The 72089-nt window shown below is 33.2% G+C and overlaps 3 protein-coding genes across 10 annotated transcripts; 1 reads left to right on the forward strand and 2 right to left on the reverse strand.

Annotated features, from left to right (window-relative positions):
* Nucleotides 1-5867: 5867 nt before the first annotated feature.
* Nucleotides 5868-9871, reverse strand: LOC112284671 (uncharacterized). Of its 6 annotated transcripts, XM_090252038.1 has the most exons (4): nt 8106-9871; nt 7869-7962; nt 7092-7234; nt 5868-6771 (listed from the first exon to the last, which is right to left on the reverse strand). In XM_090252038.1, exon 1 carries the CDS (start codon nt 9197-9199, stop codon nt 8441-8443), a length of 759 nt encoding a protein of 252 aa, XP_090108164.1. In that variant the 5' UTR covers nt 9200-9871; the 3' UTR covers nt 5868-6771; nt 7092-7234; nt 7869-7962; nt 8106-8440. The 6 variants fall into 6 exon arrangements, with proteins under 6 accessions (XP_090108164.1, XP_073391496.1, XP_073391495.1 ...); XM_073535395.2 differs by having other exon boundaries at nt 5868-7234; nt 7892-7962; XM_073535394.2 differs by having other exon boundaries at nt 5868-7746; nt 7892-7962.
* A 25455-nt stretch (nt 9872-35326) lies between these two features.
* Nucleotides 35327-39257, reverse strand: LOC112284326 (uncharacterized). Of its 3 annotated transcripts, none has more exons than XR_016504224.1 (8): nt 38409-39045; nt 37734-37775; nt 37231-37346; nt 36809-36914; nt 36466-36519; nt 36097-36252; nt 35800-35906; nt 35327-35539 (listed from the first exon to the last, which is right to left on the reverse strand). XR_016504224.1 is itself a non-coding variant. In XM_090252040.1 (8 exons), the coding sequence occupies exons 2-8, from the start codon at nt 38496-38498 to the stop codon at nt 35892-35894; spliced, it is 579 nt and encodes a 192-aa protein (XP_090108166.1). In that variant the 5' UTR covers nt 38499-38703; nt 38885-39257; the 3' UTR covers nt 35327-35891. The 3 variants fall into 3 exon arrangements, 2 of the variants coding, with proteins under 2 accessions (XP_090108166.1, XP_090108165.1); XM_090252040.1 differs by having other exon boundaries at nt 35327-35906; nt 38409-38703; nt 38885-39257; XM_090252039.1 differs by having other exon boundaries at nt 35327-35906.
* Nucleotides 39258-43418: 4161 nt separating this feature from the next.
* Nucleotides 43419-45275, forward strand: LOC141045633 (uncharacterized). Its single transcript, XM_073535433.1, has 2 exons — nt 43419-43967; nt 44166-45275. Exons 1-2 carry the CDS (start codon nt 43419-43421, stop codon nt 45273-45275), a joined length of 1659 nt encoding a protein of 552 aa, XP_073391534.1.
* The last annotated feature ends 26814 nt before the right edge of the window (nt 45276-72089 follow it).

Consider the following 72089-nt stretch of genomic DNA (forward strand, 5'->3'; position numbering starts at 1 on the left):
TTGCAAACTTACCATATCAAATATTGTGATTGTCACAACTTTCAAAACGACAAAATTAAGATGAAGATCCTCAAGAATGACATATCTTTCTTTAAATAAATTACAAGATAAAGTATATTTGATATGACGACCTTGGAAGAAACTCTCAATATTTGGTGATTTTATTAGAGGTAGGAACAAGTCCTGACGGTGTTTCAAATATTCTATTTGAAGGAAGTTACAAAGATATCAATAATGACTAAATAACAAGGTGGTCTTCTTGCCTTAATATGGTACACTATCAATAGCTAAGAAGATTTATCAACCATCTTTAAAAGAAACAAAGATTGGAATATGTAGCAAATATAATTTGTCGCATCTTGGATTTTTGTAACATATGAAGACCGCTCCTCATGGAATTTGTTCCTAGAAGAGAGGATTATATTATGGACATATATAGGTATTTTAGTAAATATTTATATGATTAGATAGAAATAGGTAAAAGTAGATAAAATTAGGTTAATTTTATAAGATCTTTTAGATAAGCTTCCTAGAAGCTTTATAGACACTACTTGACTTTACATATATTTATAGTTTATTGGTAGGTTAAAAACTTAATCAACAAGTTAATCACGTATTGATAGCTTGCAAAATAAGCTAACTAAGTGGCACACATATAGAAAACTTGTCTTGCAAGTTAAGATACATGTCTTACAAAGTCAATATATTTTAGAGGTCCTATAGGATATTGCCACGTAGCTCCTAATTAAGAATAAATATGGAGGCAAGAGTGAAGCCTTCTTCACTCTTATCAATGTCTTTTTAATTCTTAGACTTATTTCAAGACTTTTTAATCTTTTTGTTTAGCAATAGCCATTCTAGTTTAATATTATATCATCTTTTAATGACTTTTTAGTTTTCTTCAGTGACATAAGAGAGTATTGAAGATTTTCTTTCTTTGAGATTTATATCTTTGATAGATACATGGTAATATTCCTAAAGACTTCAAAAATATATTGACTTTGTTAGATACATGACTTAACTTATAAAGTAAGTTATGTATATGTGTGCCATATAATTAGCTTGTTCTTCAAGCTATTTATACATGTATAAGGGGGCTACCTTGTTGACCAAGGTTCTAACCTATTAATTAACTATAAATATATGTAAAGTCAAAATAATATATATGAATCTTCTAAGAAGCTTTTCTAAAAGATAATATGAAATTAATTTATATTTATCTACTTCTATCTAATTATATAAGTAATTATTGAAATAAATGTATATATCTGTGACATTTTTTTTCCTTCTAAGAACAAGTTTCATGAAAAGCGGTCATCATCTTTTATAGACTCTATAATTCTTCATCTTGATTTTGATGGATGTTATAGATGAAAAAGCCTCAACCTTCTTTGCTGTATTTGTAAGATTCTTTATTAGCTCCCATAAACGTTCACTAATATCATATCCGCATCAATGAATAAGATATTTCAACCTATTTCTAAGCTACCTTAAATCTGAGACTTCTTCTATCTTAAATTCTTGATTGTTATCCATTTCTATAGAATAAAGAGGCATTTATCTTCTTTCCAAGATATTCATTATTTTATATGGCTCAAGAAGAGATACATGGAATACAAAATGGATCTTTATAAACTTTAGTAGATATAATTGATAAGCAATAAGTTTGACTTGTTCACTAATAGGATAAGGTCCAAGCCTACGATTGTCCAACTTATCATAAGAATAAGTAGTCTTCATATTACAACAAAGTAGCCACATCTTATTACTTACAATGAATTGTGGTTGTTTTTTGTGATAAACATCTCCATTGATCTTTTGTCGTTCTTAAACTTCTTTTAAATATGCCTTGATTATTGCATGTAGCTTTGACAAATAATTTGTTAAATCTTTCATCAAAGAATTATTAACTTTTAAAAAGTCAAAAGTATCAAATTATAAATGATGATTATAATTTATAAAAAAAATTATTTGTTAAATAGAATAATGTATCAAATTATTATATGCAAACTTTGCCAATGGTAAAAGAGTTGTCTAATCATCTTGATGATAGTTGATAATATATCTCAAATATTCTTTGAGAATTTAATTCAACCATTCCATTTTTTTATTAATTTGACAATGAAAAGTTTAAGAAAACTTTACATCCACTTTTAGAATCTTAAAAATGATTCTCCAAAATCTTCATGTAAATTGAGTCCTCGTATACAATATAATATCTTTAGAAAATTCATGATAGCAATAGATGTTGTCAAAAAAAAACTTAGTGGCTTTTTCATCTATGACAGATTTTGTATATGGTATAAAATAAGCCATCTTAATAAAATAATCTACTATCACAAATATGAAATTATATGAACTTGAGATCAGAAGATTCATAATAAAATCTATAGAAACAAAAAACCGTAGTTGTTTTGGAATAGGTAATGGCTAAAGAAGTCCATAAAGTCAATGATGAGGATTTTTTGATCTTAAACAAATATGACATGATTTTTACAAAGTCTTTAATTGCCTTCCACATTTAAAGCCACCAAAAATCTCTTAATATTAACTCAAAAGTCTTACTATATCTAAAATATCTAGCTGTTGGAAAGTCATGACAAGCTTAAAAATCACCTAATCATACTTTGCTCTGTAGAATATATAAGTGTCCCTTAAAATATAATAGATTATTTTTGAATTTGAACTTGAAAGTATCATGAGACTTACAAGAATTATTCTTGATATCATGAAGAAGATGATCAGAGGACATACTTGATTGAATTTTCTTGACAAATATTGAATCAATATTCAATATTGATTTTATTACTTGAAGGTAAAAATACTTTGGCTTGAAGAGAATTGTTCTTTGTTGATCAAAAGATAAATCTCCTTCTTTTGGTATAAGATAAGAACATCTAGAAAAGACATCTAACAAATCTTGTTCTTCTTTGGATTATTAAGTAATCTTAAAATCAAATTTTAATAAAGACATACTCCAACAAGCTTTGCAAGGATTCAAAACACATGCCAACATGAAGTACTTGTTGTTCTTGTGATCCATATATATGGTGATTAGACTAGAAGTGTCTTCTAGATAATGATACCATTCTTGAAATGAATCCACAATTGTAAAAAGCTCTTTATTGTAGATCTTATAATTGATCTTGACAACTGAAAATTTCTTAGAATGAAAAGCTATTAGGTGGAGATTGTCATTTGCTTCAATTTGTGACAATATGACACATATAACAAAGTTTGATGCATATATTTCGATAAAGAATGCCTAAAAAAATTGACATGATATCAAATTAATGTAAAAATAAATATTTTCTACAAGGATTCAAAAGATGCTTTAGCTTCTTTGCTTAACTCAAGTTTATCTTTACATGTCAAGTATGTAAGTAGAATCGCAACTTGAAAAAAGTTTTTGATGAAGATCCTTTAATAATTGGAAAATCTCAAAAAATATTATACATCTATGATTGTTTTGTAGAAACCTTCGATACTTTGATCTTATAAAACATTATATATCTCGATTTTTTTTGGCTTAGACGAGTAAGCTTTTGAAAACTAAAAAATGTCACTACAACTTGATTTATACTTCTCTAATCAAATCTTTATTCTTGGAATTTTTCAAAGAATCAATTATTACATGCAATAGCTTGAGAAATAAATTACTCCAATGAATCTATTCTTTGTATTGTCAACAATAAATCTTTTGACATTATCTTTCAATCTATATCAAAATTGATTAATAAATGCTTTGTAATTCCAATCTATATTACAAGAAAGATTTTAGAATTTAGTAGCATATTTGGTGGTTGAATGTAATTCTTGTCATAGTGATACGAGCTTGGTCTCTACTACCTTTTTTTAATAACTTTTTCTAAATGTAATCATAAAAAAATTTCAAAAAATAAAAACACTTTTAAGAATGAATTCAAATCATAGACTAGTTATAAATCTTTTTCCATCAAAAGTGCTAACTAAGAAAGAATACTTTCAAAGAAAAGTACTTCAATAAATCCAACTTAAATAAATCTATTAGAGTATTGAGAAAGATGCAACCTTAGATAGAATTTTACTTTTTATAGAAACCATCAAAATTTTGATCTTCTTCTATCAAACTTATTTGGCATACTTATCTTTGCCTCATTTATACTTGTAGTTGTAAGATTCTTTGAATTCAATAGTGAACTTGCTATTCTTACTTCTCTTAATTGCACAACTTTTAAGTGTAAACTTTGAACTTCATTATTGACTTCTTCTATGGACATAGAAATAGTTCATCAATGATTCATATTGAAAATATATAAGATTGCTATTCTCAAAGTGTTGATAAGCTAGTGAAGGTCTGCAATAGTTATAAACTTATTTTTACTTCTCTTAAGAGTAGCATCTAATATTTTTCTCCATAAAAAAATCAAAAAAATTCAAAAAGTTAAATTAGAGGATGATAATCTATAATCTCTAACATCAAATGAAAATTTTCATAAAGAAGGATAATCCACTTTTTTTAAGAAAAAAATCAATATTAAAAAATTAAAATATTATTTTAAAGGTCGGTTGTTTGCAACCTTCAAAATACAATAATAGAAGTAGGATAATCTATACACTTTTTAAAAAAATCAGGAACAATAAATTAACACTCTTATCAAATTATCAAGGACATGAATATTATATAAAAAAAAATCTCCAATACATTCTTGTATCATTCAAAGGATTAAAAAATTACTCCAAGGTGATAAAGTATTAAATTTGAATGACTACTAATAAAGACAAGAAGATTAGAAAGTTTTGAAACAAGACTAAAGACTAAAAAGGCATTGACAAGAGTGAAGAACGCTTCATTCTTATCTCTCTATATATTCTCTAATTAGAAACTATGTAGCAATATTCTATAGGACCTTTAATATGTATTGACTTTGCTAAACACATGACTTAACTTGCAAGGTAAGTTATCTATATGTGCACCACATAGTAAGCTTGTTCCACAAGCTACTAATACATGTGATACATGGCTAATTTGTTGACCAAGTTTCTAGCCTATTAATTAATTACAACCATGTATAAAATCAAAACAGCTTCTGAAAAGCTTTTCTAGAAGATATTATAAAATAAAATTACATTTAATTATTTCTATCTAATCATATAAATAACTATTGGAATAAATGTATATATCTGTGACAATTTCTTTTCTATCTTATAATTGATTTCATTCATCTTTTGTCTTTATTCCTAATTTTTAGTTCTTTACTTTTGTTCTTTTTATTTATTCCATATTCTTATTCTCTTCTCTTGTTTCATGTCCATGTTCTCCTTCCTTATTCTCTATTTCTTGTTTTAAATCCCCTCCCTTCTTTCTTCCTTTTTATTCTTTTTTTCTATCCTAAGACAATCTTTAAATTGGTGCTTAAGTCTAAGTAATATAGGCCTATATGGAGGTCACATCTCCTCCTTCTTAAAAATAGGCTTTCTATAGATCTTCTTTTATAGAAATGTGGTAGAGGTGGAAATATCACAAGGATTTTTCTTTCTTTTTCTTTTTTTCCTTATTAATATAATAATAAGTTATTATTATTATTATTATTATTAAACCTTGGCTATTTTGGATTAGCAAAGGATTATAAAGCAGAGTGAAGAAGTGTGAAAGAAGGCTCATTCTAAACTAGGATCAAGAATAGGGTGGTGATGGAAGGAATATAGAATAAAGAATCGAAATCAAGACCAAAATGGAAAGACAAAACAAGATGCATGGAATGAGATATATGGAACAAAGAAGGGATTTGAAAATGAGGGACATAAAACGAGGGAGGGAAATAGAAACATGGAATTGGAAATGGGGGATGAAGATGGAAGATATACAAAATCAATATTATAGAATATTCTAACAGTCAACAAACTCTTTATATTAATTTTTGTAATATTACAGAAGGCCCTAGATGGCTCTAGCACCTGAATGGATGAACAGACCTGCTAAAAATAAGAATAAATTCGCAACGAGAACGCTAAAATTTAGAAATGATGATGGGAATGGTAGCTTACAAGCATCTGTGAATTTGGAACAGAGTTAACCTGGTGGAATGCAGCACTAAGGATGAAGTAAGTTGGAGTGGAGGGTATCTTATATGGTCCACTAGGTGTAAGCAGAAAGGAAGGTCTACCATTCGTAGTACAGAAAAGCTACCTTGCCAAGAACCTAGTTCTCACCACCGAGTCAGGGTTGGAAGGGCAGATTGGATGACACCTCGCTTTTATAGAAAGTGTCGAAATGATGGCAACGTGCATGGTTACAATGGACATGGGCCCCACGCCAAAAGCACAGCAACCAATGCGTGGGAAAGCAAAAAAAATCAGTAGTGACTCAACAGTTTTCTCTGAATTTAGAAAACGTTGCGGTCACCTACGCTAAACCGCCTCATCCAATCGCCAGTTTGTTGGCGAAGATGCTCTCGCTGAGATCGACATCTATGAAGAATCAGTTGGTCGCCCCCGAAAGAAGAATACTTCTATAATTACCTGATTGATAACCCTGATTCCAAATTTGCTGAAGGAAACTGCATCTCACTTCTGCTGTGGGTTCCGAAGGAGACTAGGGAACGAGTCCAGAATTTTTAGGTCAGAAATGAAGCAGAGATTTGAGTGGGTGGGGTATACTTACAGCCTGGTGGAGACTCTGTACGAAAGTTATTGATCTCCGGTCAAAGCCGACGAAAGCAGAGCTGTAACCTTGACTGTGAGCATTTACCACGTTCCTACTGGTGAACCGCCTTCCAAATGTTTCTATCCCTACGTGAATTATGACCACCCATGATAGTTAGTGAAGCATTGAGATGCGAAGAACGTTGCTTTTGGAGGAAGGCTTCACATCTATCTTCAAGAGTGAATCAAGGCTAATGGTTCTCAGAAAACATCAGTTCTAGACTACAGAATTCATTCTGAGGTGAAGCGCGGGGTAATTTTTTCGGTGTGTCAGATATCCATTCTAGGAGCCTTCATTAGTTTACCGTTTCTCCCCCGCTTGCGGAAATGATTTACAGAAACTCAAGACGTACAAGTATTTCCTTTTCAAGTATTGTTGTAGATGCTTTGCAACCAACCTTACCTACCTCGCTTCGGAAGATCTGTGCCTGCCCTACAAATTTCTAATTGCTCGAGAAGACATGATGCAATGCTGATCGCAAGTATCTGGATACAAGATGCTGCAACAGAACGATCCTTCCACGGTGGTCCTCATCCGCACACACCTCAACTACACATCAAAGCCGAACCCGCAGCAATACGATCACACAAGCACTTCATTATTGACATTGCTGTTCGGAAACAATCATTGACATGTAAAGCAATATAATAATCTCCAGTAAATGCATCCGCAGTTATATCTACTATACAAGAATATGGTTAATATACAACAAACAGGTCAAAAGATCCAGGATGTAAAATGAGTAAACAGTCCGACGCAGAGAGCAAGCACATAAAAACCAAGATAATTTACAGCCCAAAATTGTACTTGGCGATGGTGTTTCCTTTCTACTTATACAACTGGGAAGTAACTAAAAGAACATTCTCAGGCAGAGAGAAGAAGACGAAGACGAAGACGAAGAAAAACAAAAAAATATATGTATATGATCATACACCACACGATTCACATGAAGTAGACTTGAACAAAGCCAAAGCCACAAGATTCGTATAGCAAAACTAAATGTCAACACAGCTTTTAGGAGCAGTGCTGGCGGAACCTTCGTGCACTACATACTGAAATCGCTGCATACAAAAGAGAAAAAAATGTTTCAAAAGAGTGACTAATGAATCAAAATTACAGAAATGTGAGACAGAACGCACACAATCTTCTAATTTGAAGGTGCCATTGTGATAAGCTCGCTTACCCTTACTGAGGGAGCATGCTTACCAACGGGCCATTTGAGCCCAAGCAGTCTCTGGCTGACTTTTGCCCGGGAAGAGCATTTGACAGCCGCAGGCCTGTGTAACAATCACACAGCCTCTCTCATCAGTGTGTCTAACAAAAGTCAACCGCTACGAGGTTGAATCATTTTTAGATCTCTTTTGGAGATTCAGAAATTTTCTATATTGCATGATTGTATACACCAAAAACGGTCACTGACCGAGGCATGGAGAGCAGATGCGAGCACGTGGATTCTACCCCCGAAGGGATCTCCATGGCTTGTGCTGCAGCACTTAAGCATCTCCACTTAAAATTAATCCTGGCTGCAACGATGATTTCCCTCTTTCCCATCAGCCACCCTTAGAACACAGCAAATCCTTTCAACTACACTACTGATCCTTTCACATTCTTTCTCATCTTTTCACATACATGACACATCAAGCCCCATGCAACTTGGACATACAACTGTACAAGGATTCGTCCTCTCAACATAATACTTCAAGACACACCACCAGTCCTGTGTCGAAATTATGCTCGGGTCCATTTTGAGTGGAATTAAGTAGCACATGAGCCATTGCCTAGGCTCTCGTCGGATATGACTCCAGATTCACAATCATGGCCCAGGCGCCTCCGTAAATGAGAAAGCTCCTGTGACATAGCCCAAAGACGCTGCTGCAGAGACAAATTCTCCTCCTCCAAGTGCTGAATGTGTATCTCTTGATCAGCCACCACACCATGCTGCCTTAGTGGTGAGTCTGCATTGTATAACATCTCAAAGCGTTGCAATCCATGATCAATTCGCTCCTCTACTTGTTGCACAGAATCCGCTGGACGACGACCGCAATGCTCAGTGTCCGACTCTCCGCAGGAACATGAGCCTGAGTCTCGGTCCATATCATCCGATCGAAGACGAATACGTCCATTCATGGAACCATAAGCGTTGACTCCCAATTCGTTCGCTACTTGGCAGTCACCGAGACTTTCAGAAGGCCATGGAGAGGGAGAGATAACAGGCGTCTCCAACGCAGGAGTTGCAGGCGACAACAATGGCGCGTTGATGCCAAGCTTTCCTGCTCTCATCAGGTAAGAACTTGTGTTGTAAGGAGCACAGGGGACCCGGTTCATGATCGTTCTCTTGTTCTTACGCCGGGTTTTGTGTCGCCGGGACAGGAGCGGACGCTTGGCGTAGGGGCGAGGGTAAAACCGTGTAGGATTCTGCCGCTCTGGCGCAGAGCACATCCATGGACTCTTCTTGCCGTCCAGTGGGGACAGCGACAGAACCAAACAGTCCCGTTGCTTTGAAGGAAATCCCATCTACTCTAGTGAAAGAGCTTCAACCGTTTTCAAATACCTGCTTCTGTGTATGTGCTGGCAAAAGATAGATGCAAAGGAGGCAATTGAACCGAAGCCAACTGTTATCCAGCTCGATTGATGTATCCACCTCTATATTCTCCGAGCACGAAGCTGGGAGAACGATGCAAGGTTGACGCTGCTGGCCAACCTCTTCACATACGCACGTTAAAAAAAGCTTCTCACAGGCTTCAAATCGTCAAACCTCGAGCACACGGTCACACACCACGACGCACACCTTCGCAAATCCTCGAATCGCCACCAAATCAAGCCAAGAACTGACTCAATCGCGTCGAAATACGTCACCACACTCCGCAATAGCTCTCCGACACCACTTGCACGCACTTCTTCGGCCCTCGCAAAATCTTCCACGAAACGCTTCAAAAGAAAAAACAACAACCGAAGCGGGGGAGACAGCGGCGTTTCTTTGATTCTCATCCGCTTTGGTCTTCTTCCAAAAAGTATCTAACCGAGGAGGCCTGAAGCGCCTCACGGGAAGACGAGGAATGGTTCACTCCGCACGCTATGGGGATGAGGAGCTCTTCTTCGCACCAAAGAATACGACTGACATTGTTCGACGGAGGGGGGCCGGGGCTGGAGTGGAGAAGATGAGAATCGAGGTACACGCTTTAGGGGGAGCAAGAAAACCCCCCCCCCCCCCCCCCCAACTGCTAAGCCTGCCGCAATGGCCCCCGAGTGGCTGCGACCCTACTGCCACGTCTGCCAAATGACGCCGGGTCTCAGCCAATGAGAGGCGAGTCTTTCTGAAACCCCTTCCAACCAGGCTGCTGCTCTGGACGCCTCTGTTGATCTCATTTATGGTGAAGCCAGTGAGTGATTTGTACCTTTCTAGCTTCAATTACACAAACCCTCCTGCCCCAGCCAATTTCAAACTTGTGATCCTATTATCTCTTTCCCCATGCTCCCCACATGATCCTCCTCTCTATTCATTCCTTATTCAACCAAATCTCAACATTAAGTGACCACTTACCAACTCATAATCCTTTGGTGGTGCTTTTTTATTTTTGGAAAAAAATTCTTACCTTGCAGTTGATGAATATGGTTCACCACGTCTGGAATGCACCCAAGATTTGAGTTTGACATATTCAGATAATACAGAAAGCCAACTGTCTCATGAATGACTTTCCACAGTAACCTTAAAAAACACTGTATACTGATTTCACAGTTGAACTAATTTTGAAGCTGTCCAATGAAGACCATTCTCACTGTTGCCCCCTCATCCAATGATTTTAACCAAAGTATTTGTTGAATAATGAAAAACTGTGGACTCTTGGTTATTGTTATTGTTGTTATTGGTGGTGGTGGTGGAGGTGGCAGTCATGGGTCAGCAAGAAATTTAGGTAGAAGCAGCCAGAGTTCTAGGGTTTTCCATAATCAAGAAGCTGCTTGTTGATTTGCCTATGTAATTGGTTTGAATTCACTGCATCTAAGGGGGGCGAGGATGGAGGAAAATAATCTAAATAAATTGTAACAGATGGTTGCTTGTTTATATTCTTCTAAAGTTGCAAACTTGAATGGGCTGTATGCACATTTTAGCATTTCAGTATCATACTAACTACCAGTTTTCTATATTTATTGTTGTTGGTGGTAGTATTTCAAATATTTGTGTTACTATTTCATTTTTTTTAATAGAAGTTATTGATGGGTAACTAGTTTTATGATTGTCTTGACACTCATGGTAAGAAAGTAAGAAGAATATGTTATTTAAGCACTGTGTTGTTAGAGCCCTAAAAGAGGTATGACTTCAAACACATTGAAGAATAAATATTCTCATGAAATTTTAGTGTGGTGTCCTCAGAACTTAAGTAATACAACATTTTTTTTAACACCCTTCAGCTTTCCATAAAGTCCAATTTGACCCAATTTATCTCATTTCCTGGGCGTGAACATACATACATACATACATACATACATAAGTGTGTGTGTGTGTCTGTGTTTTCCTTCAGATTACCACTTGCAGATTTTGTGTACATTGATATCAATAAAAAAAAATGTAAAAAAATATGTGCAAATTCTTTGAAACAAGAAATAATTAACTATCTTCTTTTTCTTTTTCTTTTTTGATTCTCTTTTCTCTATTTGTTTTTAGTTGTAGTTAAATAGAAGAAGACTGCAAGATTTGTCTTCAGAGTGTTGAAAATAGAAGAATGTTGATCATTAAAATGGAGCAATATAAAATAGCAAAGAGGCCTACCATCACCTTCTGTAGTGTCACAATTGCAGAGCATTAAACAGTGTCAAGTCCAATACAATGGGCCAGTCTAGGTTCCTCCTTAAAAATTCTACCAAATGGTATTGTGCATTCAAAAATCCAGATACTTTCTTTGGCTTGTTAAGTGGTGGTTATAAAAAGGATATATTATATTTGTATGCTGCAAATGCATTATGCACTTGGATTCTGGGTGCCTTTTCATGGATTATGCATTGAATAGACCATGAATCGGAGCATGATTTGTTTAACAATCCACCCTCTTGTTGAACATTTTTATTTTGTGTTACAATGTGGTAGAATACCTACCTTGAAGGATATTCACAACTCTTTGTGTAACTGAGCAACTAATCATATGATTAATTTTGTTCTTTTCCTTTCTCAGTTTGGTTTAAAAATCAAAGAATTGTGCACCAGAGGTGGGAGGGGGATTCAATACAGTATTTATGACTCTGCATCAGAGAAATCTAAAAAAAAAAAAAAAAGAAAAAAAAAGAGAGAGATTATACAATCTTCAAGTAATTGATTACTTTTAAAAAACCTTGCACACTCAAAATATTACCCTACTGAATTAAATAACTAAATAATAAGAAAACCTTAGCCAGGTTACAAATGCAACAACAGAAACCAAATAAATAAATCAAATCAAATCAAATCAAATCATTCACTCTCGAGACCACATGCCCTTGTTAGCTCTGGGAATGAATTCTTGTCAAGTGCAGACCATACATTAAACCACTAGTCATATACACATCCTCCAAACTTAACATGATCTTTTCCTCATCCTACTCCACACCAAAACATGCTTAAAAACTGGCACAAAAATGAGCCCATCCATGTACCAAATCAAGCAATGGAAAGATTAGGGCAGCCCCAGTGTAGACCTAAACTTTTGGTGTGAGTGTGAGTGTGTTTTTTGCAGGCTGTATATTGCACAAGCCAATTCAAAAAGCCCTGCTGGTGCAAGGTCAGTGTCCACATTTCAATTGCTTGGTTAATCAGGAAATGATGCCATGATGGGTTGGGCAGATCTACAAAAAAAAAAAAAGTAAAAAAAAAAAGTGAGTTATTCATTCATGGTGGTTGTATCACATGGCCACTCCCTTCCAAAGGCAAAGATACACGGTCATGGGTCGCATAAATTGTCATTGTCCACAAGGGGTCAGCCATGGCACGGTTATAGATGGCAAGATAGCGAGATAGAGACCATCAGGGCTCCTAAGCCTGGGCTGGTGGGTGAGACAATTCTGCCATTAATTAATTAATTCATTCATTCATTCATTCATCAAAGTCAGATAGATGTTGCACAAAGCAATTGACCAACCGAGTTCCACTGGATGAATGAATGAGAAGCGTGAGCGTGCCATGTATTCCCCCCCTCACGGTTCTGTTACTAGGGGTTACATGTCACCGTCTCATCATAATTCTGCCACCTAATCTGCTCCTACAATAGGGTAGCCCCCCCCATCGGCGACCGCCACGTGTCGGTGAACATATCGATTCACCCGATAGCTTTTTCCGGGGGGTCACCCGTTGTCAGTTCCCGGGTTTGAGTCCAAACCCGCGATCATCCCCATCCTAACACAATTGTGAAGGATGGATTTTTGTGAACAGTTATAAATCTATCCATAGATGAATGTGGAAAGGACAGGGTGGCTTTTTGGACACCTTGGATCCACTCAATTCGAGGGCCTTATCGCATGGATGAATGCGGGTGTATTTTGGATGTATGTAGAGGTGGATGGATGAACTAGTGAGGTAGACCGTCCGAAAGGACAAATCCACCATTGATTCGGGTGGTTTGGACTTTTCCCAGGGTTAAAACTTTCAAGGGACACGTTTCTTTTAATGTATTTCTAATTTTGAAACTTCAAACAAAAAATATATATTTTTATTTTTATGATTCGTGGCATTATTATTTCAGTTTTCATGTTGTCCACATCTGGGATGAGTGTTGTCTTATGTCATTGTAAAAATTATACTCATGTTATTTGCAATTATTTTGTGGGAGATTCCTTTGTAAACTAGGAGAAACCAAATTTGGCTAAAACAATGTGAGAACGTAACTTGGTCTTTCTAACTTTTTTTTTAATTTTACTCGTATATTTTAAATCTGTCAATTTATCACAACGTGATCAACAAAATTTAAATGTAAGTGCTGAAAGCTGATAAAAAAAAACGACACAAAACATAGCATAGTCATGGTAATTGGAAAATAATCTTATGTTTTTGCATTTTGAAAGAAAATACGTGGATCATGAGTCCATAGCACACAAAACAATTCCGGTCAAATATTTTCCTATTCATCTCTTGTTTATAATTACTGTCATTTTTATTATTATTATTATTATTATTTCTTTTTTGTTGTATGAATAGGTTTGGGAGTAATTGTATCCTTTTTTGAGACAGAAATATCAACACATTAGTCTGACAAAATATAAATGTATTCTAGTGAAATCTATTTATTCCAAGAATGTAGATATATCATTTTGGTCTTATTTCATGGTCTACAACCACCAGAACTTGTATTTATTGTTAAAAGTGACAGTTATTAATTTTACATATTTTGCAATACATTATAACATGAATAGTTTATATGTTTTTTTAAAAATCAATTGATTTAAAATAATTTATTAACATATTTTTAGTGTTACTAAGGTAAATTTTAGTGCTATTTTAATATGTAGTGACAATAAAATTATCATCATAGAATATATATTTATTATTACTAAATATATAATTTAATGGTTTATTTGTTAGATAAAATAATGTAATTATAAAATATGATTTTATGACTACGATCTTAGAAAATGAAGATAGGCCATTATACATCCTTTAAACCTAGTAATAAAAAAAAAGAAATTCGAACCTAATTCTTATTGCACACTCTTTTTCATTTGTTAGTCTAGGTTTTGAGTTATTTTGCAAAGAAGTATCACAAATTACAATGTGTTCTCTAATTTTGAACAATGGATTAAATAAGATTCATAAAGTTTCAAAATAATGCCATACATTTTTACAGGCATCCAAGCCTTCTTGATTTCTACAATAGAACTACCATTTATTTTTTTCATGATGAAAATGCACATTATTTTGATATTAAAAATTTTTCATCACGAGGAAGAATTTTTTCACTTTGAGAAGAAAAAAATAATAAAACTTGACAACTTAGAATTGCTACTAAAGATCATAAATTTTATAATTGAGTTGAGGCCACTTGATAGATTTTAATAGAAGGCACACAAGTCAAAAAGCCATAGTAAAAAAAAATAAAAAGAAAATAATTAAGGATGCTCTTTTTGGTTACTTGGTGTTTTTGTATGACAACTATCTTATTATCCATCATCCTCTTTGTTGAGAGCATTAAATGTAGCCAATGTTCTCCATAATATTTATTATAATTTATAATAAATATTATAGTTAAAATTTCTGAAATGGCCCCCAAATCGCCATACCATGTCGCCAAATTGCCACATCCCACAGAATTGCTATTGTTGTTTGTTGCTATTGCCATTGCGACCATAGTCCACCACAAATCTTTATTTTTGTGGAAAAAAAAAAAAAAACAAAACAAAACAAAACAAAACAAATCTCTCTAAATTTTTAACATTTTTGATTTCAAATTCAATTTTATCATTTAATTTGGCTTTACATTTCAAGGTATATTTTACTCAACCTTTTCTACTTGATCTTATATTTTCTTCTTACATTTATTTATAATGAGTGCTTCAACATCTTCAATTGCCTTTACTATGTTTTCAACTATCACCATTGTATCCCAACATTTTTAAGCTCTTTTACTTTCACTATTGACTATTTATAGAAACATTTACCTATTATTGATAAAAATGATAATTTTTTTTTTATTTGTAGCCTAAAATTTTTTTTTGTAACCTAATAAAATCAGATATAATTATGTTTGAAGAATCTCATATTATAAATACCTCTATTCTTCTTGCTTTCCATTGGAAAGCATTTCTTCTCCTTTGTCGTTGTCAGGGTAGAGAGAGTTTGCCTCAAAAATGTGTTGGGCTATTGGTTGCTACTAAATACTCAATTAAGTCTAAGATATAAAAATATCAAATTGATATATATATATATATATATATATATATATATATATATATAATATTTTCCCTTTTTGAGTAATTACATTAATACATAAGCCCAAGTACCAAGAAAACATCCAAATGTATGATAAAGTATCTTAAAACCTTATATATCCTTATGAGAAATGTTTCCTAAACTTCAACAACTCATATTTCACGATTGGACCATCCAAACAACCTAAAATTTTACATAAAGTACTGATATACTTTCAAAAACTACCACAAAAAAATTCAACTACAAATTCATTACGGATCTTAAGATATCACGAAAATCCTAATAATAGCTTTAAACCCTAGCTTACATACACCCACGTGCTATTTTCTTCATATCTCAAAAAATAAATACTCAAATATCATGAAACTTTGATCTATAGCTTTTCAACCTAATAACTCACATTTACAAAAATTTTGAGCCAAAAATTCATCTAAAAACTAAAGTTATGGCTCCAACCATTACTATCAACAAAATGACTCACTTATTGCCTTTGAATTACATGTACTGTCTTCAATGCCCTATAACTCTTTCATCTAGACTTGAAATTTATCAAACAGTGTATATAAAGTGTAGTCAAGAAAATATTCTCTCCAACTCCAGTCACCAATCTTTCATTGCTCTATGTACGCATATGTTATGCTTCAAAGAGTGACAGTAGGTACAAATTTGATACCTTAACTTTGAATACCTATATCTCCTTCACAAAAACTCAAAATCACATAAATTCTTCACCTAAATTATACCCAAAATCCTGAAATTATTGACTCTAGCCTTCAAAGCTCAAATGCCCCCAAAAATAAAATCCTAGTCCCTAATGACCCCGAAAGTGAAACCCTAATCCCTAATAAGGCCTTGGACAACCTCTTTGAAGTCCATTGGACATGGCCTTCGACCAATAGGAATGAAGATCTCCATTCCTTGCTTTCATCCCTCCCAATAAGCCTCCTATTAGTTAAGAATTTCTTCTTTAGGCTCTAATCTCCTCTCAAGGCTTCATACTAACATTTAGGTTCTATAATTTTTTAAAAATTCTATAATTAAAAAGATAAAATTTAAAATAAAATTTCTTAAATCCACTTTCTTTAAATTAATCTATTAACTATTCCAACATATACCAAGACTTATGAACATATTATATGTTCTAACTAATTTTTATATACTATAAGCATTTAGAGTATGATATTGTTATCTTGTACCTGCATTGCAACATGGATATTTGAAAATGGAAGATCTAATGAAGCTTTGAAAGAATCTTACATCCAAATTTGATCATCAAAATTCCATTTCTCTTTTGCATTCACATCGTGATTGGATATATTTATGTACCTTAGATTTTTTAAATTTAAATGCTTTTAACAATAAAATGTATCATATTGTCTCATAACTAAAGTTGTGTAGACAAAGCATCTTTGAAGAAGAAATGTTTAAGGAAACTCTCTCTACATTTCCTCATGCATTTGTTGTCTTTGCACACCAATATGAAAACAAGAAATTTTATAATTATCTTGATGTCATGTCCTATCTATTTTTTATAAAAAATAAAATGATTTATTTTTGTTTAATATGGAAGCTTATTTTTTTTGGAATTATGATTCCAAAATCTCATGTATTTAATATTTCAAAGTCTAATAAAAAATTATATAAACATGAAAAAAGTGCTCATTTGTACCAAAGCAATCATAATCTTGATAATTTCTACCCATATGGAAAGAATAAATGTTCTACTATTAATTACAATAAAAAAAAATTAAAAATATGTTCTTGCTATAAATGTGGAATGATTGGATATTTAATACATGCATGCCATACTTTAGAATACTTTGTTAAAATGCTCCAAGAAAATAAGAAATTTTAAGTTGAGGCTTCTAAAGTTTATGTCATGGATGTGTCTATGGATTCAATTGATGTTGATGATTTAGAGGCTTGTATAAATGACAAAACTTTTAATGATGAGTTAAATGTTGTAGCCACTGATTTTGCAACAACATATACTATCTTGTATGATAGACATTTTTTTATTAAAAAACCTTCAACTTAGCAAATTAAAAATTTGATATCCATGGCTGAAGCAAATGCATTCTATTTCTTAGAAGAAATAATAATGATAAAATTGCTCGTGAGTTCTATTATAAATATGTATTGTTTGCATCTTCAATACTTTGAAGTTTGATTAGCTATTGAGATGTGTATGCTAATGGTTATCACATCTCAACTGTCAATCTAGATAGGATCGAGGTTTTGGTTGTTGCACATAATCATAAAGTTGTTGAAAAAGCCTTTGCTACAATAAATGATTTGTACCAGATTGTAATCCCACCTCTCATTATATTTAATTTTGTATCATCTATTATAAAGAGTAGTATTTTTTTTTTGCATGAATAATTGAAACATCCAAGATTCACATTATCTCAAAAAATAATTCCATGTATAACTAGGCATCATTTTGAGACTTGTAGATATAGATTCTATAAAATTATATTGTGCATGTGCCCTCAATTTAAAAACTCTCACGATAGCTACCACTAATGCTTGAAAGGATGCATGGTGATATTTATAGTCCTATTAATCTAATATTTAGACTATTTTATTTTATTTTATTTTATTTTATTTTTGTTGATGCATCAGGCAAACAATCACATGCTTTATTGTTATCAACTCAAAACATGATATTTATAAATCTTATATCTATGCTTATTTTTTTTGGATATATTTTTTTAATTATCTTATCAAAATATTGCATATCAACAATACAAAAGAATTTGCATTAAAGTCTTTTGAAGACTATTGTATTACAATATAGATTGAATTAACATATTGTGTTCTATATGAACATACTCAAAATAGACTTATAGAGTCATTTATAAAGCATATACAACTCATTACTTGGCCACTCTTTCTTCAAGAAAATTTACTTTCATTTATGTAGAATCATGTAATTTTGCATGCTGCAACATTAATATGCCTTTGTCCTTCTCATCTTAAAATCATTACACCACACAAATTTATTTTGCGTTGAGTTTCAAATGCATCTTACTTATGGATATTTAGTTGCTGTGCTTGGGTTCCAATACCAAAATCTCAACAATGTACTATTGGAACTCATTGACAAGAGGACATATATATATTGATTTTGATTCATCAAATATTATTTGTATTATTAATCTATCAAGTAGCATATTATTATATGTATATTTTTTAAATTCAACTTTTAAAAAGAATATATTTCTATCTCTTTAAAAAATAATATCTAATCAACAAAGAAATATAGTACTTCTATTTGAAGCACTAAAAATATTTACAGTAAATTTTGATCTTAAAACATCTTTGGGTAAAATTGAAGTTGTAAAGATTTTGTATGTAAAAGGAATCTCAAATGAAACACTTGATGGCTTCAATGATAATTCTCATATTATAAGAATTTCTATTCATAAGTCTTAGAATACACCTACTCAAATTACAATACCATTAATTAATATACCTTAGATTATAACATCAAAAATTAAAAAGACTCATGGATCAAATAAACAACTATATAAGAAAAAGTTACAATATATACTAATTATAATATTATTTTTATAGAAGTTCCTACTAATCCTATAGGACCATTAATTAATGATGATATATCCGTACAACTTATATCATTATGTCATGCAATAGAAAATCTTAAAATTAGGAGAAAAAAAATAAAATTGAATATCAAATTATCTATTTTATGTTATTCTACAAACAATATTTGGAAAAGAAAATCTATTATAATAGATGAATCACTTGCATGTATGATTGCAAAAGCTCTTTTTTTACAAGAAAGAGGATTCTAAATCTCAAACCATTGAGGAAGTAATATATTACTTTAACTGCTTAAAATGGAAAATTACCATCAATGAGGAATATGTCCCTTTATATAAGAAGAAAGTCTTTGATCCAATTATGGACATTCTTACATCTTGCCTTCTAGGATATAATATGGTATTAGTATACAAAGAAGATACTAAAGGTCAAATAACCTGCTATAAAGCTTGTCTTTTTGTCCAAAGATTTATCTAACGGTTTGGCATTAATTATGAATCCACATATTCTTGAATCATGGATTCAATTACATTTTGATATATTATTAGAATGGAAATTCATACCAACCTTGAGATGTATCTCATGGATGTAGTAACTGTATATCTGTATAGTTCTCTTGATGCAAATATTTATATGAAAGTTTTATCTAATTTTTTTAAAAGAAACTCCAAATATACCTACTTGAGGATAATATTATGGTATTATTTTAAACAAGGACTTATATGGTCTAAAACAATCTAGATGCATGTGGTATCAATATCTGTAAGATTATTTAATTACAAATAAGTTTGTAAGTGATCCATTAATTCCTTGTTTGTTTATCAAATAAGATAAAATTGGTTTTGGGTTCATTGATGTATATGTTGATGTTTTTAAGCTAATCGATACTAGATCTACATACATTGTAGCTACTAACCTACTTATTTAAAAATTTTGAGATAAAAATACTGAAAAAAATAACTTTCTATATTGGTCTTCAAATTATGCTTCTCACTAATAGTAGCATTTTTTTCTACCAACTAATGTATATGAGAAAAATCTTGTAGAGATTCAATATGATTGATGCTTATCTATTGTCAACACCAATGGTTGAACGTTGTTATATTACATGCTATCTTCCTTAAGAATCCACCGGGCGTATGGCTATGGAAGATAAAACAATGTTTTGCTAGTATCCAAGTAGTCTAGTGGGTTTCAACCATTTAAATACAAACTATTTTGGATTTCAATGTAAAAGCTTAATTCCAATACAAAGTGCTTAGAAATACTATTTTTTATAACTTCAAGATATTATAAGCATAAATTCTTTTATTATTTGTTAGTTTTATTTTTATTTTTTTATTAATATTATTCTTTATTTTTTTAATTTTTAATTTTTTAATTTTTAAACTTTAATCCTAGATAGTGAGCTTCGGCAAGCTGCAATTCTCGATCTGACTATCCGATTATTATAAAACTTCTACCACTAGTGTCTTTGCAAGTCTTCTAAATGCTCAAGAAGTTTCAATCCAATCCAACTTATATATTGCAAGAAAACGTCATAAATCCACACTGATGTCCCTCACCTAGAGAGTTGATGACAAAGTTTGAATTGCAATTTCTCCTTCTCTAACTGTTAATTCTCATTCAAACTTTGTATGCAACTCCGCATTTAAGTCCTTGACTTACCATGCCAAAATTCACCTTATTTCAGCTTGTAGATCTCCATATATCATAGAAATCCTAAACAACCCCAATCTGCCAACTTTTGATACATCTTTACACTAACGATCAAATATCCTCTATCCATATCATTAGATTAACACAAGTTTTTGCATGCGCTTGGCATACTCAACCATCTAGACACCTCTAAAATTTCAACTGCAGATGTTTCTCTAATTTCACAAAACAGTCAAGAGTACTAGCCCTAATTTTATTGCAAAAAACCCAAATCACCAATACAAACACTGACTTTGAACAACGATTGCAAAGTCTTGCCAAACCCTATGAAACTCAGTCTTACACCTTTGGAAGGAGCTTAAAGCTCGCTCTCCGACTCCAAATCCCGTATTCTTCTGCCTTGGACCCAGAATTAGAATAGCAGACCGTGCTTCCTTGGAATTCTTGCCTCTAAGAGGATCTTTCCACTGAAAGGACGTTTTCCCAAAATGGCATAGAAAATGTAACAGCTTGAAATAGAACCAAAGCCTTTGTAATCAGGACCTCATTGGGTTGCCCAATTGAATTAGGTCTCATACTAAGTAAGAGACCCGTAACATGACCTAAATCAGATGTCCCCGTTGTCGTATTACGTGTTGTCTTGTTCGGGAATACACTGGGTATCTGGCTCTGGAAGGTATAGTTGTTTTTACAAATAACAAAGAAACCCTAATAGATTTTATCCATGTATGAAGAATATAATTGAAATATCAATTTCCAAGTATTTAAAAACACTCCTCATAGTCATTTTAACCATACAATATTCCAATTGCTTTATTTCTTTTATAATTAAGTTGTTTTTGTTTTTCTTAACAAGCCCTAACCCTAGCCAGTGAGCTTTGACAAGCTGTAACTTTTGATCCAACCGTCCACTTAGTGTGAAATTTTGCACCTAAATACCAGTATAAACCTTCTATATACTCAAAAAATTTCAGCCCAACCCAACTTACAGATTGCAAGAAAACGCCCAAAAACCGCACTGATGACACTCGGCCGCAACCTTGAAATTTGATGTAGAAACTCCAGAAGTGATTTCTCCTTTGTCAACCGATAACTCCAGCTCAAAATTGAATAGCTACTTGATCTCCAAATCTTCTATTACCAAGCCAAAAATTACGTCGATCCAACTAGTAGATCTTCAGATATCACAAAAACCATATCTAATCCTAGACTGCCAACTTCCGATAACCCTTTGTACTAAAACCCAGATATCTCTTGATTACATCGTTAGATTAACACAAATTTTTGTATACACTTAGCACACTCAACTATCCAGATAATATCAAATTTTGACCCATAGATGCTACACAACTTGCACAAACCGATTGAGAATGGAAACCATCAATGTTTTATATAAAATCCGAAATACCAAAATAAACACTGACTTTGAGCAGCGATTGCTCTCCCCTCACAAACCCTAATGAAACCAAACTAGTGACCTTGAAAAGAACTTGAAGCTAGCTCTTCGATCCAAAAACCCGATCTGAAAAAAAACCCCGTATTTTTTCCTAGGCGGCCGTTTTAGTGGCTGGAGGTCGGATTTCGACCTTGTCTCATATCCGGCCGACCCCCGGATATCAATCTAATCTATCCTAGTGGTTTTATAGCCCGATCCTACCCTCAACTTAATCCTAGTATCAACCATGCTAATAAATTATCCTTTTTATCCTTTTTTTTACCATTTTATGGCCTTTCTAAGGCAATAAAAAGGTTACTACAGCCTAGAAGGTTAAATTACTAACTAGTTTTTATCTACTAGCTATTAAGTGAAAAAAATAGGATTAGAGGCTTTTATAAAAGCCTTGTAAAATATATTGAATATTTGTTGAACCATGATAATAGAATATTAATTAAAATATCATTTTTTTGTCATATTTTCACCATATAGTCGTGTCACAACACGACACCGTAATTAGGTCAAATTGGACCTTTGCATCAAGCTCACCCAAATGTTGAATTAATCATTTCTCTTTTTGCCGGCTCTTGGTAAGAATAACTAGGACACATTCCACCCTATTTATTAGAGAATCTTGAGGACCTTGATTTATCTCTTCAATTTTTTTCTTGGCTTTGGATCTGTTGATCTCGATTATTGAAATTGAACAGAGCATTACCTTACTGATAAGTATGCTCCGACTACTTGCAATTCCCACACACTAGTGCATAATCATCACTAGCTCTGGGATTAGGACATTCACTAGCATAATGACCAATCTGTCTGTAATGGAAACAACAAAGTGGTCTTTTTGCACCCCCATTAGGCATATTGGGTGTCTCCACTCGTATATACCTACTAGGCTTATTCCATATAAGGTTAGAAAATGATCATGATTGTCTCGTTGGTACGGAGGATACTTGGTTTGATGACGCCGGTGGAGCATATTGCTGATATTACATACGGTGGTATAGCTTGGAATGAGGTGACATTAATTGGCCCTTGAATATTGGCACTGGAATTGGCCACTGTTTCTAACATCCAAGATGACTAAATATTAATAAAATCTTTTTTATTTATATTTTCACTATATAGTCGTGTTATAACACGATAACGAGGTCATGATGGTGATGATCTATACAATCCGTAAAAAGAAGAAGAGGAAATATTGGAAGATCAATATCCATACCTTACAGCGATTGGATGACTTTTATATTTAGCTACATCTATAAGACTAGATATTCTATATACGATTAGTATTCTTGCAAGATATAGTGTACATTCAGTACTACAATATTGGATTGATATCAAACATGTATTATGTTATTTAAAAGACACTTGAGACTTGAGATTATATTTTATACAATCTATAAATCTAAAATTAGTTGGATATTATGATAGAAGATATAAATTTGATATTGCAATAGCTAAATCTCATACAAGCTATGTATTCTTAAGATGTGGAGTTGCAATATTATAGAAATTAGTGAAACAAACTATAATTACAACCTTATTTAACCATGTAGAAATTATTGTGTCACATGAAGTATCTCGGGAATGTATTTGGTTGCAATTAATTAATAAACTCATTTAGACAATCTATGGACTTTCATATGATGATTTTCTAACTATCTTATATGGAAACAATAGTGCTTGTGTTGCACAGATGCAAGTTGATTTCATTAAATGCAACCAAATAAAAACATATTCATCCAAAGTATTTTAGTTATATCCATGATTTGGTTATTGATCAAGCACTTAAGATCAAGAAAATTGAATTTGCTAATAATCTTATTAATCTCCTCACCAAAGCTCTCCCTTTATGTAACCATCACTAACTTATTTATAGCATTGGTATATGAAAACTTGTTTTTCTTAAACAAAAAAGTTAATGAATTTTTTAAATAATTAAAAAAATAATTTTGTATTCTTTTTCTTTCATCTATGATTTTTCCATTGAATAAAATAAGATTTTTCCATATAAGATTTTAATGATGCAACAATTGTTGATCTTGCAAGATTACAAAAAAGTTTAGATAATAATTTTATAGAAATTTTATGTTATATAAATATTATGACAAGCAAGGAAGAGTGTTGAAAGTATTAAATGTAGCCGTCATTCTCTATAATATTTATTATAGTTTACAATAAATACTATAGCTACAATTTTTTAAATATATTGGAAAGAAATTGTTTATCTTCTTCTCTTCTCTTTGTATACATGTGTCAAGGACAAAGACTCGATGAGGAAAAATATACACCAAAAGGCTATCTCGATATAATAAGTCAAAATATAAACAAGTAGGTATATTAAAAGGAAACTGGAATGGCTATTGCCACAAGACAAGAAACTAAAGACTCTTGAACCTGGACTAGAAGCAAGAAAGGAGTTGACAAGAGTGAAGAAGCCTTCACTCTTGTCTCTATATATACTGTCTAACAAGGGGCTACGTGGCAACGTTCTATAGGACCTCCAATATGTGTTGACTTTGTAGGACACATGCCTTGACTTACAAGGCAAGTTTTTCTACGTGTGGGCCACATAGTTAGCTTGATCTTCAAGCTAACAACATGTGTGGCACATGGCCAACTTGTTGACCACGTTTCTAATCCAAAAAGTCAATTAAAGACACCTATGAAGTCAAAGCAGCGTCTAGGAAGTTTCTAAGAAGCTTCTATATTAAATATTATATAATTAACTTACTTTTATCTACTTTTACTTACTTCTACCTATTTCTATATGTAATTATTAGCTTACATGATTATGGCCGTGACATTACCCCCCCTTCTAGAGACGAGTTCCACGAGGAGCGGTCATCAAATGTTGAGGAAATCTATGATGCGACGAATTGTATTCGCCACATACTCTGATCTCTGTTCTCTTCGAAGATGATTGATAGGGCCTCTCAACCATCGGTAGTGTCCCATACCAAGGCGGGAAGACCACCGAGTTATTTGATCATTATTGAGGCCTTCATAACTTCCTTCGAATAGAATATTCGGAACACCATCAGGAGTTGTTCCTACCTCTAGCAAAATCACCAAACATCGGGAGTCCCTTCCCAAATCGTGATACCAAACGCGTTGTATCTCACCATCTGTTCGAGGAAGAACATGTCGTTCTTGAAGATCTTCATCTCGATTGCGTCGTCTTGAAGGTTGTGACAATCGTAATGTCTCGTCCGACAGGTCAGCAAATAAAGGTTCTTGAGTTGAATCTGCTGGTTGTTGGCTCTCCATCTAATTAGCGTCACAAATGCAAAGAAGTTACAAACAAGGATAGGAAATTGAATGTTATCTTGCCTCAATCTTGTCTCTTTTATAAGAGAGATTTTCATCTTGGTTTTGATGGATGTCGTTGATGAAAAGCTTTGACTTTAGTTGATGCATTTGCTAGATTCCTGGATGGCTCCCATGTGCGTTCACTAATATCATATCCGCGCCAATGAACAAGATATTCCAGCTTATTTCGGCGCCGCCTTGAGTCTAATATCTCTTCCACCTCAAATTCTTCATTATTATCTACTTCTATAGGAGGCGGTGGCATTTGTCTTCTTCCTTGTATATCCACTGTCTTATATGGTTCAAGAAGAGATACGTGGAATACAGGATGGATCTTCATTGACTCTGGTAGATGTAACCGATATGCAACTGGGTTGATCTGTTCAGAAACAGAAAAGGGGCCAAGCCTACGATAGTCCAACTTGTCACAAGGTCGAGTAGTCTTGATATTGCGACGAAGTAGCCATACCTTATCACCGACGTTGATCTGTGGTTGCTCCTTACGATATAGATCCGCGTTTATCTTTTGTCGTTCTTGAGCTTCCTTCAATTGTGTCTTCATTATTGCATGTAACTCTGACAACCGATTTGCCATATCTTCTGCTGCAGGATTATCAACTTTTGAAAAATCAAAAGTATCAAGTCGTGGATGATAGCCATAATTGGCAAAGAAAGGTGTTTGTTGCGTGGAAGAATGTACCGTATTATTATAAGCAAACTCTGCCAATGGCAGAAGGGTTGTCCAATCATCTTGTTGGTAGTTGATAGTACACCTTAAATATTGCTCCAAGACTTGGTTTACGCGCTCTGTTTGTCCATCAGTTTGAGGATGAAAAGCCGAAGATAGTTTTATGTCCACTTTTAAAATCTTGAAAAGGGTCCTCCAGAATCTTGACACAAATTGAGTTCCCCTATCCGATATGATATCTTTAGGTAATCCATGATAGCGATAGATATTATCAATGAAAAGCTTAGCTGTTTCTTCACCTGTGATAGATTTTGTACATGGCACAAAATGTGCCATCTTGGTGAAACGATCTACTATCACAAATATAGAATCATAAGAGCTTGAGCTTGGAAGATCTGTGATGAAATCCATAGAAACAGAAGACCATGGTTGTTCTGGTATAGGTAATGGCTGAAGAAGTCCGTAAGGTCGATGACGAGGAATTTTTGATCTTGAACAAATATCACATGATTGTACAAAGTCTTTGACTGACTTCCACATTTGTGGCCACCAAAAATCTCTTGATATGAGTTCCAAAGTCTTATTATATCCAAAGTGCCCTGCTGTTGGAAAGTCATGACGTGCTTGAAGAACACGTAAACGTGCTTCTCCTTTTGGAACATATAGGCGTCCTTCAAAATATAATAGATTATTCTTGAACTCAAACTTAGAAGGATCATGAGACTTGGAAGAATTATTCTCGATATCATAAACAAGAGGGTCTGAGGACATACTGGACTGGATTTGCTTGAGAAAAGTTGAATCAACAGTCAATGTTGATTTCATTGCTCGGAGATGAAATTGCTCCGGTTTCAAGAGGACCGTTCTTTGTTGCTCAAAAGCTGCATCTCCTTCTTTTGGTGCAAAATAAGAACGTCTAGATAGGGCATCAGATAAACCTTGTTGTTTTCCTGGCCGATAAGTGATAATGAACTCGAATCTTGACAAAGACATACTCCAACGAGCTTGACGACGATTCAACACGCGTGCTGACATGAAATACTCGAGGTTCTTATGATCTGTATACACAGTGACTGGACTAGAAGCGCCCTCTAGATAATGACGCCATTCTTGAAAGGAATCCACGATCGCAAGAAGTTCTTTATCGTGGATCTCATAATTGATCTCGGCTGCTGAGAATTTTCTTGAATGAAAAGCTATCGGATGGAGTTTGTCATCTGTTCCCATTTGTGATAAAACTGCACCCAAGGCAAAATCTGATGCATCTGTTTCCATAAAAAATGCCTTGGAAAAGTCAACACGATATAAGACTGGTGCAGAGACAAACGATGTCTTCAAGGCTTCAAATCCTGCTTCCGCTTCTTGATTCCATTGAAATTTATCTTTACTAGTCAAGCGTGTAAGTGGAGCTGCAACTCGTGAGAAATCTTTGATGAAGATCCGATAGTAATTGGCAAATCCCAAGAAACATTGAACATCTCTTACTGTCCTTGGAATCTTCCAATCCACGATTGTTTGGACTTTCTTAGAATCCATCATGAGACCATCATTTGAAATGATGTATCCTAAAAAGTCAACTTGAGTAGTGTGAAATAGACACTTTTCCATCTTGGCGTACAATCCTGCATCTCTAAGTTTTTGTAATACTTGACGAACATGTATTTCATGTTCTTCGACGTTCTTGGAATAGATCAGGATATCGTCTAGATAGCAGACGACAAAATTGTCTAAGAATTCACGAAATACATCATTCATGAGATGTTGAAAAGTAGCTGGTGCATTCGTGAGTCCAAAGGGCATGACATTATATTCGAAATGTCCATACCTGGTTCGAAACGCAGTCTTCCATTCATCTCCTTCTTTGATCCGTACTAGATTATATGCTCCTCTTAGATCTATTTTTGTATAGATCTTAGCTTGATTCAACTGGTCAAGGAGTCCTGATATCAAAGGTAATGGATACCTGTTCTTGATTGTGATCTTGTTGAGTCCTCGATAATCAACACACATTCGTAAAGATCCATCTTTTTTCTTTACGAATAGAATTGGAGCTCCTGCTGGAGATTTTGAATGGCGTATGAAATTCTTCGCTAAATTCTCGTCAATATATGTCTTGAGTTCAGCCATCTCATCTTGCGATAAACTGTAAATTGGTCCAAATGGTGGCTGAGTTCCTTCCTTGAGGTCGATTGAACAATCATATGGACGATGCTCAGGAAGAATATCTGCATTCTTTTTCTCAAAAACGTCTTGATACTCCTGATATTGACTTGGAATGCCACTTGAAGTCTTTACGTTTTCAGAAATAGGTGCAGCATAAATAGCAAAAGTTGATCCTTCTTTTGCTGCGTGTATAAATGCTTTTGCACCTATCAGTACGGGTTTTACTGTACTAGACTTATAATTTTTTACTTGGTTCGTAGAACTATTAATAACGCTTTTGGAAAAGTCAAGTTTACGTGAATTCCAATCTATTTGAGGGTTATATTTTTCTAGCCAGGATAAACCTAAAATAACTGGATTGGACGGGGATTTAATTATGTTAAAAGCTATGTAGCTATCATGACCGTCTATTGTTACTTTTATAGGATGAGTTTCATGAGTGACATCTCCAGAAGACAAGGGACGACCATCTATGACTTCTACATGTACTGGTTTAGGTTTCTGTACAAAAGGTATTTTACGACTTTTAACAAATTGTTCATCTAAAAAACATGCTTAGGCTCCCGAATCTAATAAAGCAGAGGCTTTGTAATTCTTAGGTCCTAAATATAAGTCTATTATAAAACAAGGAGAGGGTTCTGAGGAGAGGATAGGACCTTCATTAGGAATTGTACAAGGTTCCAGCTGCACGGTCCCTATTGTAGCTGGACGGATCCGTTTTCCGACATGTTGTCTTCTTTGACCGTCGTACCCCTCATTTTATAGTTGCGTCGTTTCTTTGGACAATGTTGAGCAGTGTGCTTAGGTTCTCCGCAATATAAACATAATCCTTCTTGACGACGACGAATCTTTTCTTGCTCAGTTAGAGGTTTAAAACGTACCGCATCAATTTGCATGTCTTTCGAATGTACGTTTGGCAAAGATGTTGATGTTGCCATTGAGTAATAACGTTGAGGTTCCCGTGAATGATTCTCAGATCGAAATTCAAAAAGTCGATTATCACATTTTACCGCAAAATCGATTGCTTGACTCAAAGTTTGAGGATCAGGTAAGTTGAGCATCAATTTCTTTACTTCGTATTGCAATCCATAAAGAAATTGACTGATGAGTGCAGCATCATCCCACTTGATGTCAATTACAAGTTGTCGAAATTGTGAAGCATATACTGTTACTGAGCGATTTTCTTGTCGCAGAATTCGGATCTTATTTGTTGCAACACGAGTTGCATCGTGTTCACCATACATAGATCGAAACTCCGCCAAAAAAGCTTCCAAATTGTCCAATATTGGATTTCGTTGTTCAAGAAAAGACGAAAACCACGATAATGCAGAACCAGAAAGTAGAGTGCCAATAAACTTGACTTGTGATCTTGGAGTTGGATAGCTTTGCGGTTGAAGTTCAATTGCCAATTGTACTTGATTGATGAACCCTCGAAACTTTGATCTCGTACCATCAAATTTCTCAGGTAAGGCAATTCTTGGTTCTCTAGTGCTTATAGGATGTTGTACAATTGGAGAAGGAACGTGATTTGTTGTAGATGTTGAAGCAGCTCCGATCATCTCTATATCTCCACTTTCTGCTATTCTTGTTCTTTCCTGTGTTGGTGAATTGAGTTGATGCATCGCAAGCATTAACTCCCTCATTTGCTCTTGCATTTGTGCCATTGCACTCTTCATTTCAACAAGCTCTGCCATAATGACACTAAGAAGAAAAATTTGTTTGATATTGCTCAAGACAAAAGAAAAGAAAGACTTGATAACAAAGAAGATACTAAGAACAATATCAGTTTAGAAGTGGGTAATCCGCAAACTTCTAATACGCTTATGTCTTGTCAAGAGAAAGGGGTAATCCACTCTTACTCAAGAAAAAACAAAGCTCTGATATTGTAAGTGTACTCTTGTCAATCTGTCAAGGACAAAGACTCGATGAGGAAAAATATACACCAAAAGGCTATCTCGATATAATAAGTCAAAATATAAACAAGTAGGTATATTAAAAGGAAACTGGAATGGCTATTGCCACAAGACAAGAAACTAAAGACTCTTGAACCTGGACTAGAAGCAAGAAAGGAGTTGACAAGAGTGAAGAAGCCTTCACTCTTGTCTCTATATATACTATCTAACAAGGGGCTACGTGGCAACATTCTATAGGACCTCCAATATGTGTTGACTTTGTAGGACACATGCCTTGACTTACAAGGCAAGTTTTTCTACGTGTGGGCCACATAGTTAGCTTGATCTTCAAGCTAACAACATGTGTGGCACATGGCCAACTTGTTGACCACGTTTCTAATCCAAAAAGTCAATTAAAGACACCTATGAAGTCAAAGCAGCGTCTAGGAAGTTTCTAGGAAGCTTCTATATTAAATATTATATAATTAACTTACTTTTATCTACTTTTACTTACTTCTACCTATTTCTATATGTAATTATTAGCTTACATGATTATGGCCGTGACAACATGTGACAACCACATCAATATACTCTTGTTTGTGTGAGCGTGCATATTACTTCTAACTACTCTAATGTCTCTCCAAACATTCTCAACACTCTTTTACTGCTTTTGAGATATTGGGTCATAACAGTATCTATCAACTAACCATTAACACAAAATGCTACACAAACCTTCCACATGTAAATATAAAGCAACAACTAAGCCTATTGTACACAAGAAAAAACTCATGGCAGCACTTATGCAAGTGAAACTGCACTCAACTACTGAAAGCAAAACACTGTGCATTACGTCAAAGTGCAACACCTTAACAATTTGTCAAGTGATTGGAAAGAAAAAAAAGCCCAATGATACATAGTCAGGTATTTTTCATCATGTTTTGTACTGTGAAATCACCTACTGAGGGAAATGTTGTTTTTCAATCAATCATCATGTGTGAAAAAGAACTATCAACACATGCACAAACCCTTGAGTATGTGTGTTGTGTACAATGATCACCCAGATTCCCACTTGTTTGCAATGTTGGAAGTATTTGGTTTAAGGTTTAGTCTTCATAGAGTTGTAGATTGTTAGGAGAAGAGATATGTTTTTTTCTGTGTGTAGAGCTTGGTTGTTGTGGGAGGATCTTTTACTGACATCACAAACATGCTCTTGACCCCCAAATGGCTTCTACATGAACTGAAATGCTTCCTGATAAACTAAACTCATATCAGTATTCTCCAACATCAGCCACTCAACACATGCAAACTAATTATACTCTGTGCTTTTTTCATTATCAAGAGCATTAATGGTAGACAATGGTCCAAGGCTTTTAAGATTCAACTTTTTTCTATTCTCCAGCTTCATGCTTCAGGTGTGATTGCAAACTCAAAAGGGGCTGAAATCTTCAGGCCTCTAAATTTCAAGGCCTCCAAATCTCTCTAACTAGTTGCATCAGTTAATTACATTGCAATGATTTTAGGGTTTTGAACCAGTTAATTACATTGCAGTGATTAATGCATTATTAACATTCTCAAGCCTTAGTCATTGTGAAGATTCAAGTGAAGGACCCACCAAGCAATTCAATTCAATTCACAATTCGATTTTGTAGGTGGGATTGAGAATAGGTGCTGAAACCAGAGACTTGGGTGAATACAATGTTGTGATGGAGATCTAATTGACATTATCCTCTTCTTTCATACTACCTTTGAGTATGTCCTTGCCAGCTTTGTATATGAAAGAATATAGAAAGTGAAACATGGTAAGTTTCCTGTCTCTCACATGTGTGTGTGTATATATATATATATATGAATACTTCATTTAGGAACAGAAGTTCTGTTCAGCAGGAGGGAGTTGTTCTGAGAGTTTCAACTTTAAACATAGCTAATTGGATATATTAAAGGCAAAAAGTGTCCAATTTTTTGAAAGTAAACAGAAAATAAAAAAGGATATTGTCCCCGTAGTGGAATCTATGTCATGGAGGCGTTCCACCGAAAATGTCCACAAAAGGGTTACAAAATTGAAAACTGAGGTCGCTTGAAGGAGAAACCCTAAAATGGAACCCTAAACCCTAAATTAAAAACCTGGTTCAAAACCCTAAAATCACGCCATTCAGATTCACGAGATATTGGACCTTCCTGTGCCCACGCTGCATGATTGCCCAGTACAAACCATGACAAGTTGGATGAATGATAAATTATTGGATGATTGTCGTCAACGTCAACGGAGACTGCGAGAAATGGTCCCCTGAAGTGATAAATGACTTTGCCCACATCAGCAAAGAAACTTGGACACGTGGATAAACTCCGTTCGTTCGACCCCTGCAAGCCAACTGGGAGGGGCCATTGGTGCTGACATGGCAAGCCAGAGCAACTTTTTCAGTGCTTTTTCACTTCCTTTTACTGGGCTGACTGACTTTCACCGGAAATAGTTTTTTTGACAATAAAATGTACAAATTGTTTTAGATTCAAAGTCGGCAACTTAATTTATTTTATCAACTTATTTATTTTTTATTAATTTATTTTTTTCGTAAATCTACATTACATTTTTATTATTGTGCCACTAATGGCTTCACAATGCAATAATTTGTATATTATATTAAAATGCAACCTAAATCAACCATTTTATAATATCACTATGTTATTAGTTAACTAAAATCATGCTTTTTATAATAAAATAATATGAATTTTAAATTTTAGGTTTGTATTTTATCTTAGAGAAGAAAGATTCTTCTATGATTTTAGTGTTAATTAGATAATGTTATTTTCTATATTTAAAAAATCAATAAACAACTACAATTCCAAAAATGCTACATTGATTTTTATTTATAAGATACAAATTTTATCTAAATTTGAAATTGAGATTTATTTGGTTTAATATATTAATAAATTTTTGTACATTGCAATTTTAAGTATATTATTAAATCCTCAAAGTCACTTAAAATATCTTACATTTCATACTTTGAAATAAATTTTTTAAAATTAAATCATCTATATAATTTAAAAATAGTAATTAAATATATATTTAAATTTGAGATTTATGTATATTTTTTTATTAATTTTTTATGAAAATATTTTTTTATAATCATTGGGGTGCAAAATTCACTAGTATTATTGACAATATTAGAAGATTGGTTGCTCAAACAAAGAATTGGTATACTTTTAAAAATATTAAAGTTATTTATTACAAATAAGATTTTTCACTTATTCAAGTTTTAATTATATTTCTTATTAAAAGGTAATATATACATATAAAATTATATATATAGGAAAATATTAAGATGATCCACCCATTTACTAAATCAACCCACCTTATTGTAACCATTATTAGAAAAATAGATCATCTCCAAAAACCACCATTACAATTATGGCCTTCATTCCTAGCTCCTTCATTCCTAATCTATGTTTTCCCTTAGTCCCAATCTTCTTCATCCGTTTCCCTCCTCCCATTCCCAGCTCTCATTCGAAGCCCCCCATTTCCCTCTAAATATTCTTAGCTCTCATCTTGACCTCCCTTGTTCTCTCTTGTTCTTTACAATAGGATGGGTTAATTTTAACATTTTATACTATATATATATATATATATATATATTGTATAAGTTAAAATTATAATAAATCGAATTTCAAAAATAATTAAAGAAATTAATTAAAGCCTCAAGTATGTTTATACATCTTAGTTGCTTAATTTGTTAATTATTTAAAAATATTGTGGCAAATTTCTTTGTTGTGAGATTTGCCAACTTTCAATAGTTTACAGAAACTTAGATCTTGAAATAATATTAAACATTTGAATATTTGGTTTTATAGAATGACTAACATTATAGTTTTTATAAATGTACAATTTTGACTAAATGATCAACATCAACTTATGTACTTTGCCAACACATGTAGATCATGGTACCTTCCAAATCTTGAATTCTTTTCTCCTAGTACATTCAAATACATTCATGGTTTCCACAATTTTGAGCTGGCTAAGAGAAATTGCTTCGATTTTATGTTTTACCCCAAGAATCCCTTTTCATGTATATCTGAACATTTCTGTAGAGCAGCATGCATTGCAATTGATGGATAAAATTTACCACAAAAGGCTCGAGTTTAAGAGAATTGGGAAATGAGGACTTACGGTGGGATCAAGCAGAACCAAGCAAAAGAAAGCGAAAAATGAGTATCAATAGTTTTTACCCATACCGACAAATTGCAAAGAAGAGCACAAACATGGGAACAGAGAACACCATTAGCAAAACACGAACACCACGAAGTATCAGGAGTAAATCACCACACACGAATTCACAGCATGATCCACACAACACGACACGAAAGAGTACCACCAAATGACGAGCATGGTGGCAACACATAAAATCAACTCACAAAAAGGAGATCACAGCACACCATGAGACCACGAGCACCAACACGAGAGCAGCACGAGCAACATGCGAAACCAAATCAGACAACAAGATCATAAAAAACCACAAGACCACGAGAACTAGCAAAAGAACAGCACGACCACGACAGTAGTACGAACAAAGCAGAGCGACCCACTGCACAAACAAAACACAAAGCACACCAACGATGCAAACAGGGTGCCACAAACACAACAAAACCACGGCCATAGGAAAACTAGCTGCAAAAACGATCACGACCAAAGAGATAAATATGGTAATGCAACAATGCACCATGGATCTTTTTTATTCATCAATATTATAGAATTTCGACACAACATCGGCAACAAGGTTCAAGCATGAAAGGACAGCAAATGTGAACGAAAAGTTACTGACAGATATCTCCTGTTATAAAAGCATTGGTTGTCCTGTAAAAACGCTAACTCTTAGACCAAATGTGGATTAATATATGAAAGTGAAAAACTTTCATTTCAACACAAAATATGATTTTCATATTTCTTGGCCCACTTCAAATCAGCAAATATAACATTGGACATATTTGAATAAACCAACAAAAGTGACCATAGTTCAATACTTGCAGAAATTACCGAAGCATAGGATGGAAATGCCTAGAGGAATGGAAAATTATTAACCATTCAATCGGGAAATAACTAATTAAATAAAAATGTACACGTCATCAAGTTGCAGGCAGCGTTACACTAGTATGAACCAATTCAACTGTGTCATGGGCGTGTCAGGTGCAGATAAACTATCAAAATTTAGGAATCAAGGTTGCTGAGGGTGTTCATCTGTAATTCCTGTGATCATTCCTGAACATCCGCATACCGATTACACTCAATTAATTAAAAAACAAAAAAAATGGCCTGCCACTAGTGTTCCATTCTCTGCCGTGTTCAGACTTAAAGAACATGTTCAGACGTTCAGTCATCCAGATAAAATCCTCGTAATCTGGCTTCTCGGGCAGAATTTGAGGAATGCAATCGTGAGTTTCTGAACTTCTGTGCTCACTACTCTGGTTGCAAATACAGGGTTTTCTAAAGGTGATAAGAGAAGAAGGAACTTCATGTACCTTCGACGAATGGTTGCCATTGAAATTGAACCACATTGAGTTTTGGCAGTTATTTCTTTTTCAACTTCTTCCAAAGATCCAACCACAATAAATCATGAACGTTGGTGCTGAAAGGAAAAATTATTGAGTTGAATAAGTGTACTTGACAATGAGGTGGCTAAAGATTTTAGACACATAGATAGAAATCTATCAAAAAAACCAATGTATTTAGCATTTTCTTCACTGAGCAACATGTAAGCAGCACAATCAAATCCAGATCAGCGAAAGTAAAACGATTCTCATTCAAATATAACTTACCACATCTGACACAGATGCACGACCTTTAGTGTTAGTCTCTAAATCTCTTTCAAAAGGCCGCAAGTTTTCGGCGTTGACCATCAAGTCCATCGTTACACCCCCCTCTCCTTGAGTGTCATAAACCTCGTCAAGCTTCCGGACATCATACGCTTGGAGCTGCAAGAAAGAATACTTCTTCTGGTCACTCAATGTCAAACTATGTGCAAAAGCAGCATAATCGTTTGTAAATCAGCACAAGATTTGTGTAACAAAAATAAAAGTTGCCGGGTGTTGGGCTTAGGTATCCAAGTTGTGTATGTCTCTAAATTTTCTGACTGAATGAGCAACAACATATCTCTTCCGAGGTTCCAGAGAAAATACATTACTTACAAGAGGGTAAAGTACACCAAGGACGTCGTATGGCGCACGAATTTTCAAATACACCTACGATTCCCGGAGGACGAACGTTGTGAGTTCCAAGAGAACATGGCGGTTCTGTAATTCATACTGAAAATTTACAGCGAAATGAATTTTCTCTTGTAAAAATATAACGCAACAATGACGACGAACGCAAATATGATGCCTCACATTGGCACGCAATTTAACGACCTTAACACCCGTGGCCTCCAAATCCACACGACTATTGAAGAACACAAACAAGTCATGTCATAAGCCTAAAATAATAGATTCCGCCGCATTAGAATTTCTGATGAGCACCAGTTGAAAAATACACCTTAGCCTTGACGATAATAGTTTCTGCTTCCTTAAGGCAATCAGTTGTCACCTTTCCATATGCCCTTACCAACCCTCCAGTTCCTAACTTTGTCCCACCAAAAAACCTACATAAAAGAACAGATGAGAAACACAACAAGTAGTGCTGTATACCTCACCACACAACCAAGAAGTATTCAGCGTGGTCGCACCATTTCAATTATAATGCGATAAAGTCGAAACATGTGCAACAGGAAGATAGGTGAAGTACAACTTGAGGAAGAAGACACCCTTGTTGGATCGCTTCAACTGTTCTTTGCACGGGCAGCATTACCAATTTGCAGAACCATATATTCTGGTTCTCAATTTACCGTAGTTGTAACAAAGGTAGATTAATATACTAATATCTAATCATAAGGTTTAAAAGTAATCAGGTAGACCTACCGAGTAACAACCACCATGACATGATCAATCCCAGAGGAGGTAATTGCAGCGAGCATGGGCCGTCCAGCTGTCCCTCCAGGCTCTCCATCGTCACTGAAGCGTGTACGGTCCCCAATCTGTGCCACAATAAAGTCATCATCTCTGGAGCTCTTTTCAACGAAAACACACCTGGACTAAGCAGCACTGTAAGCAAAGTCCTGAATATCACAGTAGCTGAAGCAATGTTGATGATATAAACCAATTACAAAGTTCCAAAAGATTCAAGTGTCTTTGATTTCCAGCTTTAAGTAAGAAGTAAACGGTTTCCAGAAACTTTTCTTGTAAACTGTAACTAAGATTCCTGATCATGGCTTCTTAAATCAGTTACGAACGCTTGAAAACTTAATCAAACTGCTTGGCACATTAGCTGTAACCTGGTGATTAGAACCTAATTGTCTACAGGGTAAAACAGAAGCTATAATAAAATGTTAAATGAAATTTTAAAAAAGTTTCGTCTTACCGACCTTGAAAGCCCAGCAGTTGTGAGAAGCGCTTGTATCACGCACCTGAACTTACGCATAGTAACAAAGGATAATGTTATCAGTCACAAGAGCAGCAACTCGCCAGGAACACATTCAAAAATAGCGGAAGACCTCAGCAAAAGTAGAGCACAGAAGCAAATGTAAGCCCTGCCACTACTATGTTAAATAAACCTTGCATGACAATGATAAGCATTTTTGTCTTTGCTTTCTTGTTGATTTCATGAACGTCTATTTGGTAGAGTTCAGGCTAGGGTTTCGAAATATTCGAAAAATAGGAGCAAACAAGTTGCAACTAGATTCTTCAAAAACATTGGAAAAAGAAAAAGTGGCAAAGATGCTATTAAAACACTGTGCCACACATTAAGTTGCACTTATTTGATTATTTAGACATTAGAGCTACACATGATGATGAGATAATAGAAACCTAAACAAATTTTACAAGGTTTGGGAGTTGACTAGAAATACTGTACGCTTCTGTCGCAAACGAGATCAAGAGTGCCGTCAGGAGTAGAATTTGTGCATTGGAAACTAAGCCTTAAGTACAGTTACAATAGGCACAAATTGAATTCTGACTAAATTGCAACACTGATGTGCAATGAGAAGAAATAGCGGCGAATGAAAGAAACACAAGAGCCTCGATGCTGGTCTCGTGAGTACCTGGGAGAGAAAGGATAATGCAGCTGCTTCGTCCTCCACTGAGGTCGCAGCCGCGATAAACTTACTTTTCTTCACTTCCAATGTATACATGCATGGCTGTGCTAGGGTTGTGTAGCTGCTGGAGGTAGTAGTCGATGCTGCGGTTGCGTCATCTTGCGCCTGATTTTTCAAAGACGCAATTCCCTTCCCGTGCGATCCGAAAATAAGAAAGGTGATCAATGCATTTGGCGAATGCCACGGCTCAGAATATCTTAAGGTATGGGAGGAAAGAGGACGAATCAATTTCGTCGCATTCCTGCGGTGTTGAGGCAGAGCTTTCGTTACAACACCATGGCGGACTGCTTCGCAAGCTCCAAAGTTTGAAATTGAGTAGAAATGAGAGCAGGAGTAAAAGGTAGAGCCTCCAGGAAAGAGATGCAATCGGAAGAGCTGAGAAAGAGGATATGAGCTCGATAGGACGTGTGCGGGACGCATACCTAAGCCAGGCATGAGCTCTACCTACGATATCGCAAGCCACCTGAAGAATTCTCGATGTAACCGCAACTTCCCAGGCACTGTGTTGCTCTGCTGCGTCTCAACATTTGCCTTCATCGGATTCACAATCCCGAAGTAATGGCCATAACGCACTCTCCCTTTCAGTGAACAATGATGAACGTCGTCCGTCGCTTCTCACACTTCGTTTCCATTCGCTTCATCTTAGAATGAAATTAACATCCAGCAATCTCGCGATGCGCTCCTCCGCCGTGAAAAATTGCAAATGAGCAAGTGAACGTCGTAAGTTGAAATTCTCAGGTCCTAGCAAAGACAATCGTTGAATCATCGCCAAGCTTTTACATCAAGCAACCTTAAACAAGATGCAAAACTTTCACGGTCTTGAATCCTCCGTGATCGTCAATTGGTACTCTTCTCCACCGAGCGTTACTCACTCAGCGTTCCGTAAAATAAATTTGTCATTTAATGCAAATAAAGTGTAGAGTAATCCCTGGATGTGCACTCTATGAAAGCTGTGGTTCCTTGACACTACACATATTTCCTATCTGCTCTCTATTGTGGTCTAGCGATTGCTCTCATCACTCCATCGCCGAACGCTGAAGTTTCACCATAATAACTTGTTCATACAAATGTGATTTCGGTGCAGACGATATCTACTGGAGTACAATGCTGTTCGAAGAAAGTGTGACGTTTCATGCTCTGCGACCCTGAAGCATAAGAACAATGCAGTCAGTTTGTTCTTATGCTGTAGCTTGAGGTAAAATGCTGCTCATTGATACTGTACAGTGACTATGTGTGATAGCAGTGTATTCACAGAGAGCAAGTTCGAGCAAAAGCTTGAGCCATCATCTCCTGAGAGGTGTTTTGATTACTGTGGGCAGCTGTTACAACAAGGCAAGATGCAGGGCTAAGTACGAATGGAAATGTTTAACTACGGAAATGACTTTACACACAAAAGTTAACAGCAAATGATAAATAATTTAGTTATTGGGGACGTCATATGTTTATTAGTTATGTTTATTTGTATTTTTTGATTGTTTGTTTACATGTTCTTAAACTGGAATTTCCATTGGTTTTATGGTATTATATTTTTCAATGTCTTGATTTTTTGTGTTTTAGAACTAAATATCTAAGTTCTTACTATGTGATATGTACTTACTATTTGTAACTAAAATTTATAAATATTTTAATGGTAATTTTTATATTACTAATATTGGATTTGGGGTAGCATATTTTTATTTATTTAATCTAGAAGCATATACAAAGTATACACTTCTTCCTTACAATGCTTGTTATTAATTGGTTTTTGTTGAGATAATTAGTTATCATGGTTAAGATTTACAGAGAATGCCTTTAAAATATATATATATATATATATATATATATGTATAGTTTAAAATTATGCTCACAGTTATTTTGAAATTTTATCTCACATTTTTATTGTGTATGGTGTGATTTTTTAAATTCAATAACAATTATTGTAAGTGTAATTTTTTTAATTCCATTTATAATCATAAAAAAATAGAATATTTTCTAGTTTTTTATATTTTAAATTTGTAAATGCATTGCAATCTTGCACAAACTAGTACAAAATATTCGTGTGCCCATTGAGGTCTTGAATATTGAAGAATATGCATAGAAAATTATTACTAGAAAACATGTTTTAAGCTAATCCATCATTTCAGAAAAATATTATAGAGCTACATCAAACAAAAACTAAATTAATTTTTTATTGTATTTATCTGATTTTTGTGCTTACTAAAAGTCAAATTTCTTACATAAAGACTTCTATATTTCTTAAAAAATTCAATTCATAGTGTCTAACTTTACAACTCTATAATAAAATTTATCATCTCTTTTTATTTATTTATTTATTGTAATTTATGAAATCCTATTATAGAGTTGAAATTGTGTGTATTAGAAACCAATTATAATATAAAACATTTATGACATATTTTTATTTTACTAATTGCAAGACAATCATTCCTACAAATGAGTGCAAATAAACTTTGCAAGCTTATTATAAAAAATGTGGTCAAATAAGTACTATTTAGTGTTGCAAAAATCAATAGCTTAATATTTTTGTAAGTTATTTGTAGTATAGTTGAACAATTTTTCTTAGTGTGATTCTTTTACAATGTTGGTTGTGTATTGATATCCATTTATTTGAAATAATAAGCAAACAACATGTCTATTGTTTGGTTGTAGAAGTAGTTATTAATAAGAGTAAAAAAGAATAGCTAATTCTTATCTTTTCCAATTTAACTAGGGCTACATTGATCTATTATAGAATAAACATTTATACTTTATAAATATAAAACTCAATAATATCAAAAGATATTATATTTAAATATATAATTAAAAATAGGATATAAAAATATAAATCTAATATTATATAATATGTATATACATAATATATATATAAAAAATAAAAATAAAATTAATTTTTATTATAATCTATGTTGTATCAAAATATAAAAATTTATAGTTATATATACTTGTATACAAATATTTCTATATAAATTATTATTTACAACTTGATTTATTTCATATCATCATACTACTAAAATCATAAGCCCTATCAAAAGTCAACTATACTTTTCCTTTTCCTTTTCCTTTTACTGCGACTTTTTATTTTTATCTTTACTATGACTTTTACTTTTACATTTACTGTGACTTTTACTTTTACTATGGCTGTGACTTTTACTTTTACTTTTACTTTTGTTGACTGCGCGGTTGACTGCTCCGTTTATTACTGCGCGGTTTTGAAATTTGAACGTTGAATTTGTGGGTGTGTGCAATCCAAAGTGTGTGTTACAATTTGAGCTTACCCAAAACAAATTTGAAACTCTTGATTACAATTTTGAAGCTCTTGATTACAAATTTGATGTTCAAAACATTTTTTGGATTGTGCACTTCAAGATTGAGTTGTAAATTGTGAGTTGTAAGTTGGAAGTTGTAAGTTGGAAGTTGTAAGTTGGAAGTTGTAAGTTGGAAGTTGTAAGTTGTGAAGTTGGAGTTGGAGTTGGTTGATGTGATCTTGGAGGTTTGAATACAAAGTTGGAGTTGGAGTTGGTTGATGTGATCTTGGAGGTTTGAATACAAAGTTGGAGTTGGAGTTGGAGTTACAAAGTTCAAGTTGTGGAGATTGTTCAAGAAATTTGAGGTGAGATTGCAATTTTTGCAAGATTGTGAAAGATTGAAAGGTTTTGAAAGATTAAAATTTTTGGTAATTTTTGATTTTGGGTAATCATAAAATCAAGTTTTCAAACATTAAACTTTCAAATCAAGTTGAAATTTAGTGGTTTTAGTTGCAAAAAACCAAACAAAAAATAAAAAACATCAAGGACTCAAAAACGAGCAGCTGCTGTTCTGTGATGTGCACATCGCCGAAACTTTTACTTTTACTTTTTTAAACTTTAAACTTTTTTTTTGCCCAACAATTTTTCATCTGCTGCAATTTTTCATCCACTGTGCAATTTTTCATCCACTATATTTTTTCATCCACTGCATGGTTTTCATCTACTGTGCGATTTTTCATCCACTGTGGATGAAACTGTATTTTGGGCAGAATTCATTTAACAGTGAGTTAATATCTCCCAAAATACTAATTATTTTTGAATTCCGACTTCGGATTTGGACTTTTTAGGTGCATTTTCATTTAGTTGGAAAGAAAATGATTTGTGACAAAAGTTTTCAAAAATCGACATTTTTATGTGACTTCAAAAAAAAAAAATTTAGAGTCTAAACTTTGGAGGTAGAGTATGGCTTGAGAATATGTTCATCACATTTGTTTTCATGCATGTTTTTTGTGTGTTAGATCAATACCTCTTGGCTACGAATGTGTTGCAAAGCAAGCGCCAACCTAATCTATTTTTTTTCTTTGAAGTGTAGTGCATTGAACGTAAACTTTTTAGAGTGGAGTGAAATTTCATCAAAAGGTGCAACTTTCTTGGAGCACAAGCTTACAAAGGTACTATCAAAAACCTTACTTTTGTGAGTTTTGAAATGGTTTGGGATTCACGTTAGGATTTTTGTTATCCTACATTAAACTCTGCTTTTTCTTATCAATTTTTTCAATCTTTGTGGAGTTTAGGATTTAGGGTAGGATTTCTTCTATCCTACACTAAATCCTATTTATTGATATATCTTTTTATCTTTGTGGAGTTTAGAATTTATGATAGGGTCTTCATTCTCCTATCCTAAATTCCACTTTTTTTTATTATATTGTCATCTTTCTAGAGAATGGCTCGTGCTTTGTCTACCATTGATAATTTTGTAGATGTCAATGTTGATAGTGTTGGATCAATGTGCATCCAATGTCCAAAATGTTTGGCTTTTCGTTTTAAAAAAGAAAAAAATACCATTTGTTGTTACAATGGCAAAATTGCCAATGAACATGTTAATCACCCCATTGTCCATCCAATGCTCAATGAGCTTTATATGGGCACAACACCTAAATCTTGAGAGTTCCTTAAATCCATTCGAAAGTATAATCAAGCTTTTGCATTTACAAGTATGCATAGTAAGTTTCAGTCTGACCAAGTTGAAGGTAGAGGGGTATATACTTTTCGTGTGAACGGAGAGTTATGCCATCACATTGGAAATTTACAACCTGATTTAGACGAAGGTGCTAGATTTGCACAAATTTATTTCTTGGATGATGGTTTACAAACAAATCGTCGTATGGAGATTTTTGATGATCTTCATCGTGATGTTGTTAACAACATTCAAGAAGTTTTAGAATCCATAAATGCGTTGGTTCGTGGTTTTAAGTCTTCATGTGATGTTCTTCAAAGGGGACAAAACATGGGACTTCGTATCTTTGGTGAGGTTCCTTTTGGTGAACATCCCCGTCGATATAATCGCCAAGTAGTTCCAGAAGTTGCTGCTGTTATTCTTGACGAACAATACATGAATTTTGGTAGAGATATTATTCTTCACCAACGTGGTGGAGATTTAATACGAATAAAAGAAATTCATCCAGCTTACGATGCTTTATCCTATCCTTTGTTGTTTCCTAATGGGCGATGTGGGTGGTCACCAACTTTTAAAGCAGATACTGAAGTGACTTTAAAGTCATATGTCCAATATTTGCTTCAAAAGTGCCCAGAATCTAATGTATTACATAAGGCTGGTAGATTATTCCAGCAATATGTAGTGGATCAGTATTTACGTGTAAAACATGAAAATTTGCTTTTCATTAGGCAACATCAAACTGAACTTCGTGCAGAGTGCTATTAGGGGGTCGTAGATGCTTTGCAGGAAGACAATGGAGCACGCATTGGACGTCGCATTGTCTTACCTGCAACATTCATTGGTTCCTCCCGATACATGCAAAAACTCTTTCATGATAGTATGGTTTTGGTTAGAGTTTTAGGAAAACCCGATTTGTTTGTGACAATGACATGTAATCCGACCTGGCCTGAGATTCTTGATGAGCTTGAGCCAGGTCAAAGTCCTCCTGATCGTCCAGATATTGTTGTGCGTGTTTTCGAGCTCAAGTTAAGAGCATTGATGGATGAGATTACGAAGAAGAATGTCATGGGAGAGACAATTGCTTTTTGTTACACTATTGAGTTTCAAAAACGTGGTCTTCTTCATGCACACATTCTTCTTTGGTTGAAAGACAAGGTCAATGATTGTGACCTTGTAGATAGGATAGTATGTGCGGAGATTCCCGATTTAGATAGACAACCGCAATTGTATGCCGCGGTTGCCAAGCACATGATGCATGGACCATGTGGTTTGGACAATCCCAATTGTCCATGCATGGAAGACGATAGATGTACAAAGAACTATCCGATGCAAGCTCGAGATTCTATCGAGGTGGATGGTGACAGATATGTTTTGTACCATCGTCAAAATCAAGGTCGATATATCGAGAAACGTGTACGTGGACAAATTGTCCATTTAGACAATCGATGGGTTGTGCCATACAATCCATATTTGATAGGTCGGTTTAATTGTCACATTAATGTGAAAATTTGCAGTTCTGTAAAAACTGTCAAATACCTCCACAAGTATATTTTTAAAGGTCCAGATCGTGGTGTTGTAGAAATAGATGAAGTGGTAGATGAGATTAAGGATTTCTTGGAGGGTCGTTATGTGACTGCCCAAGAAGCATGTTGGAGGCTCTTTGGTTTTGAAACTAATAATAAGAGCCATAGTATTTATCGTTTGCATGTTCACCTTCCCGGTCAGCAATATGTTACTTTTAAGGAAGGAACATCTTTGCACTCGATGATTGATCAAAATGCTGAGACTAAACTCACCAAGTTTTTTGAGCTTAATTGCCATATTCGTGCCTTAATTGCTTCTGGCAATCAAGGCAACCATATGCTTCTTCGTTACATGGATCTTCCACTCTACTAGAAGTGGGATGTGAAGAATAACATGTGGGAAAGAAGAGTACGTAAGATAAAAGTTTTTGGTCGGATAAACATGGTTCCCATAGGTACTGAAGTATTTTACTTGCATTTGTTGTTGACTCATGTCGAGGCACCAACTTCATTTGAGGACCTACTTTGTTTTCATGATATAGTGCATCCAACGTACAAGGCCGCTTGTATTGCAAGAGGACTTTTACAAGATGATTCTGAATGGAAAAATTGTCTGCAAGAGGCAACTGTCATTGCGTTGCCTAAACAAGTTCGGCGGTTGTTTGCAACACTTCTTGTGTTTGGACAACCGCTAGATCCTCTTAGCTTACTAAAGACACATCTTGATGCTATGTCTGATGATTGGCGCAATGATCAAAATCGCTATTGCAAAGCAATTTTGTCCATTGAAGAATATTTGTCATCATCAGACAAACATCTTACAGATTTTTTTAATATTGAAGAATTGAATGAGTTTGGTTATTCAAACATTGTTGATGTTGGCGGTGATTCCAATGACAATATTGATTTTGATAACCAAAACATTACTTTTCTAGAGGAGGATGTAGGTAGGCTCAACGAAGAACAATACATTATTTTTAATGCGGTGACCACTGCCGTTTTAAATTCAGATTCTCCAGATCGGCTTTTCTTTTTAGATGGTCGTGGTAGTACAGGTAAGACCTTTTTGTATAACACCATATTGGGTTATCTTCGTGGTCGTAATGTCAAGTGTATGGCAATGGCAACAAGTGGAATTGCCGCATGCCTTTTGAATGAAGGGCGAACGGCACATTCAGCTCTTGTTATTCTTTTACAGTTGCACGATGCATCAATTTGTAACATTAGTGCCCAGTCTACATTAGGTCAAAGCTTACATGAAGTACAATTGATTGTACTTGATGAAGCTTGTGCTGGGCATCGTATTATGTTTGAAGCAATAGACAGATCATTGCAAGATATACGCAATATAGATAGTCCAAATGGTGGTGTTGTAGTATTATATGGCGGTGATTTTCGCCAAACTTTGCCTGTAGTTGTACGTGGAGGTCGCAAGCAAACTGTTCAAGCTTGCTTGCGACATTCATACCTATTTCGACTAATGCAACATTTTCATTTGAACACTAACATGCGTTTGCAAAGTCAACCGGACTTTCAACGATTTTTGTTAGATATTGGTGAGGGCAAAACCGGTCCAAAGGTAGATTTACCGCTAGGATTAGTTGCTCCTAGAAATTCTTTAGATGGTCTCATTGATGCTATTTTTGATGATCCGGTTGATTTTTCTGAGCGCGTCATTTTGGCTGTCCGGAATGATGATGCCCAAGAAATCAACCGAAAAATCACCGATCGTATACCTGGTGATGTGCATCAATGTTTTAGTGCTGATTTTGTTCACAAGAATGATGAACATGCCCATCATTACCCAGTAGAGTTTTTGAATTCTTTACAATTGAGCGGTTTGCCTCCTCACCAATTAAGTCTTAAATGTGGCCAATATTTGATGTTGCTAAGGAACTTGAATCCGGCAAAAGGTTTGTGCAATGGTAGTCGTTTGCGTCTTTTGCAAGTGTCTTCTAGTGTGTTGTTATGTGAAATTGTAAAAGGACGCTATTGTAGCCAAGAGGTATTGATTCCTAGAATCACACATCATTGCAACGATAGCCGCTTGCCATTCACACTTTGCCGGAGACAATTTCCTGTCACTGGTGCTTTTGCCATGACAATCAACAAATCGCAGGGCCAATCATATGATCGAGTTGGCATTTATCTTCGCAATGAAGTATTTAGCCATGGTCAATTATATGTGGCATTGTCTCGTGGTAGACATCCTGCAAACATTAAGGTTGCCAATGACAACAATGAAGCCGTGGGAACGGTTAAAAACATTGTTTATCATGAGGTTTTTACATGACATTGTCATATAAATTCCTATAAATATTTACACCTGAATCAGGTGGATGAAAAAGTTAAGAGTTTGTTTCAAACTCTGCATGTTTAGGATTCATGCACGCTTTGGCGACGTCCCCTTCCATCCAATTGCATTCTTTTGGTGTTCAATTATGTTTTCTCAATTGAGACAACTTACCATTCAATTGAAGAAGGTTACATCTTGAATTTCACTATTCAATGAATGGATATTTTCCAATGCATGCATCTTTAGATGCATGCATCTTAAGATGCATTTTATTTCTAAAATTTATTACTCTATTCTATTATATTACATTCTTAAAATTCATGCTTAGGTCATGAAGACATATTTATATATGTAGATTGTTGTTACCTTCCTTTTAAACTATTTTGTAATATAAGAACTACATTAAAATGGTTGGACTAATGCATTGCAAAGCAAGCGCCAACCGCTAGTATTATAATATGATTTTATATATTTTAAATAGATATTGTATGTGTATATATTTTTATATTATATTATTTTTTATACATAATAATTTGGTATTTAAATTAGAAAAACTTTAAAATAAATTTATAATTAAAATATTAAGTCATTATGTACACAAAATAGATTTTTTTAAAATATTTTATATTAAAATATTAGTAATATATTATATTTTCAATTTTTCTTACTTTTATTTTATTTTTTCTTTATATATGCATAAATATATATATATAAATAAATCTTTACTAAACTAAATCATAAAGACTCCAGCTATATGTGATTATAGCTGCAAATACTTTATATTGCTTTATACACACAAAAAAATAAAAAAATAAAAGTATTTTTTTGACTAATTATTATTGAATGAATTTTGATATGTGCTATAAGTGTGAGGGAGTCGAGGAAGACATAACACCTCCTTATGGTAGTCCTGCTTACATTTATCAAATATTCATATTAACATGTCTATCAATTGTGATGTTTGAATCTAAACTCTGTCTTGCTCACTATTAGTTGTCAATGTCCAATATCACAGTAGGGGCTAAGTTTAAGGTCAATAATTTGCTTTGTGTTTACTAAGTTTTTATGGCATTAGAGTTAAGAATATTGAATGTAATTGCATGTTGCCTATGCATCACCTTTCTTTTCCAATAAGAAAAGATGCATTCATTGGCATCAAATCACTTGTTCCTTAAGTTTATTAAATTGAAAAGATGTGTGAATTTGTTAAGTGGAACTAAAATTTCGAGATGATAGATAAATTGTGACAAATATTGAATATATTTTTATATATTTGAGTTGGATTCTACTATAGCCTTTACCTAAAGAAATCCAATTGTATTTATTGGAATTATAATCAAGAATCTTCTTAATGTTTGAGTTGCAATTAACTTAGTTGCAAATATATATTTAAACCATCACTTCAAAACTTATATGTAACCTTATTTAAATTGCCAATTAACCTATACTACTATAAGTGTAGATATGAACTTCATTACCACATAATCACTTTTAAGAAGGTGAAATTCACTCTTTAATCTATCTTGACAATAAACAACACTATTAATTTTTATATCAAAAACATCTTAAGAATCAAACTATTGCAATAATAAATTATTTTTGTTAGTAAGTATTTTATAAAAAAATAAGCCAAATTATAACACATGTTCTTTGTACAACAAATGTAAATATTATATAGTCGTACTATCTGAAATTTTATTTGGAAATAAATCAAACACTTGATTGCAGAAGATAAATTAAAAATTACAATAAACAAGGGTTGTAACAACTCTAATAGAATCTTAAATAAATCCCAATTAAACTTCAATTAATTCTAATAAAATTAAAAGAAATTTAAAAAGAATCATATTGAAATTTTAAAAAATCTTTTTAAAATACCAAAAACTGAAATTATAAAGAAATAATAAAAAATTAAATAAATTTTAATCAAATCTTGTTATAAATATATGTATTTATTCTAATAATCAGCTATATGATTAAGTAGAAGTAAGTAAAAAGAAATTAATTTCATAATATCTTATAGAAAAGCTTTTTAGAAGTATTATATATGTTGTTTTGACTTTATACATATTTGTAGTTAATTAGTATGCTTGAAACTTTGTCAACAAGTTAATTATGTATTACATGTATTAATAACTTGTAGAACAAGCTAACGATATGGCCTACATATAGATAACTTCTCTTGTAAGTTAAGACATGTGTCTAGCAAAGTCAATATATGATGTAGATTCTATAGCATATTGCTACATAGCTATTAGTTAGAAAATATATACAGAGGCAAGAATGAAGCCTTTTTTACTCTTTTCAATTCTTTTCTAGTCTTTAGTCTTGTTTCAAGATTTTCTAGTCTTCTTGTCTTTAGTAATAGCTATTCTAATTAAATACTATATTATCTTTGAGTGATTTTTTAGTCTTTTTGAATGACATAAGAATCTATTGACCTTTTAGTTCTTTGAAGTTCATGCCCTTGACAAATCCTAGACAAATCCTAATTAAATCTTAATAAAATCCTTATCAAATACTAAATCCTAATTAAATCATAAATTCAAATATTATTTTAGATTACAAATTTTAATAACTAATAATTGAAACATTGGTTTTAACTAAACATTTATACTTCTTTCACATTTGTAGTTGATGACAAACACAAAAAATGTGAAGAGAATTGAATATACAAAAAAAGAGATAAATATCATAATCCACTTGGATGTTGGCTTGCCTCTTTTTCTAACTATGATGCTAAATTCTTAATACCAATATCTATGAATTTCATTATCTAATTTTTCTTAAAATTTATATAGTTGTTAAAAAAAAAAATTAGTGTGCAAAATTTCGTCTTAATTTAAAATGAGAATTGTTGTAAATCTTAGAAATCCTCACTAATCTTTTAACTCCAATTTCTATGACATCAACTCACTTGAGTTTTAATAATCTTAAAATTAATCATTCAATAAAGTTCAAACTTACAAGATATATTTAATACAGCTATAATTGAAACCTCACAAATTTTTATCTATAGATCCTCTATAAATTTTATAAAATATTTCAAAATAAAAAATATTTTTATTTTTCAAAAACTAGAATCACTCTAAAACAATCTTAACTTTGCAAAATTCTTATAATGTCATTACAAATCTACAACACTTAAAATCAATACCTAAAGAATCTTTTTCTTGTTTGTTCTTGATTTCCTTTCTTCAATCAATAAAAAAACCTTAGAATCACCTTAGATGCACGATTTTGTCCTTCAAGATATAATTAAACCTTGGTTCATACTAGTTCTTCTTTGGATAATAGTTCTTAATTTTTTTTTAAAAAATTGCTATTATATTTTTTAATTAGACTCTTATATAATATAATCCATATTTTTATCTTTTATCATATATTCATGATGGAATAGTTAATATTAGCTCATAATTCTTAGATTGAAAAAATTTAGAAGAATAAATATTAATAACTATACAAATCATCTTGAATACTATATCTACAAAAACAAGATATAAATCAACTAAAAAAGATTACAAATATTGTACTAGTAGAAGATTTTATAATAATTTTGAAATTTCATCATCTAGTTGTATTTTATGGCTAGAATTAAATTGACTTGTCTATCATATATATATATATATATATATATATATATATATATATATATATATATATATATATCTATATACTCTAATATTTACTTATATGATTAAGTAGAAATAATTAAAGTAGATATATTTCATAATATTTTTTAGATAAGCTGCTTAGAAGCTTCATAGATGCTCTTTTGACTTTATATATTTTTGTAATTGATTAATAGGTTAGAAACTTGGTCAACAAATTAACCATGTATTGATAGTTTACGGAATAAGCTAATTATATAGCATACATATAGAAAACTAGTATTGCAAGTTAAAATACATGTCTTATAAAGTCAACAAATTTTGGAGGTCTTACAGGACATTACCACGTAGTTCTTAGTTAAGAATATATATGGAGGCAAGAATGAAGTCTTCTTCACTCTTGTTAATATCTTTCTAGTCATTAGTCTTGTTTCAAGATTTTTTAGTCTTCTTATCTTTAGCAATAGCTATTCTAGTTTAATGCTATATCATCTTTGAGTGACTTTTTAGTCTTTTCAACTGACATAAGAATGTATTGAGTTTTCTTTCTTTGAGATTTATGTCATTGATAGTTAGAGAAGAGTGCTAACTTATTGTTCTTATCTTATTTTAGAAGTGAGTGGATTATTCCACTTCTATTATTATATTTTAAAAGTTACAAATTATCTATTTTTAAAAAAAATATTTAATTTTTTAACATTAATATTTTTCTTTAAAATAATTGATTATTCTTATTTGTAGAAATTTTTATTTAATATTAGAAGTTGTGGATTATATTTTTTTAATTTGACATGTAAATTTGTTAAGTTATTTGAAATAGAAGAAAAAAATCATGAATACTATACTTAGTAAAATTTAGAATAGATTTATAACTATTACAAATCTTCACAAACTTGTCAATACTCTTAGGATAAAAATTTCATGCATCACTAGTGCCAACTACAAATACACTAATCCTACTTCTATAAAAAAAGTTTAGAATCTGCTTCAAGAAATTGTGCACTTGAAGGAAGCAAGTAGATCGACCTTTTAATTAAATCTATGAAGTTTTACTTTTACAACTACGAAGAAAACATAGATTAGTATATCCAATAAGTTTGATAGAATAAGATCAAAATTTTAAAGATTTCTATAACAAGTTAAGTTCTATCTAAGGTTGTATTTCTTCCAATACTTTAATAAATTTATTCAAGTTAGATTCATATGCATACTTCTATCTTGAAGTGCTTTTTCTTGGTTTACACTTTTGTTAGAAAAAGATTCATGATTTTTTTATTATTTGAATTCATTCCTAAAAGTATTTACAACCACATTTAGAAAAAGTGATAAAAAAGAATAGCAAAGATCAAGCTCTTATCTTTGCAATAAGAATCATGATTAACTACCATATATGTTGCTGAATTCTAAAACCTTGCTTGTAACATGGATTGAAATGATAAAGCCCTTATTAATCAATTTTGATATGGGTTGAAGGATAATTTCAAAGATTTTTTATTAACGATATCAAAAACAAAATCTTTAGAATAATTTATTGTTTAAGCCATTGCATGTGACAATCAATTATTTGAGAGGTATTAAGAAAAAAGACTTAGCTAGAGAAGAATAAGTCAAATAATGATGACAACTATCAAACTTTCAAAAACTTATTCATTAAGGCAAGAATCAATATAAATTGATAAAATACATTTTAAATTCTTCACAAAGAAAAAAAAGATTTGACATTGTCAAGAAGATTTGTACTTATATTATGGAGAAGCTAAATACATTATTCAATATTATCCATAGAAACAATGCAATCACAAAATGAAGAGCATGGTTACCAAAGAAGATGATGTATTAAAAAACAAGTTTTTCTAACTATAATAAAGACTATGTGAGAAATATGACCGATCTATCTCAAGTATCTAGGATCCTTCTAATCCACCTCTATCAAAGTAGAAAGAATTAAGCCTCAAGCAAACACTTGGCTCTTGGCTGCCACAAATTACTCAATCAAGTCTTGAAATAAGAAAGACTAAGTTTGTATATATGTATAATACTTTTAGGAGCAATTACACTAAATATACAAGTCTTAAGTTTCCAAAAACATCCAAAATATGATAAAAAAAAAAACTCTAAATACTTATATATCCTTATGGGATATTATTCTCAAACTTCAAAAACTCATATCTTCCAATCAGACCATGCAAACACATTCAAATTTTACATGAAGTACTGATGTACTTCTAACAACTACCTTAACAAATTTCAATTGCAAATTCATTACGGATCTTAAAATATCATCAAAATCCTAATAATAGCTTTAAATCCTAGTTTTTATATACCTATGTATAATTTTCTTCATATCTCACAAACTAAGCACTCGAATGCTACAAAATTTGTATATATAGCTTTTTAACACAATAATCTACCTTTTTCAAAAGGTTTGAACCAAAAAATCGTTTAGAAACTTAAGATATGGCTCCAACCATTACTATGAATAAAATCACTTACTTATTGTCTTTGATTTGGATGTGGTGACTTCAACTCTCTGTAACTTCTTCATCCAAATTCCAAATTCATCAAATAATATATGAAAAGTTTATTTGAAAAAATGCTCTCTCCAATCTTAGTCGCCGATCCTTTGTTGCTCTTTGTAAACATATGTTATGCCTCAAAGAGAGACAACATGTACAAAATTAATACCTTAACTTTGAGCACGAATAAATCCTTCATAAAAACTCCAAATCATATAAAATTTGTACCCAATCCATATCAAAAAACCTAAAATTATTGATTGTAGCCTCAAAAGCTCAAATAAATTCGAAAAAAAAATCCTAATCTCTAATAAGGCCTTGGATAGCCTCCTTGAAGCCCATTGGGCATGGCCTTCGACCAAAAGGGATGAAGATCCCATTCCTTGCCTTTATCCAATCATGTCTTGCTTTTATCCCTCTTAATAAGCCTCCTATTAGTTAAGATTTTCATCTTTAGGCTCTAATCTCCTCTCAAGGCTTCATACTAAATATTTAAGTCCTATAATTTTTTTAAATGCTATAATCAAAATAGATAAAATTCAAAATAAAGTTTCTTATATCCACTCTCTTTAAATTAATCTATTAACTATTCTAACATACACCGAGACTTATGAACATATTATATATTCTAATTAATTTTTACATACTATAAAGCAATTACAATATGACACTGCTACATATTTGGATCCATCTAATCTTCTATATTTTACAATTAAAGGAATTTCATATTGAACCAAAGTGCTTTCTGGATTGACACCAACTACCACTACGACTAGTGGTAGTTGATGACCAACAAGAATATGAAGTGGATAGCATTTTGGACCATTGCTACTTTTGCTATAGCAATGGATATTCATAACTTTAAAACAAAGTTCTTTGGAAAGCTATTCCATTCACGATGCAATATGAAAACTTGTACAAAACTTCACTCATTGCCAAGAGACAATTTGGAGATACTATTGGGAGCAAAATAAGGATGTTTTGCATTAGTGGAAGATGATTGTGAGCTCTCAATTATACTCTAAAATTTAAATTTTTATTATTTTTCTATTTTATGATAATTAAACATGTTAAATTAGGATTTATATAAGTGAAATTTAGTTTTATAGAATTTTTAGGATTACAACCCTTGATAGTATAAATTATAGCCTAATTTCTTGAATTAAGTTAATTAGGACTAAAATCATAAGAGTTAGAAAATTAGAATAGTAACTTAGTTAGTTTAATAATTTAGAGGTTATTAGTCATTACTATAAAGGTTGATTAAAAGCCTATGAATACATCTATAATAATTCATATGATTTAGGAGTTGGAATTATAATTCTCTAAAAGATTTAGTGAAGTTAGCAATGATAATTTTGGATTTTCCTCCAAATTCGACAAATCCAAGTGACATGGTGGTTCTTCTACTTAATGGGAGTCTTTGTAATGCAATGGTGGCACCGGATTTACCTCGTAGAGTGAAGAAAATAAGATCAGCAACCTCTTCTTCAAAATACAAGAGAAGCAATGAAATTCTTATTTTGAAGAATTTCACAAAAATTGCCAAGATCCTTGTAAGTAAAATCTTCCATAAAAATTATAATTGAGCATGGATTGAGGCATGTAAGTAGTAGATCTTAGCTTAAAAAGGTGTTTTGAATACAATAGTGAAGTTAGATTTACAAAAAAAATGCTTTCTTGACCACTTATAAGAGCCATCAACGTTGGTAATGAGATTGGTTCTTGGATGAATGAAGGTCGTATATCTAGATTAGAGATCTTAAAAATCAAGGATGAAGATGTAGCCACCATTCTACGAGCCTCCACTTAATTGTATAAGAGAGGCTTGGTTTCCCAAGCCCTCTCTCTCTCCTCTTTTGGGTAAAAGGCGGAGCTATGTCAAAATTTGGCCAAAATCCTAATCTTAATTTTATTTAGATTTTAAATCTCATTGTGAACCTTGTGATTGTATATGTATGGATTTTTCATTGTGAAGGATATTAATTAAGTTTTAAAATATGTTTCATTGAGGTAGATATCTCCTCGGCCTTTCAAATACCCTAAGGGTTTCAAGGGCCTTGGATTTTCTTCAATCAATCACTCAATTTCTTTTGTTTCAATGTGAGATTCCAAATAATTGTAGCTTTTGTTGTTAGATTTCCAACAAGATAAGACTCCTTTGATTTGGAGTAAGAAGGAGTTTTTGGTGAATTTTTGAGTTTGAGGGAGTCGATTGCCTTTGCAGTTTGAATCAATCGAGTTTGGAAAGGAATTTCTCAGTGCCTGCTGATTTTCTTTATTTGAAATTTTTGGATCATCAAGCTTTATAAGCTAAGCTATGAAAGGGACAAGTTTTGTTGAATTTGAAGAGAATCTGAATTTTTAGTGAGTTTCTAAGTAAAGAAGGTTGGTCATCTTGGCAGTTTGGATTACTTAACTTCAAAGGAGGAATTCTCACGATTGGATCATTAAATTGCAACGAAGATTATTGGATCAAAAGCATCTTTAAGTTAGCCTTGCAATAAGCTAAGTATCATTCAAATTGAAGCCAATTATAATATTTGGTAAATTTTGGAGTAGAAGAGAGTTGCTGCCTTCAATTGTTGCATGTTGTCAAGGTACCTTCGCTTTCACCTCTCTTACTTTATTTTTACTATCATCTTCAGAGTGACTTGTAATCTACACATTTCACTTTTTGGCTAATAAATTTTATGTTTAACTTTTAATCTTTAATATTCTCACTTTAACTTTTAATTTTAACTTTTAAATTGAACTTTTAATTTTAATTTTTTATTTAACCTTTAATCTTAACTTTTGACTTAATCTTTTAATTTTAACTTTTAACTTAACTTTTTAATCTTAATTTTTAACTTTAACTTTTTAAACTTAACTTTTAACTTAAGTTTTTATTCTTATAGTCAATTAATAGTAATAACTTAATTAATTATTTTTACTATATTTGCATAATAAATTTTATTTAACATGTTAATTTAATATTAGTAACCATTGCTTGGAAGGCCTAAAACTAATTGAATTTTTAATATAAATATTTAAATTAATCTAATAATTACACAATTGAGAGCTCTCCAATTCCACCTCTTGGACTTGTTGTGTAGCATAGGTTTCATCAAGTAGTGAAATTTGGCCTTACAAGGATTAACTATAATAGGGTATAAATAAGATATCTATATGATTGACACATAGGGATAGATAGTTAGAACTATAGAAGTTTTTAGAATTGGAGTTAGATTAGTGGATCGAATAGGATCCACCATAGAACATTTTAGAAATAGTTTAAGGTAGTTATTTAAGTAGGATCTACTATGGAAACTTCTAGAAGAAAGATTAGGATAATTATCTAGATGAATCCTACCATAGAATCTTCTAAAAGAAATTTAAGATATTTATCTAAGTGGGATCTACTACCTAAGAACATTGTAGAAAGTCCAAGGTCATAGTATAAATATGACTAGACAGGGCCTTTTGAGGCATCTGATCAAGTTTGGCTTAGAACCTTCTCTCTTAGTAAAGTTTGGTTTAACATCTTCCTATTCAATTCTATTTTGTTATATTTCTATTTACTTAGTTTTGTCTTCCATGTTCCATTCTATTTAGTTTTATTCAATTTTATTCTCATCCAATTTGTCCTACTTTATAATGAGGTTTTATATTAAGATGTCATATTGTAATTACTTTATAGTATGTAAAAATTAATTAGAATATATAATATGTTCATAAGTCTTGGTGTATGTTAGAATGGTTAATAGATTAATTTAAAGAGAGTGGATATAAGAAACTTTATTTTGAATTTTATCTATTTTGATTATAGCATTTAAAAAAACTTATAGGACCTAAATGTTTAGTATGAAGCCTTGAGAGGAGATTAGAGCCTAAAGATGAAAATCTTAACTAATAGGAGACTTATTAAGAGGGATAAAAGTAAGACATAGTTGGATAAAGTCAAGGAATAGGAATCTTCATCCCTATTAATCGAAGGCCATGCCCAATGGATTTCAAGGAGGCTATCCAAGGCCTTATTAGAGATTAGGATTTTTTTTCGAATTCATTTGAGCTTTTGAGGCTAGAATCAAAAATTTTAGATTTTTTGATATAGATCGGGTGCAAATTTTGTATGATTTGGAGTTTTTATGAAGGAGTTATTCATGCTCAAAGTTAAGGTATTAATTTTGTACCTACTGTCTCTCTTTGAGGCATAATATATGTTTACAAAGAGCAACAAAGAATTGGTGTCGTACTGTAAATGCTTACAGTATGTAAAAATTAATTAAAACATATTATATGTTAATAAATCTAGATGTGTATTAGAGTGGCTAATAGATTAAATTAAAAAGAGTTGGTATAAGAAATTTTAATTTGTTTCTTTACTTGTTTTGATTTTGATATTAATATATATATATATATATATATATATAGGACCTAAATATTTAGTATAAAGCTTAAGAGAAGTTTGGAACCTAAAGAAGAAAATCTTAACTAACAGGAGGCTTATTGGGATGGATGAAAGCAAGGCATGGTTGGATGAAGGCAAGGAATAGAAAACTTCATTCCTATTGGTCGAAGGCCATGCCCAATGGGCTTCAAGGAGGCTATCCGAGGCTTTATTAGGGATTAGGATTCTTCTTTTGAAGGCATTCGGAGATTATAAGCTAGGTTTATAAACTTTAGGATTTGGGATATAATTTTTATGCAAAAATTAGAGGATTTGGAATTAGGATGAAGAAGTTATAGCCGTTTGAAGTTAATGTGTTAATTTAAGACATATTATTACTCTTTTGAAGATACGAGGAGTTTTACAGTAGCTTTTGAAGATCGAAAGATGCGACTAGAATGGCAATTTCAAGGCCTATATCTTTTACAAAAGAATTATTGCTTTTGAAGTTCATATGAAGGAGTTATAAGGAATTGAAGGCAGCACTTCCAAATCAAAGGTAGTAAGTAAGCGGTTTTGTTTGTAGTAATGGTTGGAGCCATAACTTGAGTATTCGGACGAATTTTTGGCTCAAACTTTTTGAAAAATATATGTGTTTGTGTTAAAAATCTATACATGCAAATTTCGTGGCATTTGAGCTTATATTTTCTGAGATATAAAGAAAATTGCATGTAGATATATAAAGACAAGGGTTTGAAGTGACTGTTAGAGTTTTCAAGATATTTCAAGATCTGTAATGTATTTGCAGTTGAAAATTGTTGTAGAAGTTAATAAAAATACATCAATATGTCATATAATATTTGATTTTTTTTGGATGGTCGGATCAGGAGATATGAGGTGTTGAAGTTCAAGAAAATCTCCACATAAGAATATACAAGGTTTTAGAGGATTTTATCATATTTTGGGTGTTGTTGGTTACTTGAGGCTTGTGTATTGGGTATAATTGCTCAAAAAAGGAAAATTTATATATAAACTTAGGACTTCTCTTATTTTCAAGCTTGATTGAATAATTAGTGACAACTAAAAGCCCAGCGATTTCTTGAGGCAAACTCTCGCTATCCCGACATCAGCGAGTAAGAATGGAGAGAGCATTTTTTCAAATATACTTTTTATATATTATTTGATAAATTTGGAATTTAGATGAAGAAGTTATAAAGAGTTGAAGTCAACACATCCAAATCAAAGGCAATAAGTAAGTGATTTTATTCATAGTAATAGTTGGAGCCATATCTTGAGTTTCTGGACGATTTTTTGGTTCAAACCTTTTGAAGAAGGTAGATTATTATGTTAAAAAGCTATATATACAAATTTTGTGGCATTTAAGTGCTTAGTTTGTGAGATTTGAAGAAAATTATATGTAGATGTATAAAAACTAGGATTTAAAGCTATTATTAGGATTTTGATGATATTTTAAGATTCGTAATGAATTTGTAATTGAAATTTGTTATAGTAGTTGTTAGAAGTACATCAGTACTTCATGTAAAATTTGAATGTATTTGCATGGTTTGATTGGAAGATATGAGTTTTTGAAGTTTGAGAATAATATCTAATAAGGATATATAAGTATTTAGATATATATATTTTTTTATTATATTTTGGATGTTTTTGGAAACTTAAGACTTGTATATTTGGTATAATTGCTTCTAAAAGTATTATATATATATACAAACTTGGACTTTCTTATTTCAAGACTTGATTGAGTAATTTGTGGCAACCATGAGCATAGTACTTGCTTGAGGCTTAACTCTCTCTATCCCGATATATTTGTACATCTATTGAGAGAACCTTAAGGCAGTAATTATCTCAAGAAGTTAAGATGGGAGATTAAATTGTTAGATTTGTATTATCAAGTAGAATAGGTGCCTATGTTTTATTTAGAATATTTACTCAATTTATGGAAGAAAGGCTAGATACATGGAAAGGATAGGAATACCACCAAAGCTTCACAAGTAGTAGTGGATAAAATTGGAAGGTTTGATGGGAGGAACATCACTAAGTTCTTTAGAATTTATATATGCAAAATAGAGGTGCATCAAGTTTTAGAAATAAAGATGATTACTACCTTTGATTTGGCAATGGTACCAAAAATCAAAGAAAAGGTGCAAGAATTACATACTAAGACTATATCATAGAAGAAATTTGAAGAACTCTTGAAAGATAAATTTTTTGAGGATGACTAGGAAAGAATGACAAAACAAACTTTTTTAGAGTGGATTGAGTAAAGGTTAAGGAATCAATTAGATCTAAATGAATTAATTAGGAAGTTGGAGACTAAATTTGGACAATTATTGCAGCAAGAGAGGCAGCTCTTGGAAACAAGAAAAATTGGATTATTCTTGCAAGCAGCTAATGAATATTTGGAAGAAAAGCTGCTCTTTTATCTAGTAGATAAGACATCTAAGAGTGGTTTTACAAATAATTAGAAGCTAGTAAAAGAGACAGTGGGGCTTTTGGCTAAAAAACAAAAGATTAAAACTCATGGTTTAATATCAAGGTTGGAAGTAGTACCTACATCTCAGAATCAAGTGCCACCTCAAAAAGTGATCAAGACTGTCAAGGATAGTATTCTTGAAGAATTGATCAAGGGCATACATGATTTGAATGTAGAAATGATTGAGTTGAAGAAATCCCAGATAGAAAACTCATCAAAGATATTTGAAGGCTCAAAAGAATTTATAGAGAGATGTATGTGATGTAACAATCCAAACCACAAGTGTGGTGAGTGTGGCAGCTAAAAGGGTGCAATCATGGATAGTATTATATATTTAAAAGAGGGTAGGATAAGACTCACAAAATTAGATGAGCCTTTAAAGACTAATTTTGAGAAGGGTGGCATGAAAAAATTAATTGAGGAGCAAATATCAAAGAATAATATTATATAAAGAGAAGGAATTAAATCTTATTCTATTAAATTTGAACAAGAAATAGTTAAGGCTAGTTCCTTATTAACTACAAAAGTCATGATTAGGGGAGCTGAAGCTATTAGAAAAATGATTGGATAGAATAATCTAGTTGATGCTAGTTATATTAAAGCATATATTTATATTTATATAAATATATTTATATATTTATATTTATGTAGAGACAAATATGATGATGATCTGCATGATGCTATAATTGAGGAAAAAAGAGATAGAACTATTTGTGAAGAGGATGTTGTTGAGCTTGAAAACAAGAAGAGGTCTGCAGAAACAAAGAAGCTTCTAAGGACCAAAAATTAGAGAAAATGCCTTCTTCCATTCATCCTGGTGGTACATCATTACCAAAAATGTACTAGAAGAAGAGCAAAGAGAAGGAAAAAGATGATACAAGCAAATCTAAACGTAAAAATCTTGCTTACAAGCTTCAATCTGATATTGAGACAACTACAGATATGAAGAGCATTTTAGAAGAGAAGATTTTAGATGCCAAGATTGAATTCACTCTAAGAGAGACTCTTGATATAGCTAAGAAGGATTTCTATGAGTTGATCATCAATGTGATAAAGAAGAAGAGACAAATGACAGTTGAAGCTATCATGGTAGAGGCATTAGATATTCAGGTAACTATGGATGAGGAAGAAAAGATAAAGTAGGTATCTGCATAATTTATAATACCAGAAGCTCAAAATAAGATTGATATGAGAGACGAGGCTTAAATTAAATATGAAGAAGCTATAGAAGAACATCAAATAAAAAGTGCATCTATAGAATTTATTGAGATAAAGAAGAATGTACAAAAAACATGTATAAACATTTACTCTAAATATGATAGTGATGAAATGGGATGTAGTAGCAATATATGAAATCTATCCATAAGAGGCACAAAGAATAATTATAAGGAATGCCTTTGGAGCCAAGAAACAACTTTGTAGATTTCTAGAAAGCATCCTTGTAGAATAGAGATACATAGGTACAAATAAGTCATTTGTAAATCCTAGTGTAGATAATATGAGTTTTGGATTTTTGAACTTGACCAATAATGGATTTGTGAGTATTTAAAATATTAAAGATTTAGATTTTGTAAATAGAAGAAAGGTGAAGAAACAAGAAAAAAACTTAAAAAGAGTGGATTTAGTTTCAAGTGATGAAGCCATAATTGGAGTAATAGAAGAAACAAGTTTAGAAGATGATTTGATAACGATTTTGGAGAATTTAGCTATAAGCATAGATGGAAATATTATAGGGAAATATATTCAAGAGAAACTTATGAGGAGTTAAAAAAGATAGTAGCAAATAGTCAACTTGTTAAAAGAAATAGGTTTGAAACATGAGGTTAGAGTATAAATTAAATATAAAATTATGGTAAGAAAGGTAAAGCCTATAGCTATCTAATTACAAGTTGATACTATGGAATATATTAAGCAAGCAATTAAAGAGCCAAGTCTAAGAGAAAGGTACGGAATTAGACATCAATTTACTCAAGAATCATTAGCTGAATTAAAGATTGGAGGGGGTGATTTCTTAACATCAACAGAGTCATAGTAAGAGTCTACTTTGGATAAATGCAGGATCTCTCTTTGCATTCAATTTGGATCCAATATGCACAAAGCCTTCTTAAATTCCCCTTTGAGTATTTACAAAACTATGTTTGTAATAAACCTATAAACTTGAAGCTTGAAAATTCATAACCCAAGAGCTAGCTATTCAAATAAGCTTAAAATTTAGAAATATAAAATTTAAACTTTTGATCATCATCAAAAAATTTCTTGGCTGCAAATTTGTTACCAATCGTCTAATATCACTAAAACCTTAGAAGATACTTTTGAAAGTCAAAACCAAATTGAAAACTTAAAAATTCATATCTTAAGATCTAGTTGTTTTAATAAGGTCAAAATTTAAATGTACAAAATTTATACCTTTGATCATCATTATATAAATTTTCAATTACAAATTTTTTACTGTTCATCTTATATCACCAAAACTATAGTAGATACCTTTAAAGGTCAAAACCCTAGACATCCAAAAATAAATTTCACCATTTCTTCCAAGTCACAATTTTAATTGATATGAGATTTTAGACATAGATTCTTTATACTATAAGTAACATGTATACAAAAAATGAGCTTTAAATTCATATTAAAGCTCAAGTTCTAGCTTAAAACCAAAACCCTCTATTTCTCTAATTTCTTCAAAATCCTAGTTTTAGTTTGTTGGTTTTAAGTAGCCATATCTTACTTATTCTAAACTCAATAATTATGATCTTTGGATGTAAAATTTTCAACTTAAAGTCTAATTTTTAGTCCAATTCTTTAGTTTCTTATTAGTATCTTAAAACTCCTAATATGTATGAAAAAGTGATAGTAGATATCAAATTAGTAGCCTAAGTTTAAAAAAGCATAATTTTCTCATCTAAGCTCTAATTTATATATTTTTTATACCTTAATTCATGCCAAGAAGCTCCCTTCTTTGAATAATCTTTCTCAACTTGCAAAAAAATCCCTCTTCTTTGCTTTTGAGCTAGCCAAAGAAGTCATAGCCTAGGTCTTCAAAGTCCAAGTCAAAAACTAATAGTTGAAAGTTAAATAAATACCAAATCTAATCTTCTAAGTGATTACTATTAATGGCAGCCAATTAATGCTATTCAAACTTCCATTTATTCTTAATAAAAATCTAAATACAATCTCAAAGTCAAAGTTCTTCTTATATTTATAAATATAATTTTAAATCTATTAAAATCAAAGATTAGAAAGAAAGTAAAAAGAATAGAAGAAAGTTTCAAGGCTAAATTAAAGATAAAGTTAAGATTAAAGTTATAATAAGATTTAGCCAAAATTTTAGAAAAAAAAAGAAAAAAGTAGGAAAATTTCTCCAAAACTATAAAAAAATTAGATTGGTAAGAAGAAAAAAGAACTTAATAAAAGTTCAAAGAAAAATAAGTCAAGTAAGGTTTCTATACATGAATGTATTTATATCATGACAACGGAGAAAAACATGTTTCAAAAAATATTTATTAAGTATGATAAGATATTTGTCTTAACTCTTGATGAAATTGGATGTGTGGATCTTAATATTATAGTACCTATAGTAATATTTATTGTGTGGCATGTTCCATGGAATTTAAAGCTTATACTTGTGCCTAGAGCTTTGTTTCCAAAATTGATAGAAATATTAAAGGAGAAGGTGAAGATGGATATTCTAGAACCTTCAATTTCTCTCTATTTTAATAGATGGTTTACAATACCCAAGAAGTTAGAGGCATTAAGGTTTATTTAGGATATGCAAACTGCAAAAAGAGTAACTATTTGGAACATAAGATCATATTTTGTAGTAGATGAAGTGACTTATCAATTTACTGTTAGGGACATAGTCCTTAGACCTTTCTAGAGACAAGTTTCTAGAACCTTCTAAAAAGAAGTCTCTAGAAACTTCCAAAAGATTCCTTGAATATTCTCTTAGAATATTCTTTAAAGATTCTCTAAAGATTCTTTAAAGATTCCCTAAAGATTCCCTTAGAAGGCTCTAGAAGATTCTTAGAATATTCTAGTACATTCTAGGAAGTTACTTGAGAAGCTTCCTAGCTCTTGGGTAGTTGCTCGAGAAGCTTCATAGTTCTTGGGAAGCTTCTTGATGTGCTTCCTTAGAACCATAGGCCAGTAGTATATATAGGAGTCGAGGCTGAAGAGTTCTTCAGTCTCGACAACACACCTCTTGAAGCTCTAGCTCAATTCTCTTGGCGTTGCTCTTGTACTCATCTGATAATCTAGTTCTTGTCATTTCTTCTTGAACTTCTTGTTTAGATTTCTTGTTTGTATTTTTGGTCTGTGACAGTTTGTAGAGACTGCCTTTATCTTAATATCAGAGCTGAATCCTTCTTGTTTGAGAGCGGATTACGCCTCTTCTTGAAGGTATTCTAGCGCTTTAGGGGTTGCGGATTACCTTCCTCTAAACTGATATTTTCTCAATCACAATATCAGTGCTTAGTTCTTTGAGGCAGAGAGTGGACTATCCCTTTCCTTGGAGATACTTGAGCATTTTAAGGGTTGCGGATTACCCTCTCTTGGACTGATATTAATTCCTTCTTTTTGTTTAGCATAGCTAGTAGAAAAGACTGTTAACATCGATTTCAAAGCTTTGCCTTCTTGATAGAGTGCGGATTACCCCTCTTCTCGAAAGCATTGAGGTATTTTTAGAGGTTGCGGATTACCCTCCTCTAAAACTGAAATCGTTTAGTGTTTTTTTTTTTTTCTTTTCTCCGAGTAGGTTTTAGTGACAGGTAGTGCTACAATTTTCTCCAAGAGACTTAGCAATTTCTTCTTCTCTCAAAATTTTAATCCATCTATTCTCTAAATATGGAAGTAGACCAGGTCATAGACAGTGCATCTCCACAAGTAGACAATAGAGTGGCAACTCTTGCAGATCTTCAAGCTCTTATGAATAGTGTACAAAAGGAGATTGAATTTCTTCGCAATCCAAGTAAAGAACCTCAAATTGATCTAGTGACCGAAGAAGCTAGACGCGAAATTCATAGCCTACAACAAGAGATTATTCGACTGAGAGAAGCAAGACATGTGTCACATACGACCCCTATGGATACTTCAAGGATTAGTACGAAAGAACCAAAAGCGAGTATGCCAGACAAGTTTGACGGAACAAGAGTCAACTTTCGAGGTTTTGTGCAACAAGTACGGCTTTACCTATGCCTATACCCTTCTCGTTATCCGAATGGATTTACCCAGGTTGCTTTCATAGGTACTCTTCTATCAAGAAATGCTCGCTCTTGGTTTGCTCCACTATTAGAGAAGGATTCTCCAATATTGTACGACCTAGAGGCTTTCATAGAGAGACTTACTGTTGCGTTTGGAGATAGCGATCGAGAAAGAGTGGCTGAAAGAAAGATACAAAATCTGCGACAAGGATCACGTTCTGCTGCAATCTATGCTGCAGAATTTTAACAGCTTACATGTGATCTTGATTGGAATGATAAGGCGTTCATGACACGATTTCGATATGGACTGAGAGATGATGTCAAGAACTTATTGATCACCATGCCTAAGGCGGATACTTTAGAAGAACTTATATATTAGGCAATTATTTGTGACAACCGCCTCTTTGAATTACGACAAGAAAGACGATCAGGCTGGAGAAATGATGGAGCATTTGCTACATTTTCAAAAGGTCTAGAGAATCACTCCACAGATCCTGAACCCATGCAAATTGATGCAGTACGTTTCAAACCCCTCACAGCTGAGGAAAGGAAGCGACGGTTTGAACAAAACTTGTGTTTATATTGCAGAGAAGCGGGCCATAAAGCTGTAGATTGTCGGAAGAAACAGAAGCCTCAAACAACAAGACTCAGGAGTACAAGCATGCAGGAAAACAAGGATGCCCAACCACAATAGGGACCGTGCGGCTGGACATCTCAACATCCAAAATTAATCAAGGTCCCTTTCTCTCAGCTCAACCTTCAGATTGTTTTATGGTACCTTTACATCTGGGTATTCAAGAACTACAAGTCGATGCTTTATTAGACTCGGGTGCATCCGCTTGCTTTATAGATGAAGAGTTTGCCAAGCTTCACAATATTTTTCTTGTAAAGAAACTTAAGCCTGTCCATGTAGAAGTCATAGACGGACGACCATTGTCTTCGGGCAATGTTATCCATGAAACTAAACCATTGAAGGTACGTCTTGAAAACGATGAGAGCAATATTGTGTTTAATGTTATCAAGACCCCTTCATGTCCTATCATTTTGGGACTATCTTGGCTTGATAGATATAATCCATTGATAGATTGGAAGTTGCGGAAAGTGACATTTCCAACAAACTCCTTGAAGATGGAATCTGCCAAGACAATGTCTAGAAACAAATCCTTGTTTATAGGTGCAAGGGCTTTCATGAAGGAAGCCAAGCAAAATACACCTCTTGTCATCTTCGCAACTCCGACTCGAGAAGATGCAACTCCGACTTTGGTTATTCCAAAGCAGTATGAAGAATTCAAAGATGTCTTTGAAAAGAAGAATGCTCATATGCTGCCAAAGCATCGACCCTATGACTGTGCCATTGAATTGCAAGAAGGAGCACAACCACCTTTTGGACCAATCTACAATTTGTCGCAGACGGAGTTGACTGAGTTGCGAAAGTACATTGACGAGAATCTAGCCAAGAACTTCATCCGTCATTCGAAGTCACCAGCTGGGGCACCAATCTTATTTGTGAAGAAGAAGGATGGCTCACTACGGATGTGCGTGGACTATCGAGGTCTCAACAAGGTGACAAAAAAGAATCGCTACCCACTGCCTTTGATCTCTGGTCTTCTAGAACAACTTGGGCGTGCAAGGATCTTTACAAAGATTGACCTAAGGGGAGCTTACAACCTTGTGCGAATCAAGGAAGGAGATGAATGGAAGACAGCGTTCCGAACAAGGTATGGCCATTTTGAATACAATGTCATGCCATTTGGTCTTACTAATGCTCCAGCGGTCTTTCAACACATGATGAATGACATCTTTCGAGAGCATCTAGACGATTTTGTTGTCATCTATCTAGATGATATTTTGATATTTTCTAAGAATGAGGAAGAACATGAGAAGCACGTTCGTCTGGTACTCAAAAAACTTCGGGAGCGAGGACTCTATGCCAAATTGGAGAAGTGCTTATTTCACCAAACTGAGATGGAGTTTTTGGGATTCATCGCGACTACGGAAGGCTTGAAGATGGATCCAAAGAAGGTGGAAGCAATCATGTTTTGGGAAGTTCCGAAGACGGTTAGGGACGTACAATATTTTCTTGGATTTGCTAACTACTATCGGATCTTCATCAAGAACTATTCTCAAGTTGCTACCCCCCTCACTCGATTAAAGTGTAAGGACAAGCTCGAATGGAGACCTATCGCAGAAAAAGCATTTCAAGATTTGAAGATGGTATTTACTACAGCTCCAATCTTGGTACATCCGGACTTTACAAAGGCCTTTTATTTGGAGACAGATGCTTCAGATTTTGCTTTGGGAGCTGTACTTTCACAGATGGACGTAGATGAGAAGCTCCATCCAGTTGCGTTCTATTCTCGAAAATTCTCTGCTGCTGAGATCAAGTATGAGATCCACGATAAGGAACTCCTTGCTATAGTAGATTCTTTCCAAGAGTGGCGCCACTTTCTCGAAGGAACTGCACATCCAGTGACCGTATATATGGATCGCAAGAATTTGGAGTATTTTATGTCGGCTCGGGTTTTGAATCGGCGTCAAGCTCGGTGGAGTATGTCGCTATCCAGGTTCGACTTTGTTATTACTTATCGGCCTGGGAAGTAACAAGGGTTGTCCGATGCATTATCAAGGAGATCATATCTCGCGCCAAAGGCTGGAGATGCAGCATTTGATCAACAGTGCACGACATTGTTGAAGCCAGAGAAATTTTGGCTCAACGCAGCTATTGTACCAATTGATGCTGACTTCCTCGACCAGGTATGGGCCGCAATCATTGAAGATTCTCTAGCCCTTGATATCAAGCAACATGCTAGTGATGATAAATTCAAGATGGAAGGAGATCTAGTATATTTCGAAGAGCGGTTGTATATCCCAAAAGGGCCAACACGACTCCGAGTTCTTCAATCTCGTCATGACTTTCCAGCTGCTGGATATTTTGGATTCAATAAGACCTTGGAACTTATTTCCCGCAATTTCTGGTGGCCTCAAATGTGGAAGGATGTGAAAGATTTTGTTGTATCTTGTGACATTTGTTCAAGATCCAAAAACCCTCGACATCGGCCTTATGGACTTCTACAGCCATTGCCTATTCCGCGCCAACTATGGTCTTCGGTTTCCATGGACTTTATTACGGATCTACCACCATCGAATTTGTTTGACAGCATTTTTGTTGTCGTAAACCGGCTTACAAAGATGGCACATTTTGTCCCTTGCAAGAAGACATCGTCAAGCGAAGACACAGCAAGACTCTTTCTTAATAATGTGTATCGATATCATGGTCTACCAGATGATATCGTATGAGATCAAGGAACCCAGTTTATGTCAAAGTTTTGGAAATCTCTTTTTGAAATATTGAAGGTGGATATCAAGCTTTCTTCGGCATTTCATCCTCAAACGGACGGCCAAACAGAACGGGTGAATCAAGTTTTAGAGCAATATTTATGTTGCACCATCAACTATCAACAAGATGATTGGGTCGCATATCTATCGCTAGCCGAGTTCGCATATAACAACACCCTTCATGCGTCAATTCAACAAACGCCATTCTTTTCCAATTATGGATACCATCTGAAGCTTGACTTATGGAGTTCGTCAACGATTAACAATCCGACAGCTGAAGGATTGGTGAAGGAGCTTTCGCAGCTTCAAACTACATTGAAGCTTCAATTGCAAACTGTCCAAGCATCTTACAAGGAATTTGCGGATAAATTTCAGAATCAGGCACCTAAATTCACGATTGGAGACAAAGTTTGGCTGCTTCGACAAAATATTAAGACCAAGCGGCCATGTGACAAATTGGACTATCGGAGATTGGGACCATTTGTTATCCAGAAGCAGATCAATCCTGTAGCGTATTGTCTGGGGTTACCAGCTACTATGAAGGTACATCCTGTCTTTCATGTTTCTTTGTTGGAGCCTTATCGAGAATCGTCTTTTCCTGGAAGAGTACAATGTCCACCACCTAGCATAGAAATAGAGAACCACGAAGAATACGAGGTGGAAAAGGTCCTGGATTCACGGCAAAGACGGGATAAATTAAAATACTTTGTGCATTGGAGCGGTTACGATATTAATGAACGAACATGGGAGCCGGCCAAAAATCTCGCAAATGCGTCGCAAAAAGTACAGGAGTTTCATCGACGATATCCTGAGAAACCCAAGCCGGTTTGACGATAGCTTCTTACTAAAGCTTGCTCATCCAGAAAACAGAAAAGAGGAGAGAGCACCACCAAAATCCATAGTTGATGTAGTCATTCTCTCCAAGATAGCGTAGAACTTTGTTAGTAGCCCAAGTTTGTTCTTATTGTTTTAGCCTTTGAATATGGATAGCCAAGATACTACACTTGTCATGTCATCTCAAGCAACTAGCTCACGAAGACGACCGCGAGATGAAGAACCGCTTGCACCATGACGACGTCGAAGGATTCCGAGCAACAGATCGCTGGTGATTGTATTTGAGGTCGAGCCTGCCTACAATGGTTAGCCAGAAGGAGTGTTTGCAGGACAATTTCAGAATGAAGACACGGAGGTTCATGCTTGGTCAGAAGTTGAAGGCGTGGGCCACTACCGTTGGCTTCAAGGACCATTGAATCACTTGCCTCGTGAATAACAATTGGAGTTCATAGCAGAGGTTATGCGACAGATCTTCATTTTCTTGCGTTGGTATTGACTGACGATAACATTGCTTCTCGGAGACCTCGAAGCTAAAGGAGGAGGTGATGTTAGGGACATAGTCCTTAGACCTTTCTAGAGACAAGTTTCTAGAACCTTCTAGAAAGAAGTCTCTAGAAACTTCCAAAAGATTCCTTGAATATTCTCTTAGAATATTCTTTAAAGATTTCCTAAATATTCTTTAAAGATTCCCTAAAGATTCTCTTAGAAGGCTCTAGAAGATTCTTAGAATATTCTAGTACATTCTAGGAAGTTACTTGAGAAGCTTCCTAGCTCTTGGGTAGTTGCTCGAGAAGCTTCATAGTTCTTGAGAAGCTTCTTGATGCGCTTCTTTAGAACCATAGGCCAGTAGTATATATAAGAGTCGAGACTGAAGAGTTCTTCACTCTTGACAACACACCTCTTGAAGCTCTAGCTCAATTCTCTTGGTGTTGCTCTTGTACTCATCTGATAATCTAGTTCTTGTCATTTCTTCTTGAACTTCTTGTTTAGATTTCTTGTTTGTATTTTTGGTCCGTGACATTTACAAGTCATGCCATTTATTCTATTAGAGACTTATATTTTGGATATGACTAATTTCAATTAGCTAAAGAGAGTAGGGATTTAATTACTAGGAAGACTTCATTGGATTTAATGAGGATGTGTACCTTTCTTCAAGGTGCAACCAACTTTGTGGCTCATATGCAAAATACTATGAATCAAATATTGAAAGAATTTATACCTAGAAAAATAATTCTATTTTTGGATGATATATCTATAAAAGGAGATAAAAAAAAAACAAAGATGAAACTATGGAGGTTGAAGGTTGTAGAAAGTTTGTCAAGAAGCATATTGAAGATGTGGCTTAGATATTGGAGAAATAGGAGTCAATTAATCTCACATTATCTTTAGAGAAATCAAGGTTTGAAATTGATTAGATTCTAGTGGTGGAACATATGTATGGTAGGTATGGTACGAAATCAAATCGTGATAAAATTGATGCTATATCTAAGATGAAGGCTTGTAGAAATATTACAAAAGTTAGAAGGCTTTTAAGAACATGTGTATTCTATCACATTTGGGTGCCTTACTTTACTATATAAGTTATTGAAGAAGGATAAGAGATTTTTTTGGGAAGAAGAATAAGAAGAAGCTATGAAAAATTTGAAAAAGGTGTTCAGTTTACCACCTATGCTTAGACAAATGGATTATCAATGTGGAAGACTAATGATTGTAACAATGGATACAAGCTCCATAGCAATTGGATGGGCTATTAGACAAGATGATATAGAAGGAAAAAGATTTGCTATAAGGTTTGGGACTAGGGTTCTTACAAAGCAGCAAAGGACTTATCGTCAAGTTAAAAGGGAGCTCTGGAGAGCTCTCATTGCTCTAAAGGTTGAGAGGAATTATTTAATTGGAATAAGTATGGTTTTGGAAACAATTTTTTTTCCATTACTTGGAATGATAATTAATTGTACTAGTCCAAACATTGCAATGTTAAGATGGATAGCCTAAATAAGAACATTGAATCTTGTTTTAGTACATATTACTAATAAAAAAAAACTTGGTAGTGGATATATTATCTAGAGCTAGATATACCTTTGAAGATGAGATGATGGCACATGAAAGGGGTGAAGATGAAGGAGAGAAGAATTATAGAAATTCATTTGCTATTGGTAGAATGGATTTTATTGATAAGGTTAAAAATTTCTATGAAGGTTTGTATGAAGGCAAATTGAAGGATATTGGTATTTATTTAAGAACAATGAAGAAACAAGAAAGGTGGATGGATAAAACCTTCAAAGATATTAGACATCAATCCTATGGTTATTTGCTTAGGAATAGATTCCTATGGAAGAGGCCAAAAAGAGGTGACAAAATTCTATTGAGGATAGTAGAAGAGCTTGAAACAAAGTTTAAGGTTTTAAGAAAATATCATAATACACTTTGGGCAAGACATAGAGGAGTTTGGGCCACATATACCAAGATCAAGAAAAGGTATTGGTGGAAGGATTTATAGAAGGATATAGAAGACTTTGTGAGCTCATGCACAGAG

Source organism: Physcomitrium patens, chromosome 7 (genome assembly GCF_059467195.1).
Source record: "Physcomitrium patens ecotype Gransden chromosome 7, ASM5946719v1, whole genome shotgun sequence".
In the NCBI taxonomy this organism is placed as follows: Eukaryota; Viridiplantae; Streptophyta; class Bryopsida; order Funariales; family Funariaceae; genus Physcomitrium; species Physcomitrium patens.

What these genes read in the sequence shown, in the direction of transcription:
- LOC112284671 (XM_073535395.2), bottom strand. Translation starts at nt 9,199, where the DNA reads ATGGGATTTCCTTCAAAGCAACGGGACTGTTTGGTTCTGTCGCTGTCC.
- LOC112284326 (XM_090252039.1), bottom strand. Translation starts at nt 38,897, where the DNA reads ATGCCTGGCTTAGGTATGCGTCCCGCACACGTCCTATCGAGCTCATAT. An exon ending in CATTATCCTTTCTCTCCCAG is followed by an intron (nt 37,776 to 38,408) that starts GTACTCACGAGA and finishes GCGTAAGTTCAG; the next exon opens with GTGCGTGATACAAGCGCTTC. An exon ending in ACAACTGCTGGGCTTTCAAG is followed by an intron (nt 37,347 to 37,733) that starts GTCGGTAAGACG and finishes ATTGTGGCACAG; the next exon opens with ATTGGGGACCGTACACGCTT.
- LOC141045633 (XM_073535433.1), top strand. Translation starts at nt 43,419, where the DNA reads ATGCATAGTAAGTTTCAGTCTGACCAAGTTGAAGGTAGAGGGGTATAT. An exon ending in CTTTTAAAGCAGATACTGAA is followed by an intron (nt 43,968 to 44,165) that starts GTGACTTTAAAG and finishes GATGCTTTGCAG; the next exon opens with GAAGACAATGGAGCACGCAT.